The sequence below is a fragment of the Lolium perenne genome, chromosome 1 (genome assembly GCF_019359855.2).
Source record: "Lolium perenne isolate Kyuss_39 chromosome 1, Kyuss_2.0, whole genome shotgun sequence".
In the NCBI taxonomy this organism is placed as follows: domain Eukaryota; kingdom Viridiplantae; phylum Streptophyta; class Magnoliopsida; order Poales; family Poaceae; genus Lolium; species Lolium perenne.
The window spans coordinates 216,555,494-216,627,582 of NC_067244.2; the positions used below are offsets into that span (position 1 = coordinate 216,555,494).

At 43.4% G+C, this 72,089-nt stretch overlaps 2 protein-coding genes and 2 long non-coding RNA genes across 4 annotated transcripts in view; 3 read left to right on the forward strand and 1 right to left on the reverse strand.

Moving 5' to 3' along the window:
* LOC127318083 (uncharacterized) overlaps positions 1-8,149 on the forward strand; it is an 11,818-nt gene extending 3,669 nt beyond the window's left edge. The window contains exon 5 of the long non-coding RNA XR_007861675.2: positions 7,857-8,149. This is a non-coding gene — a long non-coding RNA (uncharacterized lncRNA). The remainder of the gene's footprint in view (positions 1-7,856) is intronic.
* A 17,932-nt stretch (positions 8,150-26,081) lies between these two features.
* Positions 26,082-26,459, forward strand: LOC139835124 (uncharacterized). The gene is made up of 3 exons (XR_011750834.1): positions 26,082-26,161; positions 26,233-26,322; positions 26,398-26,459. It is a non-coding gene; the product is annotated as an uncharacterized lncRNA (long non-coding RNA).
* Positions 26,460-27,651: 1,192 nt separating this feature from the next.
* LOC127324148 (patellin-3) lies at positions 27,652-30,899 on the forward strand. Its single transcript, XM_051352164.1, has 4 exons — positions 27,652-29,197; positions 29,783-29,907; positions 30,035-30,176; positions 30,265-30,899. The coding sequence occupies exons 1-4, from the start codon at positions 27,845-27,847 to the stop codon at positions 30,523-30,525; spliced, it is 1,881 nt and encodes a 626-aa protein (XP_051208124.1). The 5' UTR covers positions 27,652-27,844; the 3' UTR covers positions 30,526-30,899.
* Positions 30,900-48,444: 17,545 nt separating this feature from the next.
* LOC127337157 (protein FAR-RED IMPAIRED RESPONSE 1-like) lies at positions 48,445-49,857 on the reverse strand. The gene has a single exon (XM_051364066.1). It carries the CDS (start codon positions 49,855-49,857, stop codon positions 48,445-48,447), a length of 1,413 nt encoding a protein of 470 aa, XP_051220026.1.
* Between the last annotated feature and the right edge of the window lie 22,232 nt (positions 49,858-72,089).

The window sequence follows — 72,089 nt, forward strand, 5'->3', positions numbered from 1 at the left end:
CTTTGCATCTTTATGGCATAGTGGGATGAAGCGGCTCGGACTAACTTTACATGACCGCGTTCATGAGACTTGTTCCTCGTTCGACATGCAACTTGTATTGCATAAGAGGCTTTGCGGGTGTCTGTCTCTCCTACTATAGTAAAGATTCAATTTACTCTTCTATTGAAAACATTAGTATCAATGTTGTGGTTCATGTTCGTAGGTAGATTAGATCTCTCTCGAAAACCCTAAACCACGTAAAATATGCAAACCAAATTAGAGACGTCTAACTTGTTTTTGCAGGGTTTGGTGATGTGATATGGCCATAATGTGATGATGAATATGTATGAGATGATCATTATTGTATTGTGGCAACCGGCAGGAGCCTTATGGTTGTCTTTAAATTTCATGTTGAGTAGTATCTCAAAGTAGTTGTAATAGTTGCTACATGGAGGACAATCATGAAGACGGCGCCATTGACCTTGGTGCTACGCCGACGATGATGGAGATCATGCCCGAAGATGATGGAGATCATGTCCGTGCTTTGGAGATGAAGATCAAAGGCGCAAAGACAAAAGGGCCATATCATATCACATATGAACTGCATGTGATGTTAATCCTTTTTATGCATCTTATTTTGCTTAGATCGCGACGGTAGCATTATAAGATGATCCCTCACTAAAATCTCAAGATAATAAAGTGTTCATCCTTAGTAGCACCGTTGCCAAGACTTGTCGTTTCGAAGCATCTCGTGATGATCGGGTGTGATAGAATCAACAAGTGCATACAACGGGTGCAAGACAGTTTTGCACATGCGGATACTAAGGTGGCCTTGACGAGCCTAGCATGTACAGACATGGTCTCGGAACACGTGATACTGAAAGGTAGAGCATGAATCATATGGTTGATATGATGAACACTTTGAGTGTTCGCCATTGAAATCACACCTTGTCTCGTGATGATCGGACATAGGTGCGGTGGATTTGGTTCGTGTGATCACTAAGACAATGCGAGGGATATTGTTTTGAGTGGGAGTTCACCTAGGGTTTTAATTATATTGAATTAAAATTTGAACTCAATTTGTCATAAACTTAGTCTAAACTATTGCAAATATATGTTGTAGAGATGGCGTCCCCAATCAATTTTAATCAGTTCCTAGAGAAAGAGAAACTTAAGAGCAACGGTAGCAACTTCACCGACTGGTTCCGTCATGTGAGGATCTTCCTCTCTGGCGGAAATCTGCAATTTGTGCTTGATGCACCGATAGGTGACCCTCCTGCAGAAGATGAATCCGATGAAGTAAAAGCTGTTTACGCAACTCGGAAAACTCGGTACTCTCAAGTTCAGTGTGCCATCCTGTGCAGTCTGGAATCCGATCTTCAAAAACGTTTTGAGCACCATGATCCTCATGAGTTGATGAATGAGCTGAAAGCTATATTCGAGACTCATGCGGCCGTGGAATGCTATGAAGCATCGAAACAATTCTTCAGCTGCATGATGGAAGAAGGCAGCTCCGTTAGTGAGCACATGCTCGCCATGACCGGGCATGCAAAGAAACTCAGTGACTTGGGAATAGTGATTCCTAACAGATCGGGGATTAATCGTGTCCTTCAATCACTGCCACCAAGTTACAAGAACTTTGTGATGAACTACAATATGCAGAACATGAACAAGGAGTTACCTGAACTCTTTGGCATGCTAAAAGCTGCTGAGATTGAGATCAAGAAAGAGCACCAAGTGTTGATGGTCAACAAGACCACCAGTTTCAAGAAACAGGGCAAGTCTAAGGGAAAATTCAAGAAAGGTGGCAAGAAAGCTGCCACGCCTCCTATGAAACCTAAGAACGGCCCTAAGCCTGATGCTGAGTGCTATTACTGCAAGGAGAAGGGACACTGGAAGCGTAATTGCTCCAAGTATCTGGCTGATCTGAAGAGCGGCCTTGTCAAGAAGAAGAAAGAAGGTATATCTGATATACATGTTATAGATGTTTATCTCACTTTGGTTCTCGTACTAGTACACGGGTATTTGATACTTGGTTCGGTTGCTCATATACGTAACTCGAAACAGGAACTAAAGAATAAACGAAGACTCTTGAAAGATGAAGTGACGATGCGCGTTGGAAATGGATCCAAAGTCGATGTGATCGCTGTCGGCACACTTCCTCTACATCTACCTTCGGGATTAGTTTTAAGCCTAAATAATTGTTATTTTGTACCCGCGTTGAGCATGAACATTATATCTGGATCTTGTTTAATGCAAGACGGTTATTCATTCAAGTCTGAGAATAATGGTTGTTCTATTTTTATGAATAATATCTTTTATGGTCGAGCACCACAAAAGAATGGCTTATTTCTGTTAGATCTCGATAGTAGTGATACGCATATACATAACATTGATGCTAAGCGAATTAAACTTAATGGTAATTCTACTTATATGTGGCACTGTCGTCTTGGTCATATTGGAGTGAAATGCATGAAGAAACTCCATACTGATGGATTACTTGAATCACTTGACTTTGAGTCACTTGATAGATGCGAAGCATGTCTAATGGGAAAAATGATAAAGACTCCATTTTCTGGTATGATGGAGCGAGCTGCGACTTATTGGAAATCATACATACCGATGTATGTGGACCAATGAGCGTAGCATCGCGCGGTGGTTATCGTTATGTTCTAACCTTCACAGATGATCTGAGTAGATATGGGTATATCTATTTCATGAAACATAAATCCGAAACTTTCGAGAAGTTTAAGGAATTTCAAAGTGAAGTAGAAAATCAACGTAACAAGAAGATCAAATTTCTACGATCTGATCGTGGAGGTGAATATCTGAGTTATGAGTTTGGCATACATTTAAAGAAATGCGGAATACTTTCACAATTGACACCGCCTGGAACACCTCAACGAAACGGTGTGTCCGAACGTCGTAATCGAACTCTTTTAGATATGGTTCGTAGTATGATGTCTCTTACTGATTTGCCGTTATCATTTTGGAGTTATGCATTAGAGACAGCCGCATTCACTTTAAATAGAGCACCATCAAAATCCGTAGAAACGACACCGTATGAATTATGGTTTAATAAGAAACCTAAGTCATCGTTCCTGAAAGTTTGGGGTTGCGAAGCCTATGTAAAGAAGTTACAACCGGACAAGCTAGAACCCAAAGCGGAGAAATGCATCTTCATAGGATACCCTAAGGAAACTATAGGGTACACTTTCTATTACAGATCCGAAGGCAAAATCTTTGTTGCTAAGAACGGAACCTTTCTTGAGAAAGAATTTCTCACTAAAGAAGTATTTGGAAGAAAAGTAGAACTTCGATGAGATTGATGAATCTATACTCGTTGATCAGAGTAGCGCGATACCGGAAATTGTACCTGTACCGCCTACACCGGCAACGAGAGGAAGCTAATGATAATGATCATGAAACTTCGAACGAGGAAACTATCGAACCTCGCAGATCGACAAGGGAACGTGCCACTACTTATTGGTATGATCCTTGTCTAAATGTCATGATTGTGGATAACAATGATGAGGACCCTGCGACATATGAAGAAGCGATGATGATCCCAGATTCCAACAAATGGCAAGAAGCCATGAAATCCGAAATGGGATCCATGTATGATAACAAAGTATGGACTTTGGTAGACTTACCCGATAGCCGAAAGGGTGTCGAGAATAAATGGATCTTCAAGAGAAAAACAGATGCTGATGGTAATATTACTGTCTATAAAGCTCGACTTGTCGCAAAGGGTTTCCGACAAATTCAAGGAGTTGACTACGATGAGACTTTCTCACCTGTAGCGAAGCTAAAATCTGTGAGGATTTTGTTAGCAATAGCTGCATTTTTCGATTATGAGATTTGGCAGATGGATGTCAAAACGGCGTTCCTTAATGGAGACATTGAGGAAGAGTTGTATATGGTACAACCCAAAGGTTTTGTCGATCCTAAAAATGCTGACAAAGTATGCAAACTTCAGCGTTCAATCTATGGACTGAAGCAAGCATCAAGAAGTTGGAACCGACGCTTTGATAAGGTGATCAAAGACTTCGGGTTTATACGGTGTCATGGAGAGGCCTGTATTTACAAGAAAGTGAGTGGGAGCTCTGTAGCATTCCCGATATTATATGTAGATGACATATTATTGATCGGGAATGATATAGAACTATTAAGCAGTGTTAAGGGTTATTTGAATAATAGTTTTTCAATGAAAGACCTTGGTGAAGCATCGTATATATTAGGCATCAAGATTTATAGAGATAGATCAAGACGCCTAATAGGGCTATCACTGAGTACATATCTGGACAAGATTCTAAAGAAGTTTAGAATGGACGAAAGTAAGAAAGGGTTCTTACCTATGTTACTGTGCAAGGTATTGAGTAAAACTCAAGGACCGGCTACGGCAGAAGAAAGAGAAAGGATGAGTAACATCCCCTATGCCTCGGCGATAGGATCTATCATGTATGCCATGCTATGTACTAGACCGGATATAGCACATGCTGTTAGTTTGACTAGCGAGATATCAAAGTGATCCAGGAATGGAACAACTGGACAGCGGTCAAGAATATCTGAAGTACTTGAAAAGAACTAAGGATATGTTTCTTTGTTATGGAGGTGACCAAGAGCTCGTTGTAAACGGTTACACCGATGCAAGTTGGAACACTGATCTGATGACTCTAAGTCACAATCTGGGTACGTGTTTATATTGAATGGTCTTTGCGATAAGCTGGGCAAGCTCGAAGCGATTGCACGGTGGCGAAGTCTTCAACGGAATCGAGTACATAAGCGGCTTCGGAGGCTTCATCGGAAGCGGTATGGATGAAGAGGTTCATTGTAGAGCTCGGTGTGGTTCCTAGTGCATTGGACCCATTAATCATTCTTGTGATAACATGGGTGCCATCGCCAATGCACAAGAGCCAAGGTCACACAAGAGGCTGAAGCATATCAAGGCTGCGTTACCACTCGATTCGCGAGTACATCGAAGATGGAGAAGTAAAGATTTGCAAAGTACACACCGATCTGAATGTAGCAGATCCGTTGACTAAAGCTCTCCCTAGGGCAAAGCATGACCAACACCGAGAATGCCATGGGTGTTAGGTATATTACAATGTAATCTAGATTATTGACTCTAGTGCAAGTGGGAGGCGAAGGAGATATGCCCTAGAGGCAATAATAAAGTGGTTATTATTTATATCTTTATGTTTATGATAAATGTTTATATATCATGCTAGAATTGTATTAACCGAAACATTAGTACATGTGTGATATGTAGACAAACAAGAAGTCCCTAGTATGCCTCTTAAACTAGCTTGTTGATTAATGGATGATTAGTTTCATAATCATGAACATTGGATGTTATTAATAACAAGGTTATGTCATTGTGTGAATGATATAATGGACACACCCAATTAAGCGTAGCATAAGATCTCGTCATTAAGTTATTTGCTATAAGCTTTTGATACATAGTTACCTAGTCCTTATGACCATGAGATCATGTAAATCACTTATACCGGAAAGGTACTTTGATTACACCAAACACCACCGCGTAAATGGGTGGCTGTAAAGGTGGGATTAAGTATCCGGAAAGTATGAGTTGAGGCATATGGATCAACGGTGGGATTTGTCCATCCCGATGACGGATAGATATACTCTGGGCCCTCTCGGTGGAATGGCGTCGAATGTCTTGCAAGCATATGAATAGTTCATAAGAGATCACATACCACGGTACGAGTAAAGAGTACTTGTCGGTAACGAGGTTGAACAAGGTATAGAGTGATACCGAAGATCAAACCTCGGACAAGTAAAATATCGCGAGACAAAGGGAATTGGTAATGTATGTGAATGGTTCATTCGATCACTAAAGTCATCGTTGAATATGTGGGAGCCATTATGGATCTCCAGATCCCGCTATTGGTTATTGGTCGGAGTGAGTACTCAACCATGTCCGCATAGTTCTCGAACCGTAGGGTGACACACTTAAAGTTGGATGTTGAAATGGTAGCACTTGAATTATGGAATGGAGTTCGAATATTTGTTCGGAGTCCGGATGAGATCCGGACATCACGAGGAGTTAGGAATGGTGGGAGAATAAGATTCATATATAGGATGTCATTTTATGTGAAATAAAATGTCGCGGAAGGTTCTATGGAAGGTTCTAGAAGGTTCTAGAAAAGTCCGGAAGAAACCACCAAGGAAGGTGGAGTCCACATGGGACTCCACCACCATGGCCGGCCAGCCCTAGATGGGGTGGAGTCCCAAGTGGACTCCACCATAGGGGGCCGGCCACCCCCCACATGGGAGGTGGGAATCCCACCTTTGGGTGGGAGTCCTAGTTGGGCTAGGTTTCCCCCTCCTATGGAAGGTTTTGGTTTCGGGTCTTATTCGAAGACTTGGACACCAACACTTGGGATCCACCTATATAATGAGGGGCCAAGGGAGGGGGCCGGCCACCCCAAGACCATAAGCTGGCCGCCCCCCTTGAGTGGCCGGCCACCCCCTCCCAAACCCTAGCTTTGCTCCTCCACTCCATATTGCCCGCGTAGCTTAGCGAAGCTCCGCCGGACTTCTACACCGCCACCGACACCACGCCGTCGTGCTGTCGGATTCAAGAGGAGCTACCACTTCCGCTGCCCGCTGGAACGGGGAGGTGGACGTCGTCTTCATCAACAACCGAACGTGTGACCGAGTACGGAGGTGCTGCCCGTTCGTGGCGCCGGAACCGATCGTGATCAAGATCTTCTACGCGCTTTTGCAAGCGGCAAGTGATCGTCTACCGCAGCAGCAAGAGACTCCTCTTGTAGGCTTTGGAATCTCTTCAAGGGTGAGACTCGATACCCCCTCGTTGCTACCGTCTTCTAGATTGCATCTTGGCTTGGATTGCGTGTTCGCGGTAGGAAAATTTTTGTTTTCTATGCAACGTTATCCTACAGTTGGCCAAATTGGTTTGGACATATTATGATCATATGTGGTTCTGCACTAATGTAGCATTTGGTCATTGAAAATTTAAATGTTTTTCTTGAAAGCTAGCCAGTTCCTGCAGCTAATCTGTTTCTAATATATGCAGTTGGTTGGCATCATATTTTTGTACTGTACAAAACTTTGTCTAACACCTAATCCTCTACTACGTATTCTTGTACACATGTCAGTGATTTGAATAAACACAAGGATGCAACTCAGTAGTGATCAAAAGTTGGCTTAAGAAAGATGATGAAAATACTGAAAAAGACTGCTAGGATGTAGGATAGTTGTTTGGGAGCAAGAACCGGATGAGTGGACAGATACATTTTCAGTTTCTATATATTACCATTTTGTCATAACTAAGTAGTGACCAAATTATTTCCTAATTAGTTTTCATGTTGAGCATTTTACTATCTCTATCACCCTGTTCCGAGACTTGATATTGGTTACATGTGTTCAATCACCCCTTGCCAAAGATGTTAAATGTACAGCTCAAAAAAAAAAAGATGTTAAATGTAGAAGCAGGGTTTGTAGCAAATATTCTTGTGCTTCCAGATTTGGTGGTTTTATTTTTAATCTCTGTTTTGTTTTGTTTATTTCGAATCTTATGTTACATGAATTGTTTTGTCGGTGAGATCTTTTAGACGACATTATTAGTTTGATGAACTATTTATATTTACTTAAAAAAATGTTTGACACAATCTTATGTTACATGAATTGTTTTGTCGGTGAGATCTTTTAGCCGACATTAATAGTTTGATGAACTATTTATATTGACTTTTCACCGATTCTAGCGGCGCTTAAGATCTGTGGACTAATGATGATACTTGATTATGCACCAGCTTCGAGTAATCAAAATCCCTATACTAATGCTGTAATGCAAATCCTTTCGCCATCTAATGCCATTTATCCACTTTCAGTTCTTTGGTAGCCCACGATGGATACTAACAGGTTTTAAAAGTGGAACTCAGCATTTGCAAATGTGGATTAACATGCCCTAGAGATGCAAATGGCTGATGCTTTTGACCGCACTAATGCCAGCATCAATCCCATTGAAGAACCTCCAACGAAGAAGCTAAAATCTGATGGTGGATCTAACCGCGCTCCAAGATGAAGCATGTGTTTGGCTGTATGACAGAGGGAAGACAATGAGAGCGTTCAGAGGTCTTCACCTTTACTTCCTTGCTCAAGGATGATCTAGGTAGATTAGACATCCAGGTCTAAAATTAATAATAAGTAGTGGCATGCACCCTTGCTCCTCACTAATGAAATTTTAAATTTCATAAGGGACTGCTGTGTATAAATAAATGTTAAATTTGTGTTGTCATCTTTTTAGTGCGTAGATTGCAAGTTTGTGCAGTACACCAGAGTAAGTATAATTTTTTCCCCACTTAAGCATAAAAATGAAGTAAATCAATGTGTTCGAGTATCTCGGACAGATTTTGTATTTTCATATTGTCAGTTTATTTGGATTTTGAGCATGAGGTACAAACTGAATCTCTCATAAGTATATGATTTTTTACGTTACTATATTATTAGACCTCTTCATTGATTTGTTTATTTTTTTCAGAATTTAATTTGTTTTATATTTACCTACTGCTTAGAATGAGTGAAGAGATTTCTAAGATTACACGTGCATTCAGATATTTTTTAGCTTGTTGTAAATGTGTTTTATATTTACCTACTGTTTCTTACTTTCCTGTAGGTGCGAGTCCTGTATATTTTTTAGTTAATGTTTTTCTATTGTCTACTGTTGAACATTGTGGAAATTGCATCATTTCATAAGGATTGAGATTTATAACATCTTAGTATTTTTTTGTAGTGTGCTATGGTCGATCGTTTTTGTTATTTCATGTGGCTTTGTTCAACTTTAGGTCATTTACAACAGAGTAGGGCCAGAGTTGTCGATTCTGGAATGTTACCATGAGTACGGTTGAGGAAGCTGACAACACCATTTGGACGGTCAATTCTAACCTTGAACTGATCCTTCTGTTTTCCTTCAGCCAAGGAAACTGGAGAACTTAAAATATTGTGTTGTTATATTCACCACAGGTTAGTCCCTTTTCTCCTTTCTAAAATTGCAATTCCATTTTACTTCTGGATCTGAACCATTTGCACAGATGTTGTAAACCTTTCATTCTCTATGCTCCTTTCCATACCAGTCAGCGGGAATTGAGCTCTACCTTGCTGCATAATACACAATGTTTAAAATAGCTGGCTACAGGATATAGCCGCGGCCTCCCAAAACAGCTATAACCCGGCTATAGCCTAGCTATAGCTGGCTATTTAAGGATTTTGACACCTTTTAGCGGGCTAATGCAGTTAGCCGCACCATGCGGGAAAGGCTATAGCGGGCTATAGCCCGGCTATAGCCGGCTATTTTAAACTATGATAATACAATAATTAAAACAATGGTCAAGTTTTTATGGAAATGATCAATAATTGCTTGGATCCATGCATCATGTCTGAACTTATATATTCATGAGGTGCCATTTTAATTTTGACCAATCTGCTCATGGACGGAACGTAAGTATCATGATTGGCAGTGCAACCCACATAGAATACTTGCAGACCGACATCTATGCCAAGACATCATGTGGCACTTTCCTAAAATTTTCCGACGACAATGCTCTTATTTGTGGCATCACGTTCGAAAGCAAAACCAAGTACTGCACTAATGAAAAAGAAGGAAAGATTAACCTTGCTCTTGCATAAATGTTTATTAGTAATTTGTCACCAAGATGGGTAGCACTATAAAGGTCCCTAGCTGTAGCAGCATGCATGCTAGCTTTGTTAGATTTGATTTATATAAATAGTGGGTCGAAAAGATCTCGGACGACTCACCAAAGCACGAAAGCCAGTTAGAAAATGGATTCCTATTTGAAGAGCGCCTATATTTCGATTTGTAGCCCTATAGATGCTCACTTATGTTGTCTTCACAATCTAATTTCATCAGGTATATTTTAGCGCTTCCAGTTTTGTTTCAGGCACATACCACAGGTTATTCTTATGAAACATCATGTTGATCTACGATATAATCTTCAATTCATTGGATGCCCGAGAAAGCATGTAGTCAAACTTATATGACTAAATGCTATCTATGTACAAACACAATGTTCAGATTGGTGGAATGAAAATTGAAATTATCATTATATTTCTTATAAATATTATGCCACGATTCTCTAATTTTCATCTTTGTTTAAATCAAAAGGATCAATTATCAAAGTTCTGTCCCAGTGGTGTAAACATTTTGTAGATTACATACTTTTTCTTAGCTTACAATTCCAAGAAAAAAATAGTGGTGTGCGTGTGATTAAGCGACTTCACTTTTATTCCGTCCTCTTCTCCTTTTCATTTGGTTGTTACATACTCTTACCTAGGCCTCACGCATGAACTCTGTTGAGGAGGAAGAATGCTGCAAGAAGGTCAGATGATTTGTAGCTCCCACATTGTTGTTGAGAATTGATTTTTCTTTTTTTGGTTTGGTTTTAGTCTTGATGAAGACGTGCGTTGCACGTGCACTTTTACTAGTGGCCTCCAAGAGCTCAGTGTCGCGCGCGCCGTCGCCTCACTGGTCTGCTGCGGGGAAAGCGGAGAGAGAAGGGGAAATGGGGATTAGGGTTTAACCCTGATGATTTTGTTCCGGCCAGGAAGGGTTCAGACCGTCGATCAGATCGAACGGCACAGGATCGCGCGGAGATGTTAACGGGCCAGTAAGCCTGACGGGCCACATCTAACAATGGCGTTAGGCTCAGTCTAAGTTGGCCCTTTTTCCTTGTTGTTTTTAAACGCCCGCCTGTGCAGAATGTTGTTATGGGCTGCTGCAGTAGTCTTTTTTGGCCAAAAATGAATGTCTCATTTTCTGACTTCCAGTGCATTTTTCTGTGCTATTCAAAAGTTTTTATGATGACATTAAATGTATTGTTTAAAATCAGAGAATGCAAGAAGTTATCAGAGGATAAATAATAAGTTTTTAATAGGAATAAATTAGAGATCTTGTTTCCCAAACTTTTAATGTGGCTTTTAATGATGATGCCATTTTCGTGACATGTTATAATGAACTCCTATTAATATCCTTTGAAGTTGAGTATAGGTGTTATTAAAAGGATATTAATATTGAGAACATCCATGTGTAGCTCTCCTAAGTTTATGTCAATGTCACAATTTTTTATGAGTTATTAATATATGTCATGATTATGGAGTTTATTAATGTTGTGATCATCACTAACGGGCTGAGGCCACCTTAAGAAAACTGATAATGTCCACATGGTTCGATTTTCCGCACTGCACTATGTGTCCTAATAACGTTGAGCCATTATGTTGGAGTATGTGCAATTTATATCTTTTGACATGCACTGAAGTAATGAAGGCTCATAATGATGATAATTCTCTCAAGAAGGTTTTTTTTTCTCTTTGTTTAGAGAATTCTCATGTGATACTTTATATCGTGAAAGAAGGTTTTCAATCAATAGGTTGCATTGTAACTTATTTGATTATTATTGTTTACCAATTATTTGGTGAATCATGATGTAATTTAATGTCCAGATTTCATTTGGAGAATACTTATGGTTAATGTTAAAGTTTTTTTTGCTGTGAATATCACTATGATGGTTACTCAGGGAAATGTCATTTTTTACCGTTAATGTTTAGAATGAATGGTATTTTGTACCATCTTTTCAAGGTTTTAATGTCAAACTTCGACACATTTTCTTGATGTTGTTGAAATTATGGTGTCAAAGTTTGAGGACAAAATGATTGGCGATGGACTATGATAACATAGTGGGTTACATTATGTTAATGTTGGGTATTAACTTAACAAATGTTTTTCACCAGTCAATATGTGATTCTAAAATTTCTCTAGTCAAAATGGAACCAACGAGAAGTTTTTGTTAGAGATTTATTTATGAGCAAATGTTATCATGGTATATGGCAATATTCTGACCAACGTTGATTATTGTCATGTATCAGTTTTAAATAATCAAGTTCTCTCTTCCGCTTTCATCCCAACGGCGATACGGAGTAGAACAACAAATGAACTTGTTTTGGTACAAGTTTTCCTAATGTGTAATGTTTTATAATGATGCGCATAAAGATGATACCCATTTTCGGTAATGGACAAGGATTTTTCTATGAGGATAATGATGAATAAAGCATTGTAAGACAACTTGTTTCTTTATATGAACAATTTGTTCTTTGGAATGCAATCATTTTATGTAAGTCTCACTGTGTGGTGGGAATTTTTGTGTCCACGGTGCACGTATCTTTTGTAATGATTATGTGTGCTATGACATAATTATGATGTAAGAGATGTGAGAAATGAGACCTCGTTGAAATTGTGGTAAGTTTACCACATTTCAAAGGGGGAAAGGGAATGTCTCATTTAATATGGGTCTAATATGGGTCATCGTACTCATTTTTCTTACGCCAGAATGATACTGTATTAATTCTCCGGGTATGATGGAACCAACGAGAAGTCCTATTTGGAGAGTGAATGAATGAAAAATCACGCTAATGTTTTAACTCCTTTTCATGTTAATGTCATATTACTCCCTTGAGAACAGTATGAAACACACGTTAATGATAAAGTGGAAAGTTTTCCATTCTGATGTTGTTTATGGTGTAGCATGTGGCTTATGGTTATATTTCTGACCAACATCGTTTATGATCATTTGTCTTGCTCCACTAAAAGTGGCAAGTTTGTCAGCATCATGTGGCTCATGATTGTAATTCTGGCCAACATCGTTTATAATCATGTGCCACATTAATTTCATCAAGTTCTTTTCCACCTTCTACCCAACGGTGTTGTGGTTTAGAATTGAAATGAAGCATTATCAAGTTTTGGAGCCATGTTCTCCAAAATAAAGTGATCACGGGGACTTTGAGCTTATGAACTTGAATCTTAAGGAGAATTCCATTAGATCTTTGTTCATACGCATCAGATATGTTGAGAGTTATGCAGTCCCTAATGCAACACTTGGTGTTGAGCCTTAACAAAATTTCATGTGATAAATAATGTGTGTGAACATTTTATCTTGGTGACTTTTGCCATGTACGATGAAGATTATGAGCTTTACTGATGTATGAAACTTAATAGAGTTTCCTAAATGAGTTAAATAATGGTAGGCCGTATATGGTTCTACAAAACTAAATGTGACTCTAAGGAAATCTTGTTATAATAGTACCTCAAGATGAGGGGGAGTAAGCTTCACTATTTTTATGTAGATTGAATCTTCCTGGCTATCCAAGAGATTTCAGTCTTCTCTATTATGATATGAAGGGTCTTGGTAATGCCTCATACCTTGATTGTATTGAGGTTCGCCAAGATATAAGTCCAATCCAAAAGGAGTATAAGTTCTATTATGATGACATACACGTTGATGGAGTACGAACGAAAAATATTATGCACTAGTACTTTGTCTCACCTGCTACTAAAGTTAAGGGCGATAAAGGTGGACATTTATATGTCCAAGGAACCATTTAAACTGATCAGATAATGTCGGTTCCTTATGTTTTAGTTGTCATAAGCAACATGTGTATTCAATAATGAACACGCCCTATTTACGATCGGGATAATTGGCAAATGTACAATAAGTCCAGCAATACACCGCTGGAAAAGCCGCCAAAAGATCTTTTGCAGTACATGCAAGACAATAAGTTTACATGCTTATTAATATGATGTCTGGTAACCTAGAGGTTGTGGGTTATTTAGACATTATTTTTGCGAGGTGTGTGGATATTAAGGTTTCCACGTCATGTTAAAATCCTCACCTTCGCATATGGAGCTATATCGTGGAAAAGCTCCAAATTTAATATTGATGGCATCAGTAATGATGCAAACTATTAAGTGGCATGTTAAGAGGCTTATGGGCAGGTTATATGTCAAAGAAGTTTTATTCCCGAAATTAAAGTGGTAGACAATATTTTAACCACTTACTGCATTATGACACGCAGTCTTCTATGCGAGTAACAACAAGTCAAATGGTGTTGCCAAAACCATATTGACAATATGGTTCATGTTGTGAAAGATAGAATCCAGGATCAAAATATTGTTGTTAAGCATATAAATATGTTTTGTATATTTTTGGAATCCGTTTATCGAAGGCCTAGTCACTCCTATTTATGATTACGTTGCCGGCATGGGGTGCTAGAAAGCCTTTTAATCCTGGAAATAAGGACCATCAAATAAACCAACTCCCATAAAGTATTATGTTTTCCATTTCGATATAGAATGATGTACTATAGGTAAAGAGGTTCAGTGACATCTCATTGGTCATTGTAACACTTTATTTTGGTATGTTATTTCTATTAAGAGTGGTCTTACGATGTTTGTTAACCTTACGATCAATGGGGAGAATGTTGGAATTGATCTCATAGGATAACAAACTGTGAGGAAAAGCAGGGAGACAAAGTCCTCCCTCACGTACATGCCTTGATCGGAGGCATCTAACTCAACTAACTGGTTTCGGTCCCTGTCCCTGGCCCTACACATATAAAAGAGGATGAAAGCCCCTTTTGGGGAGACACGCACGTACAGGTCAAGGACCTTGAAAACTCCTACCAACCCGATCCTAAAATGAGGGCTAAGGGGATCAGAAGACCGTCTCCACCACCGGCCACCGGGAGGGCTGTGCCTGCGGCGTCCAGGACATCTCCACCTCACCAAGCTGCTGCCCATGATCATCTTCTCCGAGCTTTTCAGCAAGCCTGCAAGAACAGGCAGAGAGGGTAATCGCTGGCCATCTCAGGTACACTAAGTCTAATCTGAAGTTGGTGTTCTAAATAGAGATTAGATCCTTATGTTAATTAGCTAAAGGCTAATAAATACTAACAGAGCTCACATTATATTTTGTTTCCTGATGCATAGTCAGATGAGGAAGAAGAAGATGCTTCTATCTATATGCTGTTCAGGTAGGTGTTTGTTACTAACTAACTTGCTAGCTGCTACTACAACTAATAGCTTATCCAAATGCATACAGATACCAATATACCATGTTGGAACTATTCTGTGAGAAAGAAAATGTAGGCGAGAAACGGAAACATGCGGCGGCCCGGCTGTCCTGCAACAGATAGCTAGCTGCGCCTAATCGTTGGTTATTGAGTACCATGTCTTTATTCCAAGTTTGTCCAGCTCCTCAGCGCATTAGCTAGCTTAATCACACTGTTTGTTGATTGCCGCCTGTCACAATCAGAGATTCAGAGACGATCAACAAAGTCTTAAGTTCCAGCCAAATTCCTCTATGCGCATGTATCAATTATTGCTTCATTTACCTGTAGCAGATTGGAGGGAGGTGCTATCTGAGGTTTTCAATTAAAATATATGTCCATGGATTGCGGCATGATATTGTGCCTGGGAATATATATCATGTGAGGTGGCCTCGCTTGATCATTATTTCTGAACCGAAGGTATTATGAGATACGGCATGTGTATTGTGCGATCATTTGCCTGGTCTAATCTGCATTTCCTGTGATTTCACCACTTGATTGCTAACTCCGGGTTAGCCGGGAATTAAGTTAGAGCCTGATTATCTCGATAACCATTAGATTTGCATCGTGATTTGTTCATACGAGAATTACACATGGATGTGTAATTGCACGTGCGTGCATGTGCAATTGCATATCCTTTTACCCCAATTACACATGAAATGGATCGATCGGGAATTAGCCGCATCCATTTCACCAAGCTTTTTTCTCTCCTGCTCTTCTACCATTTTTTGTGGGCATCCGCATATATACCGGTGGGATTTTCATTTAAACGTTAGTAGATTGAGGTTCAGAATCGGACAAAAAAACCTATTTTAAACCCTAAATTCATAGAAGTTCAGCGAATTGAGCCCTAACTTCAAATCTTTGTCGTTGTTAGTATACTGAACTTGCGAATGCCGATCTGAATCGAACCCCTGAAGAAGTTTTAAGGGAAGAAAAAATCCGGAAACAAATTAGTTTTCACCCTCATTGACTAAATTGTTTAACAACAATTTAGAGGGCGCATGGAAGACGACTTTGGGCCCTCGATCCAAAGCCTTTGTGGCCAACTCCTCTGGCCTGGAGGATCAAAGCTGCGAGGCGAAGCTATGGGGTACGTCTTCAGCCGAGTGGTTTCCTCCCTTGTGTCATCCCGACGTCGATGAGCTAGTCCCCTCTGGCAAAATGAATGGGAGTGAGTTTGCGGAAAGGGACGAATCTAACATGTGGGCCTCCACTATTAGTGAGAGTAGCAGCTAATCCCGGTCGTGATTGTTGATATTATGGTGCACTAAACAACACCATGGGTCAATTTAGAATGAGATTCGCAAGTTGACGATACAAACGACATGGATTTGAAGTTTGGGCTTCATTTCATCAAACATCTACAAATTTAGGGTTTAGTATTTTTTTTTCTTCGGAACCACTATGGCCCCGGGCGGATCCAAACTAGATCTGATCCTCTACTCATTGGATACCCAGTTGCAATAGTAGTTGATTCCCTGTTTCAGTTTTCTTTTCAAGTGAAGAGTGTTGAGCCTGTGCATGCACGAAAGCTGACTCGCTGACGAAGATATCAAAATCAGCATATCATAGGATGCCAAAAACGCATATGACTGGACTCACGAGCAAGTATATATACAAAAGGGCAAGATTCATGCGGAAAAAGCCATGAACCAGAGGGTGAATAAATTCTTTTCAGAGAATTACTTTGTCTAGCCATATAAGATTCAATTCGGACATCGACAACACTGTAGCCTATTGGTGAAGCTCTAAATAGTCATTTCCTTGTACGAACTATATAATCGTACCCGGCCGGTTGCAGATTCTGCAGCGCCGATGAGATCTGCAAGCGGTGACGTGCCACGTCCATGTCGGGCCTCTCCGACACAAGGCTGCAAAAACAATTCGACGTGGAGCGAGGTACTTGACCGTTACTGAAGTGACCTGCCAGGTAGGACCATTGGATGCCGTTGCGAACTTGTAATGTGTGCGTGTTTTCTTGCCAATTACTACCACGATATGAATTTTCCAACATGTAAATATACTGTTTATCATGAACTGAAAAAAAACAGTTGCTTCATATACATACATCTTGTTTTCCTGCTCCCCATAAGCTTATATTATAAACAAAAGAATTTATGTATAAAAATTCACAAATTCAATGATTTAGTTTCACCAGCTGAGTTAGCTAATCATGGAGAGGGCGATATCAAAATGATTCAAATCATATCACAACATATTTTTTTTTTTTTTGAATAACAATAGCAGAACTGTTATATTCATCGCAATAGAGGAGAAGGTCAAGACGACCGGTTGACCCAGTTTATGAGGAAAACCGGGCCCAAAAACCGTACAGAACGACTCCATTTTTGAGGAAAAAGGGGCCAGAAAACCGCACAAACAACAGAGCCTCGTCGCCCAAACGACACAAAGCCACCATTGCACAAACAAACACATCCGTGCCCGGAGCCGCCACTCCGGCTTCCCCTGCTCGGTTACGAGCCGCAACGCCGCACGGCTAGACGCCTCGTAGCCCAGGCTACACTAGACGACCATCCGCAGACCACGAACGTCGCGCCAAAAAGATCCGGGGCCGCCGCCCCGGCGTGCCAGCCGACCGATCGTTTGATCGCACCGACCGGGCCGACGGACTCGCTACCCACGTAGCACAAGCACGCCACCCTTGCCTTGCTAGACCACGACCATACCCCATATGCCCGCAGTTGCAAGGCCGTTCGAGGCCGCCGCCTCGACGCACCATCCACCGTCCGGAGCCGCTGCCCCGGCTTCCACCATCTTCGGCCGCAAGGCAACCATGCCTAGTTGACGCAAACCTGCCACACCACAGGTGTTGGGCCTCCAAAGGCGGCGCCTTCAAGAAGGTAGCGGCATAGATGTCGCCGTCGCCCGCTCCCGAGGAGCTTAGATTTTCACCAGGAGAACGCCAGACACCCGCGATGGCAGGAGATGTAGCTCACGAAGACGCCTTCAAGAAGGGGTACGGCTCCCGTGGGCACCGTCATCATCGGCACCTACACAGAACAGGTGCTAAGCTTTCGCCTGGCATGCCATCTCCGCCGTCAAGCCCACTTGAAGCTCGGGTAGAAGGAGAACAACCAACAAAACATGGGACCTTGCCGCCAACCACCAAACGCCCACACCCGATGCAGAGCCAAGAGCAGCACCTCACTCCGCATCCAACAACTGCCGGAGCACCAGAACGGGACGGGAGCCGTCGAAGATCAGGTCACCAGCCGCCGCGCCGTCGAGCAACCGCACCATGGGCCCGCAGAGGCCCAGATCGGCCCTGCCCACAGCGACCCCGACGCCTCCACCGCGCTAAGGATCCCTCTGGCCACCAGCGCGCTTGCGCATCTACGTGCGGAGCCAGAGCCGCGCACAACCACCGCCGGCCGCAGCCGCCGCATCCCGAGGCAGCTCGCCCGTCGCCGATCTAGAGCCGCCCGCTCGCTTGAGCGCGTCCGACGCTCGCTCGCTTGAGCGCCGCCGGCCACCGCCGCACCGGCGCTCGCTGAGCGCCGCCGGCCACCGCCGCACCCGGGCCGCTCGCTTGAGCGCAGCCGTCCACGACGCGACGGCCGAGCCCCACGCCACCTGCGCCAAGACCGGCGCCGGCCCGCGCCTCCGGAGGACGAGGCTGCCCCGCGCAGCCCGCCGCTGGAGCGGGGTGGAGATCCTGCCGCCGCCCACGCCGCGCGGGCTTTGCCCGGCGGCGGCGAGGGAGGAAGGTGGAGGCGGAGCTTCTCCCGACGGCTAGCTAGGTTAGCGCCTAGGTCGCTCGCGGGGAGCGACCGAGGCGCCTCTGTTGGAGGAAGTTCTAGACTAGATATTTCTTTGGGCCAATGGTGCACGTCGGTCGCTTTCGTTATGATCAACATAAAAATTCAAATCATTGACTCTTTATTAATAGATTAGGGAACTATATGCAAGTGTAGTAGTTACTTGTTATAAATCAAAAACAAGGTCCACACAGTAGTATGCAACCGCGATCCACGTCTTACTTAGCGCAAACCTAGAAGTCCAATTGTTTTAAAATGGAATGAGGACCAATAACAATTATATATCAAATCGTACACGAATTTGGCCTAGTAATATGACAAGTGCTGAAATTGTCAAGTCTTGCTTCTCTTTTCCAAACCATGTTTTGATTTTGGATTTGGACTCCTATATCCTAGAGAATCACAACTACATGTATAGAAATCAAAGAATTAATATCTAAGCATGCACCATAGAAACCGATTTTTGGATCACCGGAAAAGGAAAGGTACGAAAAATCAGTGTTGTAAACATGTTCTAGCTTTTTCTAAACCTGTATCTAGACGTATTTCAGTATATCTGCAATCTAACTTTTTCACTCATTCAGTCCATATAATCCACATCGAAATAAATATGTATATCTTATAATTCAGAATGGAAGTACCACTAGCCGGCCAATAGTCACGAGGGGCGAGCCAAAAAAACAGCAACAGAAATAGACGTCTAATGACGTTCGCTTAGCTGCCTTTTTTTTGCAGCATACACGCCATTTTCACCTTTGTCCATGGAATAAGACAGAAAACGAGGTCACGACTTACTCGCCCCAGTCCGAAAACCAGCAATGAACTCATTACAAGAGAGTACAAAAACGAAGCGTGCCTCACTTGCATCCGCTGAGATTTGCCGTCCGCTAAACGGCAAGCGTGCCTGTCCAGAAACCTGCTGTACATTTTGTGGCTCGTTTTGTTTAAGGATAACAACAGAGGGAGAAGATTAAGGCGGACAGAAGAACAGATATGCCTCACGGTCGCTCTCGCTGGCCGCAAGATTCAAAGCTGTCTGCGGCCCCGTATCTTCCAAAGCACAGATAATCCGATTGGTTAGGCGCGCGCTAACGATAATAAGGTAATTAATTGCTCCTCCCATGTTTTCTAGAACAGTTACGTAAAAGTGTTGTCATTTCAGTCGTCCGTTGCAAGCTCGGACAGTGTCGAGTGGTGGATGGCGGTAGATGGGCAACATGACAGTGATCTCCATCGGAAGGGGACGGGACATGGCAGTGACCCAGCAAATAGACAATGTTTAAACTACTAATCGTCACTTATGGGTAACCCACGTTCAGAATTTCGTAAATTACATCAGTGGATCCAAAAGCTGCTTATATAGAGCGGTGGCTACAAATACAAGTCGGTCTAGAAATAAAAGAAAAAGTACAAATATGATAAACACTTTTACATCAAGGACCCTAGAAAGAATATGGAAAAAATCAAGCCCCTCAAGCCCTTCTCCACAGCAACACCATGAGAATTCGATGATCAGAGGAGTGGTGTCCTCGCGAGGGATGCACCACTTGGGGCGACATCCATGTAGAACCTTCGACCGGAGTTGAGGTGCCTCTGAGATGGACCGCGGCTAGGAGGAAGAACATCCATTGCGCGCCGAAGAGAGCCACCTACCGTCCATTCGCCATCGGTCATCCTCCTCTCATGATCTTGTCCCTTCATCAGCTTCAGTGTGATAATCCCAGATGAATTGACCATCCATTCCTATAGCACCTTTCTGCAGCAACAGCTTGAACACCTCACTCCCTGGTACCACCACTTCACCAGCTACATCAAATCCAGCAGCAGTCTGCCATGTGTACCAGCACCTAGTTCAGTTTGTTGGTTGGAACCTTCACTAGATTGTGAATTTGCAGTGTTTCTGTTTGTATCAGATCTCCCATCTGTGTCCATGTCATTGGATCCAGCACCAATACCACCACCAGCATTACCACCTTCTTTTCCTGCATTTGTTGCATCTCTTTGTGTCCCAGAGCCACTAGCCATCTTAGCGGTGAATTGCAACTGGAAGAGCTTACCATAGAAAATAAAAAGGCTACCAGCAGGGATCTTAGTGGGATCTCTACAGAAGATTTCAACCCTCACTACTTCAGCACAGTTTCTGAACACACTCTGCCAATCCACTTTCTTTAACATACCACAGACTGACACAGCTTGGTCAATGATGTTCCATTCACTCCATGGTGGGAGAAGGCCTCTAATTTGAATCCAAGTTTCAACCAAGGTCTCTACAGTTTCGGGATCATCCAACCACTTGGTAACAGACACATTAACTCCTTCCTTAGCTAAGCCAAACATGGGATAGCCAATCACTTGCTCTACTGGAATATGAGGAGGGAACTTAACCAGATATGACCAATCGCCAAGCTCTCTAATTTTCCAGGGCCAATTAGTCTTGTATATGTTGGAGAATTCTCTAGCCAAGTCTTCTCTACTGATCTCTCCATCTTCAATAGTCACCACTCCGCAGTTTCTTATTGAGCTGATTGGATTAACACTTATCTCAGGAGCTTCAATATGATAAAACCTTAACCCAGTTGCAGAACTCCCTATGTATCTTGCAATTTGGTGTGGTCTCTTGAGAACTAGACATTCCTCCACTGGATGATTTGAAGCTTTGCATATGAAGCAGCAATCATTTTTTGAACATGCAGCCTTCACGTGACCAGGTTCTCCACACCCCTCACAAATTGCATCATCATAATTCAGAGATTTTGTAGCTATATTCTCTACCTGAGCAGTACATTTCTTCTTCTGTTGAGCTTTTCCTTGTTGGTTCTTGTTCCTGTTGCCAAAATCCCCTGACATCTGTTGCCCCTGACCAGCATTCTGTTGGGGATTGACCCACTGATTCGTCAGCATCCCAAATTGTTGCTGCGGGTAAGGAGGATAAGGAGCCCCAAACTAGGGTGGAGGCATTGCACTAGGCATGAAACCATAATGCACATGTGGATGGGAAGAGGAAAGGTGACTGCATCTGGGGGAATTCAGGTATGTTTTGATACTGCTGAATCTGATGCTGCTGTCGATCACCTCTGCCACTGTTGCCTCGACCACGGCCACGCCCTCGATCTTCCATGATCTGCACCTCCACTAGCTCATAATCCTCAACACCAAGAACACACAACCCTGGACAATCAGGAGGTAGTGGTGGTGGCGGCTTGAAGGGGGAGACGCGAACCCTAGGTTCACCCCTTTTTATACACGGACTCTGCTCCGGTGGTTTGGAGGATGCCATGGAATATACCACATCTAGGAAGAAGTTGTCCACCTTATCCACCTCAGAAGCTATCGAGTTCCAAAAGCCATTGCTGTCAACTAAGTTTGGTATCTTCTCAATGGGCAAAATATGTCCACCTAAACTATTTACACCAAAAGCTCCAAAAGCATGTAGCCAAGGCCGCAGCCTCAGTTGTCCTCCTTCTCTGCCACCAAAATGTGCAGAGTCTTCTCCATCATCAAGGTTTGGTAGCTAAAAACTAACAATGACGTTGCCGCAGCACGATCTATGTGGGACACCAAAGTTTCCCCCCTGTAATATGAGTTACTACCCCTTGATCACTTATAGTACCCCAAACAACCGACTGCATTTTCCAACTGAAATGAAAAATGACTACCGAAATTGCATTGTACATCCAGAATAAACCTAAGAAAACATGATCCCATTTTACCCCTTCTGAATCGCAGATCGGCTCCCACATTGGAGGCATCTGTCGATTTGCGTTGAACATCGCCATGGATAGAGGTGACAGAGGTCGCCTGGGACGCCCTCGCTGACCTTCTCGGCGGATTGGCTTGTAGGAGGGTCTCATGGCGCTGCGCGGAATGGGCTGCACCACCTCCTTGCCCTTCTTCTGCTTCTGAATGTTTTTTCTTAGCAGCTTCGTCTTCGAACCAGGCTTCACCACCGCAGGGTTCTCCACAGGGAGGGCAAGCACCTGCTCTGGTGGCCCTGCCTGATAAGCTTGGGATGACTCTTCTCAAGGAGGCGAGCACCTCATGCGGCGCGACGTCGACCGGGATTGGGCCGAACGAGCCGATGCAGAGAATGAAACCGCGATCTCCCGAATTCGCCGCAGATCGACCACCGCCCTCCTCCTTGTCCTTGGACCGTGCCTCAGCTAGTCAAGGAGGCGGCGGCTAGTTGACGAATTGCCATGGATTTGCTTCCGAGCTTACGGAGACGATGTTGAAGCCGTCACGTCCCGACCCCCTCCCGCCACCGCCTCGCGCCAGGCCTTGAACCTCGCTGCAACCCTCCGAAAGCACTCCTCCATCGATGAGAGGCGCCAAGGTAAGGCGTCTCCGAGATCTGAGGTCGCCGCGACACCGTGGAAGCGGGGAGAATGGCGCCGAGCTTGTGGCTTCGAGGCTAAGGCTACCAGAAGGGCAGGGTCGGGACGTACGGACGCGTGTGCGGTTTTGTCGGTGTCCGCGGGGAAGAGGCCTATGCATGGCGAGCCATGGACGGAACCCGAGGTGGTCCCGCCATGAACAGGACCTCGGGTCGGAGCCATGAACAGGACTGTGTTTTCCTCTATTGGAGTTATTTTTCCCCTCTAGTGCACTATATTTAACATTTATTTTTGTTTTCATCATGGTTGGAGAGGAGCGGAGCCCGCACGGGAGAGGAGAGCGGCGGCGATTTACACAGAAATAACCCTTTTGTTAAACTATAGCACAGACTGACCATCCGGTGAAACTATTTCACCAATCTAACCCTTTTGTGTGGCGCCCCTCTCATGGGCGCCACACATGCCCATGTGGCGCCCGTCCTGCCGGCGCCACACACCCATCCGACGTGGCCCGTCGACGCTGAGCTGGTGAGCTGATCCGACGTGGCAACCCGTGTGGCGCCGCTCCCATCGGCGCCACACTGTGAAAATGTGGCGCCGCTCGGAAGGGCGCCACACATCCACTTAAGTATGGCGCCCGAGCCCCCCCAGCCCGACCCTCTTCTTCTTCTCTCTTCTCTGTTTCTTCAAGACTGCAAGGAGGCCGGCGGTTCCTCCTCCTCCCCCTCTCCCCCCACCAAATCCACCACCAAATCATCAGATCTGCCCGGCCAATCTCTTCCCCATCCATTCCTCAAGGTAATCCCCTTCGAATCCTTTCCATTCATCCACAAATTTCATAGATCTTGCTAGATTTGGACATGAACCCTAGACATGGAATTTTTTTTGGTGAACTCTATGTTGTAGTGTAGGTGTTGAAATTCATAGCCTCATGTATGCATGTGTTTGAACCATAGATTTGTTGAAACCTAGATATGAAATTTTACATGTATGTGTTGAAATCCTATGTGTGTATGTGTTGAAATGTGTAATATTTGCCTAGCAAATGCATTGAAATGTGTTATAGTTGCGTAGTATTTGTGATGAAATAACTAATATTTGTTAGGAATGGCTTATAATATGGTGTTTTATCCCTAGATATGAATGTATATGTATGTATATGCTGCATGTGTGATGGCTTATTTGGATATGTTATCATGTATGTGTTGCTCATATTTGTTAGGAATGGCTAATAATATGGTGTATTTGTGTAAACATGTAGGATGGTGTGGCTCCTAGATCAAGAGTATGACAGGAATCACCGGGCTTTCCATATGACGGAGAGGGGAACGGATCTTCACCCTTTGAAGATTCGGTACCATGGCACAGCTGATATGCCGTATGACGAGAGGTACACAGAGTTCATCCAGCCCACCGGTCTTCTCCCGTTCATCACGCTTGTAAGACCGGGGGGGGGGGGGGCTGAACATGAACGCCGCGGAACTCACCGCCCTTGTCGATCGGTGGAGGCCGGAGACGCACACCTTCCACTTGAGGGCCGGCGAGATGACCCCTACTCTTCAGGATGTCTCAATGATACTTGGACTTCCTATTCAGGGCGAGCCACTGTGTATGAACATCTGATGGGTGGCGCGGACAGATGCAGGACCTTATTCGCATGGCTCCTCCGGCGCCAGAAAAATCCAAAGGAGAGAGCTCCCGCCGGCGCACCTTTCGCTTGGATAAGGACTAACTTTGGAGAACTCCTGCCGGAAGGGGCCAACGAGGACAGTATCAGGACATACACCCGAGTGTACTTGTGGTACATGATCTCGAGGACTCTCTTTGCTGACAGTGGTGGGAAGTTGGCCCATTGGTGTTGGCTCAGGCGCTTACGGTGTTGGAGCGCCGGTGGAGTTGGGGAACAGCGGCACTTGCCCACCTCTACCGACAGGTGATGATTTGTTGTATGTACTGTTGTTCTATAGTACTGTGCCTACCTCTACCTCTAACCAAATGTCTTATGTACGCAGTTGGACGACGCTTGTCGCAGGACTGGGAGCGGCGGTATTGGTGGATGCTTGCTCCTACTTTCTGTATGGAGCTGGGACCGCCTATCAGTTGGCTGGCCCAGGATACTCAAAGCGAGACCATGGCCTCATTACCGGCACAACCTTGATCGGGAGCCGACTTGGGCATATCTTTGGGACAATGTCTCGGAGATGACGAGCGACCCAAAGATCATGTATAGGCACTACACTGAGGAGTTGGATACTCTTACCGCTGAGCAGGTAACCGATTTTAATCCATCACTCTTTTGCAATGGGGACTTCATATTTTAGTCCAATTCCGCAATATTTGTATGTTGCAGGTGGATTGGGAGCCATATGGTACCTACTACCGTATTGGCGGGCTGACCTCAACCCCAAGTGCCTTGAGGAGGCGCGTTTCTGGCGTATGCGCTGCCCACTCATATGCATGTGGCTTGTTGAGTACCACAAGCCGCACAGAGTGATGAGGCAGTTTGGGCTGTATCAGGAGTGCCCACCTCAGTGGCAAGACACAGACCAGACGCTTCATAGGTAAACTTCTTGAATCATGCGATGGAAGCTTGTTGATTGAAGAGATAGAATCTAACTTCTTGATTCTTGCAGGCTTGATAGGCAGCGGCAGAGGAAGATCACAAATTGGCCTGACCATCATAGAGGCCACGTCACAGCGTTCCAACACTGTTTGGAAGAGGTACGGAATGCTGGCAATGTGGAGATTATCCCCCACGACTTGGCCGCTTTCAACAACTATCTCCAATGGTTTCATGAAAGCACGCGTATCGAGCTAGTGAAACCCGCGTATGATGACGACATCTTGGACGACCCCATCGAGTTCGATGAGCTAGCGCAAAGCCAGCACGACACCTTTGCTCGCAGAGGAAGATCGACTTCTATTGCTTCCGAGTTGAACTTCGTGGTAATGTATTCTCTCGTTAGCTAGTACGTCATCTACATTGGCATGTGATCGCTCAAATTTTCTATAATATGTTTGTCGCTGCGGTCTGAGATCCAAAAATCAGCTGAGGAGTGCGAGGTTGTTTGGGATCAGAGCCATACAGATGAGAAGCCTATCGGACCGATGCGGCATTTCATTAAGGTATGGTCACCAACATTCAATGTGAGCTACTGTGTTCGGGTGCCTTTGTAACCATGACTTCCACGACGCAGAACACTGCACGAAAGATGCGGCGGTTAGCCAACTTGCTAGGTTGCCGCGACACCGAAATTGCGGCTACATCCTCTTCTGAAGAAGCGGAGGTTTGGACTATTTTGTTACCACTCAAACATGTGCTTACTAGTTTCAACTTTTTGTAATCTCATGTGTTTGTGAAGATTCCTGACGACGACACCATCCTGAGTCAAGGCATTGCGAGTCAACGCAAGAAGCAAGCCACACGATGCCTACCGGTTGAAGCCAAGGGGCAACGCTCCAAAACGATACACTCCGGACGATTATGTCAACCGAGGAAAGAAGGTTGTCATTGAGGAGGATGAGACGCCGCCGCGGAGATCAACTTTGAGGAAGATGAGGAACGACGAGCCGTTATCTTCAGAGGAGGAGGAGCAGGAGCAGCAGGAGCAGCAGGAGCAGGAGCAACAGCCACGACAGCGGCCGAAAAGGTTGGCCGTCCGGAAGCAGCCCGCGAGGAGGGGACGTCGCGGAGGATAGATGCATTTGCTAGTGTTGTGAACTCTATCTTCTTAAGTATCGTGTTGTGAACCCTATGTCATTTCGAACCATGTCTCTATTGCTACGTGTTGTTTGAATCTATGTGCTAAGATGTGATCTTATGATGCGTGCTATGTGTATGTTCAATGTGTATGAAATTGCTATTGTTGTGTTGAAAACTGTTTAATTAAGGCAAGAGTTTTCATGTTTTTAACACAAGTCAACGTGTGGCGCCTCTCAGGCCGGCGCCACACATCACAGTGTGGCGCCTATGGCATCGGCGCCACACGATGCAACTTATATGTCCACAACATCCAGGGGCTTCGGCAGTTTCGTCCTTAGCCGTTTTGGCGAAATTTGTTTGTGTGGCGCCGGTGACATTGGCGCCACACCTCACTGTGTGGCGCCCGTGGCATCGGCGCCACACAAACAGCCTCGCCAAAACGGCTAAGTTCCAGATGCTTTGTCTTACAATATGTTTTGGGCAATTACAAGTGCATGTGTGGCGCCGATGGGAGCGGCGCCACACGGGCTGCCACGTCGGATCAGCTCACCAGCTCAGCGTCGACGGGCCGCGTCGGATGGGTGTGTGACGCCGGCAAGACGGGCGGCACATGGGCATGTGTGGCGCCCATGAGAGAGCCGCCACACAAAAGGATTAGATGAGTGCAATAGTTTCTCAGTCTGTGCTATAGTTTGACAAAAATGTTATTTTTGTGTAAATCGCCGAGAGCGGCCGGGGGAAAGAGTAGAATAGATCCGCACAGAGCCGGCGGCCCTTTTTGACTTTTGTTCGGACAGGAAAGAATAGAGAGGGAGCAAAAAGTAGGGTCACTCCAATCCAAGTAGGGAGTGCGTGGGCCCCGCAGTACCAGGCTACCTAGGCGCCTACTCTGCCAGTGCTCTGCTGGCGCAGCGCATGCTTCTTCCAGCAAAGCCAACGGCAGAGCGAACCAAGCTGGTCGCCTCACGCACTCTCCTTCCTTTCCCTCGCTCTCTCTACAAATCCCTCGCCCTCCTTCTCCCTCTCTCCCAGTCCCACTACAGATTTTCTCTCCCGTCATTTCCGTCGCCCCCACGCGCACCGCAGCTCGAGCTCGATCCATCCGCATGGCCGACGAGACGAAGCAGGAGACTGCCGCCGCGGCGGCGGCCGCGGAGGTGGTCGTGACGGAGGCGGAGAAGAAGGTGGAGGTGGAGCAGAAGGCCGTGGAGGTTGAGGTGAAGGCCGTGGAGGTGGAGGAGAAGGTTGACGAGGCTGCGACGACGGCGGCGGCGGTGGCGGAGGAGGAGGAGGAGAAGAAGATGGAGGAGGCGGAGGCCGAGGCCGCGGCCGCGGCGGACGACGCGGCGGTGATCGAGGGCAGCACCGCCTCCTTCAAGGAGGAGAGCAACCTCGTCTCCGACCTCGCCGACCCCGAGCAGAAGGCGCTCGCCCAGCTCAAGGAACTCGTCGCCGCCGCGCTCGCCGCCGGGGAGTTCGACCTGCCCCCGCCGCCGCCTCCACCGGCGGCTCCGGCGGCCGACGAGGCCAAGGCGGAGGAGACTGCGAAGGCCGATGCGGCGGTCGAGAAGACCGAGGTGGCGGCCGAGAGCGAGCCCAAGGCTGACGCCCCCGCACCCGAGGAGCCCAAGACAGACGCCCCGGCCCAGGAGGAGCCCAAGGTCGAGGAGCCTGCCAAGGAGGAGCCCAAGGCCGAGGTGCCGGCCGTGGCTGCCGCCGCCGCCGAGGAGCCCAAGGCTGACGCGCCGGCCGAGGAGGCCAAGCCGGCGGACCCGGAGCCAGAGGAGAAGACCGTCGTGGTCACCGCGGAAGAGACCATCGTCCCCACCGCGGAAGAGACCGTCGTCCCCGCCGCCTCTGCCGAGCCCGTCGTCCCCACCGCAGAAGAGACCGTCGTTCCCGCAACCTCTGCCGAGCCCGCCGCGCCAGCCGCGGCCGAGCCCAAGCCGGAGGAGCTGATCTGGGGCGTGCCGCTGGCGGGCGGCGACGAGCGCACGGACACGGTGCTCCTCAAGTTCCTCCGCGCGCGCGAGTTCAAGGTGAAGGAGGCCATGGCGATGCTCAAGGCGGCGGTCCTCTGGCGCAAGAGCTTCGGCATCGACGCGCTGCTCGGCGCCGACCTGGGCGTGCCTGAGCTGGAGAGCGTGGTCTTCTACCGCGGCGCCGACCGCGAGGGCCACCCGGTCTGCTACAACGTGTACAGCGAGTTCCAGGACAAGGAGCTCTACGAGAAGGCCTTCGGGGACGACGACAAGCGGGAGCGGTTCCTCAGGTGGCGCATCCAGCTCCTCGAGCGCGGCATCCGGGAGCAGCTCGACTTCTCCTCCAGCGGCGTCTGCTCCATGGTCCAGGTCACCGATCTCAAGAACTCGCCGCCCATGCTCGGCAAGCACCGCGCCGTCACACGCCAGGCGCTCTCGCTGCTCCAGGACAACTACCCTGAATTCATCGCAAAGAAGGTACACTTCTGCCTTCCTTTGTCATGTCGTTTCTTAATTCGTAATCCGAAATTCGCTATCAAAAGCAACAAGAGGATTGGACGTTTCTACGATTTTAGGCCAAATTCTGTTCGTGTAGTGGATTCAACTGTTGAATTCATCTGATGTAGTGTATGCTGTGATTCTTATCTTTGACTGTTGTGTCCTTGGAGGGCAGTTGACTAGTGTCTTTCTTATTATAGCACTTGCTCTGAGTAATTTAGATTGATATGGTGGTGCAATTAAGCTGGGATAGATTTCACTTCTAGAGTTAGTTATGTTACACTTCGAGAGTTGTAGTTTTCCCTCTCTTTCTTGTTTTTGTTATGTTACACTTGCTATTGAAAATGGTATAGAAACATGGCGATGCAAATAGGCTGGGATAGTGGCGTCATTTCACTTCGAGAGCTGTAGTTTTCCCTCTCTTTCTTATTTGAGTTGTGTACTTATGTTACTTGCTATTGAAAATTGTATGTGCATGTTCAGAGACTGAGGTGGCTTTGATATATGATGAATTGCATGAGCTGAATTGGGATTAATTTTCTTTGGATCATCGACCATATGCAGGTCTTCATCAATGTGCCATGGTGGTATCTTGCAGCAAACAAAATGATGAGTCCGTTCCTCACACAGCGCACCAAGAGCAAGTTCACGGTTTGCAGCCCAGCCAAGACCGCAGAGACTCTTTTCAGGTTTGCGCGCGATGGTCTCTAGAAGTCTTATTATTCTTGTTTTGCAGCAATACATTCTGTTGGTATACTTTCTTACCATGGCAATACTCCATTCTTACCTGTTTTTGCCTTCACTAATGTGATGCAGATACATTGCGCCGGAGCAGGTCCCTGTCCAGTTTGGTGGCCTCTTCAAAGAGGATGATACTGAATTCTCAACATCTGATGCTGTCACTGAGCTCACCGTCAAACCTTCTTCCAAGGAAACTATTGAGATTCCTGCTACTGAGGTTGATCCCTGTTCTCTTAAATTCAGATTTACATTTCAGTGGTAGAACAGAAACTCACAGTTGCTTTTATAATGTGCTGTCATTGTAGAACTCGACTGTTGTGTGGGAGCTCCGTGTGCTTGGGTGGGAGGTCAGCTACGGCGTGGAGTTCACCCCCGACGCAGAGGGTGGCTACACGGTCATCGTGCAGAAGACGAGGAAGGTGCCCGCCAACGAGGAACCAATCATGAAGGGTAGCTTCAAGGCTGGTGAGCCTGGCAAGGTGGTGCTCACCGTCAACAACCCAACGTCCAAGAAGAAGAAGCTGCTGTGCCGATTCAAGGTCAAGAGCTCCACCGAATCCACCTAAAGGTTCCAGCTGGAATGACCCTACCGATTATCACCAACCAGGTCCATACCCACCACCATTTGAACATGTTGCAGGATAGAAGAAGAGAGCAATAAGATTCTAGATGGCCGCTTTGTGTTTTGGTTCTTTAATTTGTTGGCTTGCTGTTTTTTGGGGATCAGACTTGGTTTGCGTTGAAGGTGGGGAAAATATGAGATAGTGATGGTTCCTGAGATCAGGGGGGAGGAAATTGTGTGCTAGGAAAGACCCAAGAAGTGTTGCTGATCTGTAAAAAATCTGTCTGTACATGGTTATCCATATGGATTCTCTATCGTCGACATGTTAATTGTTAGAAAATATTCATGTTTTGTGGGTCACCCGGCCACCCCATGTTACTCTGCATGTTCTTCTGCTCCTTCCGCCTTGTCGTTGTTCTTGCCTGTTGAATATTGCTTTGCATCTGGCAATGATCTCGGTCAAATTAAGTGCATGACATGGACGTCAGGATCATCTCTTTGCTAGTACCATCTGCCAAGGCAGGCAAGGCCATCTGAATTCTGATCAGTCTTGTTTGGAAGCCACGAGTTTTTGTCTGAAACACTGTTACTCTTGTGTACTGAACTGAAAAATTAGGCGAAAAAGAGAATGTTTCACATCCATTCGGTTGAGAAGCATCCTGACAGTGGCAAAACAAACAAAGTGTGCAGGCCGAACCAAAAGCAGGCATCTTTCAAGCGCTTATATGCTGGTAATGATGAGCATCAGCCATGCTTGGGTGGGTGGTACAGTTAAGCAGAAAGCAAAAGACCCAAGCAAGAAAGCGAGCAAGCTGTGTAGACAGAGAATGTGTGTGCCTGTGCTGTGCAAGAACTTCCCCTTTGACTACACAACCAGGCAGGCCCGCCAGAAGCATTATGCATGTCCAGCTTGGCCCTGATTGTCTCTGCGTGCCCTCTGATTATTGGGTAATAGAGGAGGCATCAGCCATCTTTCCAGGGACAAGATGTGTGCTGCATCCAATGGCCTGGAGGGCAGTGGGAAGGGGAGGCCCTGCCTGGGTTTTCATGGTCAGGGAGAAAACATCATGATTGATGGCATGGACAGGCGGCAGTGTCAATTGTTTACGCCATTCTCTTATTAGGCGTTGAGGAGGCTCTGGTCAGAATATTTGCCATCAGGGTTCCATTACACTTATGTAGCAGCAGCATCACCATGATTGTGAATTTGAAACAAGAAGAGCATGCAGCCTGTGGGAAGCATGGTGGGCACAGGTCATGGTCATGGAGATAGAGCTCTCTGTTCAGGGGGCCACTCTCATCTCATGCTCACCATCTTGTAATTGAACCAGATGGAGATACGCTCATATGCACTGTTGTGCATGGATGGATCATGGATGAGCCAGCCAGAGAACTGTAACCTGAACATCCATCGGTGTCGTATCTTCTAGGAGTAGCTCGGGACCAAGCAAAGCGAAATCCATACCGATCCAGTTCACGTTATACAGCTTGCTGCACATTGTGCCGGCCAATTCAGCATTCGGCGAGAAAATTGCATATTGCTACCACAATTGTGGCTAGGGCTTCTTTTCAGGTCAACTGCAAAAAACTACTCCGTACCACTTTTGTGTTTAATGGTTACAAAAAACTACCAGTTCTGTGTAACAATCGGTTTGGCCCATTTGATCAAGTTTTTGACAGTTTTTGACAGAGATGGCCCACCATGTCATTCAGATAGAAAACTTGATCAAATGGTGGGCCATCTTTATCAGAAACATGATTAAATTGGACCAAACCGAATGTTACACACAATTGGTAGTTTTCTAAAGCAATTATACGCAAAAGTGGTAGTTTTTTGCAACTGACCGGAAAAGTGGTAGTTTTTTGAAGCCCTAGCCTCAATTGTGATAGCAATATGCAATTATCTCCCGCATTCGGCAGCTAACTGTGTGTGACCGAGCTGGAGAAGAACCATGAATGAGCGGTGAATCCGTCAGGTACATTTCAGGCACACCGTGGCGCGATGCTTCGCCGTCGTACGTCCTCTGGATCAGGCGAGGAGTTAAGGGGAAGGGACAATTAGTAGAAGAGAACCGTGTTGTCTCTGTCGATCCATTTATATGGTCGAGGAGATGTGTGTTTGGAATGGATCGATCGCGATGATAAGAGTTTAAGGCGTTGGCGCCGGGGCCGGCGGGTGGTGGCGGTGGTTGCCTGGTTCGTGCATGAGAAATCGGCACGTTTCTGTGGTCCTTTTTTTTTTTTTTTTTTTTTTTATTTTTTTTGAGACCCTCAATCATTACTGCAAGATTCGAACTTACGCACTAACTCAACACCACACTCACACCACACACACACACGCACACCACTAGTGCACAAGTTAGACCCTAGAACTATACACAAGACACATAATTTGGGTGTCCCAGGAAATGATGGCGCAGACATGTGTGGAGTGATTTTATTGTCACAAACAGTGTCTCGAGACATCCCAAAATTCGTCCCAGCAGGGATCGAACCCAGGACGGGTAGCTAGGCCACCGCCTTTCGCTACCACCGCGCTAGCAGCGCGTTCTCATTTCTGTGGTCCTCTTTCCTACCGATCCATGGATTCTCCCAACTCCTAGTCCCGGGCAGGTGTAACGTGTGTTTGCCTTGCCTGGGTGGGGCAAAGCCGGCTGGCAAGCCATGCAAATTCCTACTCCAACGTACACGGATTGTCATGCATGTGGCTGAGCTTGGTTTGAAGTCAGGCGTCTTGATCCTGCGCTTAAAGAGCAATTCGCACATTTCTGAAAAATGTTTAATAGTAGCAATTAGAGCAACCCCTTGCAGATTTCTGCGACATTGTTTCCTTGCAAAAGGTCGGTTATATTATTTCAGGTGCTGAGAAACCGGTGGTTTGACTTTGACACATTCCGTTTAATTTTTATACCTGTTCAAAAAAAAATTATACATAGGCACTGACAAACAGAGCCCGCTCGTCGGTGTCTTGCTATCACCTCTCATTTTTTCCCAGAAACCGGCAGCCTATATTCAATAAAATTCTAACTTCTTCCGTATACATGTCTCCTCTCGTTGTCGACGCAACATACCAACCCCGCGCGCTTTGCTTCGCGCACCACAGCACCAACCTCTCTCCCCGTGCCCAAGGCCGAGTGCGTAGCAATGCAGTCACCCGCCGAGACGTCGCGGTCAATGTGCATGCCTGCGATGAGCGGAAGACCTCCGATAATTGTTGTAAACACAACGGATATTTTTGCAAGAGGTCTCAAGATTGATGGAAATTCTTGGAAGGCAATCCACATAACTTTTCAAGGTTTTAGTTGTTTTAACCATAGAGCTTCCGTAGAGAATTTCTCTTGTAGTTTCTTCATTGTTCATTTCCGGTCGACAATGCCACTTTGAGCGAATGATGATCTCGAGCTGTTCTTGCTCATTCAAATTCTACGCCGTAGAGGTGCATCGAGAATTTGAATACGGGAGGAGGTAAACCGCAGGCCGTACAATGCATGCAAGAAAAGGAAGAGTTGAAGTGCTCGTGCCACCGAACTTTATCCATTACCAAGATGCGGCTGCTAGAAAGTCACATAACCGTACCACGAATTTCTTATAAAGCTGGTAATCACCGGAAACTATAAATGTAGCTCGGGCTACATGTAGATCATTTTTTAAAAATGATCTTATAAAGGCCCAAAAAAATCTGAAAGAAAATTCTAGATGTTGATCATGATGTATTATAGCGAATTGCAAAATCTCTCAAAACAACTTGTATTTTGGGACACATAAACATGACAAAATCTGATAATTCTTTTGGAGGTTTCAAAGTTTGCATTGTTCACTATTAATTTCAGATTTCCACTTTTGTTTTTTTTTGCACTGCCTAGAACATTAGGTATTTCGAGTTGAAATTTTGTATATCTATAGAATACGCCCTCCGTTTTATATTAGTTATCGCAGATTTGGATGTATCTATACACAAAATGTCTCTAGATATTTTTTTCATAATTTTATTAAAACTTTAAAATAATTTTCAAAATTTTCAAAATAAAGAGCTACATGTAGCTCGCTACAAAATGCCGCACTCTGGTAATCACCAGTCAACAATTGTACCTAACAAATCACATAGTTGAAGATAATGATTATGTTGCTTCTCATGTGCCTCTAGTTTCCTCAGTATTTGGTCATGATGACAGTGACATTAGTAGATTCCTAGTACAGTAGTGGTTATGACTTTGGAATCACGCCCAGCCTATTCGTGTGGAAATTCTTTACTGTAGCTTTATCTCCTTTTGTCAGCCATTGATAAAAAGAGAGAAAAGAAAGAAGGAAGTGACACGGTGAGGAAAGAGGACGAAAAGGAAACTAATCAGAATGATTGGCAATGCGAAAGACGGAAAATGTAAATAAAGGGTGATGTTTTGGGAAACCGGAAAAGCCACTGGTTGCCTTTGTTTTTTCCAAACGGCCGTTGCATAGTGACAGAGGACAGTCATCAAATTCCCTGTAGGTATGTGTATCAAACAGGAAAAATGAACTCCGTGTGATTCTAGCTTAGGTTCAGTGAAAAGCAGAAGCTGCCTTTTCGCCAAGAAAAAGTACATGCTAGAAGAATATTGCAATGGATTTCGTTTGTAGCGAAATCTTGGAGCATGCATACAGCATACTGAATAGCATGCAAGGTTCCCTAGAAAAACAGGCAGGGAACTGCATGGCCGCATGGGACATTATGCTGGTATCTGTTTGTACTGGGAAAGAACAAATGGTTGGGCCTTGGGCCTAGAAATTCAACGACAGGGTAGCAAATAAAGCCTTTGGCTATGGGAGTGTTATCCTTGAAGTTGCGAAAACTCTAGAAAAAGGCCGACTTCTGGGAAGGGAAGAGACTCGCTCCGCGCGCGACACGTGTTTGAACGTGGGACGCGGAATTTGCCGGTGGACTGCCTCCGCGTTTGACACGTGTTGCTTTCTGGTGATTTTGCGAACCGTCCACTTCTCGTAACGGGTCCGCTTCGCACTTATCGGGTTTACGGAGACCCGTTTCGCGTGTGGCTTTATCTCCGTTTTTTCCCTTATTCTTCTTACGTAAATGCAGGAGGTTCGTGGGTTCTGGTTCTTTCGGCTCGTCGTCTCGTCGGCGGCGCTGCTATTTTCCCTTCTCCTCCGTTGCTGTCGAGAACCTCTCGTAACTCATCGTCGGCGGACGTTTTTCCTGCTCCAGAGGTAAGCGCCGTCGCGTTTTTCTGGCTGCTTAGGGTTTCTAAGATCTTGGTTTTTTCCTTTGATTCGATTAGATCGAATAAGTTTTTTCCCTTTGTTTTTCCGGGCAGTGAGTTTTCTGGGGAATTAATGGGAGGGAGGTAGCACTTTCAAATGGAAAATATGCGGAAGGCGGATGCAGATGCGTTTTCCCTCAGTAAAGTCGTGCTTTTTTCATCGATTTCTTCCGCTGCTTCTTGGTTACACACCTTCTGAGGAACATTAGTTAGGGTTTCCCTTTGTCGTAGTAGCCGCATAATTCCACAATTCCTGATGACATGCATGTTATTATTTAGGGTTTCTTGGTCTTTTTTCTTGTCGATTTACCCGCCCTGGAGGAGCCGCTGAGTTTCCCGTGTCGTGTTGACATGCAGATGCGACGACTCTGGTGGTTCTTGTGGTTTCTATCTGTGTATTCTGTTGTATTGTTTGGTCTAGTTTTATCACATATCGTACCTGAACTAGTTCTAGGGTTTGTCCAGTGCTTGTTCATAAGATGGTTTTGTACTTCTGTGTGTACAGCCATTTCTGTCGGGTACTTGCTGTCCTTTGTGTATGGTACTTGTTCGTGTTTGTCCTTGGTACTCGTGTGACAATTTGTTCTGTACTTGTGCACCTATATCTTTTGTACTTGTGCACCTGTATCTCTTGTAGTTGTGCACCTATAACTCTTGTACTTGTGCACCTATATCTCTTGTACTTGTGCACCTGTATCTCTTGTAGTTGTGCACCTATAACTCTTGTACTTGTGCACCTATATCTCTTGTACTTGTGCACCTGTATCTCTTGGAGTTGTGCACCTATATCTCTTGTACTTGTGCACCTATATCTCTTGTACTTGTGCACCTATATAACTTGTACTTGTGCACCTATATCTCTTGTACTTGTTCTCCTATATAACTTGTACTTGTGCACCTATATCTCTTGAACTTGTGCACCTATATAACTTGTACTTGTACTTGAGCACCGACTTGTATTGTAATTGTGCACTGATAAATTCATATTGGTCGGCGCCGTGTAGTATAGACTTCTACAATTTGTTTCTTTTCTAGAGTTTTCGTTTGTGCTAGTATTTATCTGGTTGTTTTTTTTGTCTAGTTTCCCTTGGTCTATTTGTTGTATAGTTTAGCGGCACCAAAGTTGATGCTCGGTTACACGTCTTTGCCAATGCATGTGTGTAAATTATGTTGGTCTCTTTTGGTTTGTTTGGTTGTCGATGTATCTGTGCCAGAGGCGCGTATCGTTTTAGATGTGTAGTGAGGATATGCAATTGCTATGACGTAGGTGGTTTGTGTGGTTTCTCTTGTAATCTTTTTTTGTTGTCCTGTTTTTTATAGTTTCGAAAGTGATAAGCTGCACAGATCGTACCTGAACTAATTTTAGTATTCTTCAGTGCTTGTTCAGGTTGGAAGTGATAGCAGATCCAGGTTTTCACTCTCGTGCGGATATTCCTGACCATCTTCGTGAAGCAGTCGATCGTCACATCTCAGATATGTTTCCTGGTGAAATGCATAATGATGTAAGGTTTTTTATTATGTCTTTTGATTTTTAATTATTGTGTTGTTGTAAATTGCATTCTTAATTGTGTTTTTTATTTACAGTTATGTTGTAAGCTAAGAGAAATGTGGAAGACTTTCTTCACTTCCTCGATGATAAGAACGGGACGTGTTCTTGTTGATCAGATGCGTGATATGGTTTCTCTTTTGTCAATTGAGTTGAAGAAGCAGCCATGTACCTGCAAGGGAAAGGAGCCTGACACTAAAAATGATGTTGGAGTGGATGCACGCCCAGAAATCATCAGGGGCGTCCGGGTAGTCTCAAGACCACCCAGCCCTGATGCACCTGTTGATGGTACTAACGAGCCTTTCATGGACGAAGATCCTGAACCTGATGATTATTGTATTGAGGAATGTTGTCTTGAGCGTGGGGGGGGCATGTACTCGCAAGCGAAAGGAGCCTGGAACTGAAAATGTTGTTGGAAGTAGTTCTATGGCACAGGAGGATGATGCCTATGCAGACACCGATTCTGATGATTGTCTTGAGCTTAAGGAGCTAAATGGGAAAGAGGATGTTCCTGTAACTGCTTTGCATAGAATGTTGTTTGCTGATGTACTTCAGACTCCTAGGAATTACATTGAAGGGTAACCGTTGGAATTCAATTTTCCATCTATTTTTCATCTTTTTTTTTGTATAGACGGATGTTTATTCCTGTTGTTTTTAACAATTGCAGTAGCGAGAAAATACTTGAAGTTGGTGGAAAGTCTGTCAGCTGGCATAATTTCTACGTTGCTATGAAGGGTGGTGGTTTCATGGATCCTTCTGTTATGGATGCCTTTCTTAAGTGTGTTGACGATTGTCTTGATTTCTTATTTATTCCAAGCTCTTTGGCGGTACGTCATGTGTATATGTTTTAGATTTATCTATTTTTTAACTAAATGTTTTTATGATTTAGTTTTTTAAACATTTTCTTGTTGTTTCTTCCAGCATATTCTTGATGTGGACGAGGCGGACCCTATTCATCTTGCTGCAAGTTTTGCTGAACATGATCTGAAGTACTATGTTTTGGATAGGGAAGAGGCATGTTTGTCATGTTTTGTTTGGCGCTTATTGACATAGGCATCCCAAATGGGCCTGCCGAAGATAGTACCCGGGGTTTACTGAAGGCCCACTACCCGAAGAATAAGAAGATTCGGAAGCCCAAGATATTATTAAGGAAAGCTAGAGTTGTAATAGAAAGTCTTATTCGTAATCTTGCGGGATGAGTTAGAAACCTTCCCGGACTTTGTAACTTGTACAGCACGAATCCCTCGGCTCCACCTCCTATATAAGGGGGAGTCGAGGGACGCAGAGAGGATCGAATCAATGTTTTACTAAACCCTAGTTTCATAATCGTCGAGTACTTTTCGGCTGAAACCTTCGAGATCTACTTGCCCTCTACTTCCAACTAAACCCTAGCCTACAATCCATAGGCATTGACAAGTTAATACCTTATCAATTGGCGCCGTCTGTGGGAACTAGAGGCGTAAGGATCTGATCTCGATGGCACGTTCAAGATCTTCGACATCATCAACTGCAAGCAACGCAATGGATCGAGGTAAACAGATCGCTGCTGGTCCTGTCGATTTTGTTCCTCACCCACCCTCCCATTTGGATGCATATGCATATCTGGCGGAGCCTATGGAGATGACGTTCGGAAGGTTTCGCTTTCGCGTCGAGAAGGAAGGATCGTATCGTGTCGAAATTCCGATTTCGTCGGGATCGTCGGCGGTCGATTCCGATTTTTCAAGCTATACATCGTCAACCGAATCAGGAGAAGAAGAAACTTCGTTGTCACGATACATCAGCATCAGGGCAAGAGAGAAACTCGCCAAGATCTTCAGCGACATGTCGTTTGAGTCATCTGCGGACTCATATATAAGCGATGGCTCAAGCAGTGTCCACAGTTACGACTTCATCGACAAATCTACTACAGTGGGCGAGGTCTTCACCAATCTCAACGATGGTGTCACCAAACCCAACATAGATCTGAACACAAAATATCATCAGATTTATGTCATTGGAGAGCCAAGCAATGACCAAGAGGAAACATCTGAGGCTTTCGACGATCTGGGAAATCCATACGTCGATCCCTCCGATCTGCGACGAGGCCTGGGCAATAAATACGTCGGGCCACAGCCGCGACACAGAGTTCGACTCCCACAAGCAGCGTGGGATAGAGCTGCGAGAGCTATGGATGGATCAGAACCAATGGCCACCACAGCCACGCCAGAGGAATTACAAGCATATCAATATAGGCTCGCACGAGCTGCAAGAGAATTGGAAAAACAGGCAGCTGAGTTAAACAGAAGAAAGGAGGCAGCCGCATCCAAAGGAGAAGGGCAGAGTTGAGTCGATAATCTAGAACTTCGGGTGATAGCCACAGGGAAGCTCGGAACAGAGCAAGATCAAGGTTACAACACATACCCGAAGTAGAAAGAGAGCACCTGGTCCAAAACCTCGACATGTCCTTTATGTCGATAGACACAAGAGGAAACATCATCCCTAAGACACCAGAGGCTGGGTATATGGCGACACATGCTTTTATCCTCGCATCTAAACCACCTCCAGGAGATCCAAGGGAAACATTGTACAACATGGCGATAGCAGGAGTTGGAGCCATGGGAACAGCGTTTGTATCAACACCTCCCGAAGGAACAGCAAGGCAAAATAGTCCACGACCTGCGGCAGCAGCAGCAGCAGCTCCTGAAGGACCAAGTGGAGCAAGAGATACGGCAGCACAAGCAAGGGTCGACAGAGCGCGACAAAGCAGAAGAGAACATCGGCAGTCCCCAGAGTTAAACGACGAGGATATGTGCGGTTTGTCGTGCTTCACGAGGAGAGTGCGAAAAACTCGAGTACCTTCGGGATTCAAGTTGCCTGATAATTTCAAAAAATTCGACGGCCTTCAAGATCCAGAAGATTGGCTAGTTGATTATCTCGAGACGGTGAAACTCACAGGAGGAACCAGAGCAACAGCTATGTAAAGCATCCAGGTGCATTTGAGTGGAGCCGCACGGTCTTGGATAAAGAAACTACCTCCAGGATCTATCGATAGTTGGGAAAGCTTCGAGGACGTGTTCGTCAAGAACTTCAGGTCCACGTGCAAAAAACCTGCGTCATTAGAGGAGTTGAGAGCATGTCGACAAAAGCCAGACGAGCCAATGAGAAAATATATCCAAAGGTGGAACATCATCAAAAACTCGGCAGAAAATATATCTGACGAGAGAGCGATAGATGCGTTTGTCGCAGGAATCAGGCGTGGAGATTTTGTCGAGGACTTGGGAAGGACCAACCCAAAGAGAGTATCCGAGTTAATTGAAATAGAAAACAGATGGGCAGATGGAGAAGATGCTGTCCACAACAAACGGCACAGGTCGCCAGAGGAGGATCGTGGTCGAAATTATCAACCGAGGCGACGATTTCCTCGGCAGTACCCGAACTATGATGCTCCAGGACAAATTTCGGCAGGTTTTCGGGCAAACACAGGAGGAAACGTCAGAGATGATTATCAGAGAAGCAATGAGCAGCGAGGCGATAATAGAGATGATTCTCGAAACAACAGGCAAAATAGCGGACCTAGGTTCCTGAGGCCTTTTGTGTCTCCTGAAGAGATGATGAATGGGCCGTGTCAGATGCACTTTTTCCTCGACAGCAACGGAAAAAGACAGTCAGGACATCTGCAGAAAGATTGTCGCAATTTCCAGGCAATGTTAAGGTGGGCAGAGCACGCTAACGCTCGGGCAGCACAGAGAAATCCTCGAGAACCCAGGAGCGAGATTCACTTGCCACCTCCTCCCGCGATTACAGAAGATAATCGACATCAGCTCAGAATAGCGGCAGCACCTCCACCACCACCTTACGTTGATCCTAACTCCAACGGAGCGGTGTCGATGATTCAGAAGGGAAGGCCATCCAATAGAGCTCAGAAAGTAATCTCACGACAGGTGTTCATGGCAGAAAAAATGCCTCCACCAACAGTCGAGTATCTTAATTGGTCAGGGCAAGATATTGGCTTCACCATAGCAGATCATCCGCAGCAAGTTCCACGACCAGGGCAGTCAGCACTTATCTTACCAGCAGTTATTGCGGGATTTGATGTCTCTCGAGTGTTCATAGATGGCGGCAGCAGCTTAAACCTTATGTATGCAGATACATTGAGGAAGATGAACATATCCCTAGCAAACTTGAAGCCAACAGACACGAGGTTCCATGGTATCACACCGGAGAAACCAAGTTATCCATTGGGGAAGATCAATCTCGACGTTCAGTTTGGAACCCGAGAGAATTATAGAATCGAGAAGCTGGAATTTGAATTTGTGGATTTTCCGTCGCAGTACCACGCTCTGTTGGGATGACCAGCATATGCTAGATTTATGACGGTACCACACTATACATACCTGTTGTGGAGGATGCCTGGACCGAAGGGACCAATCACAGTCAAAGGAAGCTTCGCCTTAGCCGATAAGTGCAATAAGGATTTTCATCGGATATCAGAAACTTTCGGGATGCAAGCTGAGTATTTGGCGTCAAGGAGTATGACTGACTACGACGTGTTGCCAGACGTTGGAAGGCCAAATAAAGAATCAACTTTCAACACCGAGAAAAATTCTAAGGAGGTGCAGATTCACCCGACAGACCCGAAAAAGACGACGTCCATCGCAAACGACATGGACCTCGCATAGGAAAGCGCGCTCGTCGAGTTCCTCCGTGAGAACTGGAAAATCTTCGCATGGTGTCCAGCTGACATGCCAGGAGTACCCAGGGAACTTGCCGAGCACCACCTAAACTTGGATCCACTAGCGAGACCAATCAAACAACCTTTGCGGCGTTTTTCGGAACCAAACCGCAAGGCTATGCTGTCAGAAATCGATCAACTACGAGAAGCTGGTTTTATCAAGGAGTTGCACACAGAAGCCACATGGGTAGCAAATCCTGTGTTGGTGCCGAAGAAAAACACTAAGGTCCTTCGCATGTGCGTCGACTTTACGTGTCTCAATAAACATTGTCCAAAGGATCACTTTCCCCTCCCGAGGATCGATCAAATTATCGACTCCACGGCTGGATGTGAACGTCTTTCCTTCCTGGACGCATATTCTGGTTACAACCAGATCAGATTGAAAGAAGAAGATGAAGTAAAGACAGCGTTCATCACACCTTATGGCGTGTTTTGCTACAGAACAATGCCCTTTGGGCTGAAAAACACGGGAGCAACATATCAGAGGATGATGCAGAAGTGTTTGGCGACACAGATTGGGAAAAACGTGCAAGTATACATCGACGATGTCGTCATAACGTCAAAAAAGGGGGCAACGCTGATCGAGGATCTCAGAGAAACCTTTGACAACCTCGACAAATTCTGCCTCAAGCTGAACCCGACGAAGTGTTCTTTTGGCGTTCCAGCAGGAGAACTTCTGGGGTTTCTAGTTTCAGCAAGAGGGATTGAAGCAAATCCCGACAAAATACAAGCTATCGTAACAATGAGGAAGCCAACAAAGTTGAAAGAAATACAGCAGCTAACTGGGCGAGTCGCAGCTTTGAGCAGGTTCGTCGCCAGGCTGGGAGAAAAAGCGTTACCATTTTACGCTCTGATAAAGCAAGGAGAGAAATTCCAGTGGAACGAAGAGGCCGATAGAGCTTTCGAGGATTTGAAGCGCACAATCTCGACACCACCAATCTTGGTGGCGCCGAAGGAAAAGGAACCTCTCCTGCTGTATATTGCAGCCACGCCCCAAGTGGTAAGCACGGTGCTAGTTGTTGAAAGAGAAGAAGAAGGAAAACTCCATGGAGTGCAAAGGCCAGTATATTTCATCAGTGAAGTTTTATCGCCTTCCAAACAGCGGTACCCGCAGTACCAGAAACTAGCATATGGAGTAATTACAACGGCAAGGAAGTTGCGCCACTATTTTTCGGCACACCCGATAATAGTAGTCAACGAAGCACCTCTTTCAAATATACTGAACAATCCAGAAGCTACAGGGCGTTTCTCCCTTTGGGGAATAGAACTTTCCCCTCGGGACATCACGTATGAAAAAAGAAAGGCAATCAAGTCGCAAGTTCTGCCAGATTTCATTGCAGAGTGGATGGAGCTACAAAACACGGGACCCCTAGATTTGTCGAGAACTTGGACCATGAACTTCGATGGGTCCAAGAGAGCAGAAGGAGCTGGTGCAGGAGTAGTACTTATATCACCTGAAGGCGACAAATTGAAGTACGTCCTTCGGATGACGTTCTCTAACGCATCCAACAATGAAGCAGAATATGAAGCCCTCATACACGGGATGAAGATGGCGAAAGCTTGCGGTGCAACTCGACTAAAAATCTTTGGCGACTCACAATTGGTGGCTCAGCAAGTTATGAACCAATGTGACGCAGTCAATGATAGCATGATGGCATACAAGGAGGTGTACAATGAGCTTGAGAAGCTGTTTGATGGGTGTGAGGTAAATCACATCAGTAGATTGAGCAATGATGAAGCCGACGTTCTCGCAAACATCGGATCGCAGTGCCTCCCAATCCCGCCAGGAGTATTTTGGGAAGAAATAGCGGAGAGATCCACGAAGCCGAAAAAGGTGCAGAAAAAAGCAAAGGAAGAAAAAACTTCGGCGCCCCTCAAAGAAACCACGGAGGATGAAGAGGACCAAGAACTTGTGATGATGGTAGAAATTCCTTGGATGCAAGTGTATATATCATATATCCTCAGGAAAGAAATACCCGACGATCCAGTTGAGGCCAGGCGAATTATTCGACAATCCAAAGCTTTCACAGTGATCAAGGGGGAGTTATACAAGCGAAGTATTTCAGGCGTTCTGCAAAGGTGTGTCACACCCGAGGAAGGAAGAATAATTCTAAAGGATGTACACGAAGGAATATGTGGCCACCACGCAAGTAGTTGAGCTATTGCAGCCAAAGTCTTTCGGGCAGGATTCTATTGGTTGACAGCAATCGAGGATGCCAAGGAAATAGTAAGAACCTGCGACGCGTGTCAAAGATTTGCCGCAAAACCTCACTCTCCAGCGGCAGAATTAACACCAATACCATTGTCGTGGCCCTTTGCCCAATGGGGACTTGATATGGTGGGCAAGTTGCACAAAGCTTCACCAGGAGGGTATGAGTACTTGCTGGTCGCTGTCGACAAATTCACCAAGTGGGTAGAAGCGAAGCCAATAAATTCACCAGATGCAGCATCGGCAATAAAGTTTGTGAAAGGCCTCGTTTTTCGGTTTGGAGTGCCTCATAGCATTGTCACAGATAATGGTTCAAACTTCACATCCAAGGAATTCAAGGAATACTGCGCAGAAGTAGGCATTAAATTGCACTTTGCGTCAGTTGGGCACCCGCAAACTAACGGACAAGTCGAGAAAGCCAATGGAATCATCTGCAACGGCCTCAAAAAGCGCCTGCTAGGACCGCTTGAAAAAGCTCGACATACTTGGCCAGAGGAACTGCCAAGTGTTTTGTGGAGCATCCGAACAACACCAAATACGGCGACACAAGAAACTCCGTTTTTTCTCATCCACGGAGCCGAAGCAGTACTACCAATTGAAGTAGAGCATGATTCTCCAAGAGTAACAGAGTATGACGAAGAAACATCACAAAGAGCTCGGGAGGATGATATGGATGCACTCGACGAAGCTCGAGATGAAGTACTTTCACGAGTCACCAAATACCAGCAAGACCTCAAAAACTACCACAGTCGACGGTTAAGGCCAAGGTCTTTTCAGGTCGGGGATTTGGTCTTGCGGTTAAATCAAAAAAGTACTGAGAAGCTCGAATCACCATGGCTAGGTCCTTATGTCGTCACGGAAGTCATCGACGGAGGAGCATACAGGATCAAGGACAAGAAGACGGGGGCTCCCGAGAAAAACCCCTGGAACGTGGCGCAGCTCAGGCGGTTCTACGCCTAGAGTCGAAATATAGTCCTTCTCTGTAAAAATACAATGTACTGAAACGCCCGCGAGTTTTCAGACGCACTCTTTTCCTTTTCAGGGCACAGAGTGGGGCCGGAAAGGTTTTTAATGAGGCGGGCTCGCGGTGCTGCAATATAATAAAGATAGTGGAGATATATTTCTTATTCTTCGATATGCTCGGGGGCTCAACGCCTTCAAGTTACAAAATACGTCCAATATAGATAAACTAGTCTTACCGAAATATTTCGCCTTGGTACACTAATACCTCGCCAAATATAACATCGGAAGCCAACAAGTTATAAATATAGCATACTCATTGATTTGGTATAAAAACCTCGCAGCGAAAATATAGAACTTCGACACTAAGATACTCAGGGGCTTGCAACTTGTTTGAGGAAAAAATAAAAGATATCTTCTTACGACAAGAGGAAAAATCTTCGAGATGGAAAAAATAGTACAAACTCTAGCCAGAAGGCTCGGGGGCTACTTTGGAAAAAAGGAAAAGATCCAGAATGACAAGATAGAAATGGCGTGAGCCTATGACCAAATACAAATATTTGTTCATAGCCTCGGGGGCTACTCCCATCGGGAGCGCTGTTCGCGCACCCGAGAAATTATAAAACTTCGGGAGATAAAAGAAGATATAACGGCATAAGGCGTGGAGCCTACACCCAAGTACAAGTCCTTGGCTGTAGCCTCGGGGGCTACTCCCATCGGGAGCGCTGCTCGCGTGCCCGATGAAATTATAAAAAAGAAAGAGAAAAAGAAAGATAGAAGAGTAAAAAAGTATATTTCGAGTTATAATTAACTCTACATATACTCCCATCGGGAGGGCAATATAAGTCATTTTTGACTCGATAAAATGTGCCATTCCAACAGCCGAAAAAGCACTCGACAATATATTCTCAGAACGCCGAAGTTGCGATCAATTTCTGAATGCCGCAAATTTGCGAAGGTAAGACCCCAGATCCGTTCTGCTGGGCGTGGCATCGCTGAAGACTGCGCTCTGCTACTTTTATCCGTATCAACAGATACGAAGAAAAATCCTAACGGACGCGTTAGGTACCCGATAAATTTTACTGGGACTCGACAGAATGGTAAGACCTTAAGCGGCACCTGTCGAAGTTTACACCAGTATCCCGAGATCATGTCCTGGGACGTGATCTTGAAGTAGGTTTTTGCGGATTGCCAATAGAGCAGTTAACTAGTACCTGATCCGTCAGATGAACTAGCCCCAACTACCATTATCCCTGTACAATATAGAAGTTTATGAGAAGAAATATAGAAAAAGTTGAAGCTGTCGAATAAAAATAAACAGTGGAGATTTTCCTTAACTCTGCGATTCAAGCAAAATCTCGGGGGCTACTGACATAGGCATCCCAAATGGGCCTGCCGAAGATAGTACCCGGGGTTTACTGAAGGCCCACTACCTTTAGAATAAGAAGATTCGGAAGCCCAAGATATTATTAAGGAAAGCTAGAGTTGTAATAGAAAGTCTTATTCGTAATCTTGCGGGGTGAGTTAGAAACCTTCCCGGACTTTGTAACTTGTACAGCACGAATCCCTCGGCTCCACCTCCTATATAAGGGGGAGTCGAGGGACGCAGAGAGGATTGAATCATTGTTTTACTAAACCCTAGTTTCATAATCGTCGAGTACTTTTCGGTTGAAACCTTCGAGATCTACTTGCCCTCTACTTCCAACTAAACCCTAGCCTACAATCCATAGGCATTGACAAGTTAATACCTTGTCACTTATATTATTTCTATTACAAGTATTGTGGATGCTTTCTTATTTCTCGTGGGATTGTTTATTTTCAAACAGGTCTACATTGCTTGTTGCGATTACAGCCATTGGTGGGTTATCTTTGTCGACATCCATTTTAGGAAATATAGAGTGTCTAGCTCACTGAAGTTGACTGAATCTCAGATGGCTTCTACTGAAAGAATTGTATGGTTTTCGTTGCAATCTAGCTAATCAAATAATTATTTACACATGACAACAATAACTTTTATTTTTTATTCTTCCAGTGCAAATCATTCAAGAAACTTTACAGTCATCCTCATGGTGTTGAGGGATTAAATATCTCATCGTTCAAGATAAAAGTTTGCGGCACCCCTTCTTGTTCAGAGTAATCATCTTTTCTTAATGTGAACTATGATTTTATATTGTTTACTGTGTTTGGATTTAGTTGTTTCTTTCTTTCTGACCATTAGGAAAAGCGCGAGGCGTGACTGTGGTATCTATGCAATGAGGTTCATTTGGATATTCAAGGCTAATTTTTACCCAAATGTATTCAAGGTAGGTAATGTGTTGTGTTCATACTTTTATTCAATAGTATATAAGGCAGGTTTTTAGTTATTGTTCACTGTATAATAGTACATGTTAATGGTTCTTTTTAGTACTTGTGCATCCTTCTTTTTAGTAGTTGTGAACTTTTTCGTTCGGCGCTTGTGCATTCTGAATTTTTGTGCATTTTTCGTTTAAGATAACTAATCATTGTGTTGTTTCGTGTTTTTCAGGCTGACATCGAAAGTTTTCGACAGTTCTTCACCGGAATGATGCTCACTTATGATTCTCCTGATTATTTGGCAAGTTTCGTACGCGAACAGATCGAAGAATTCGAAAGTAAGTACTGTTTTTTAATGGTTAACCTTTATTCACCAGTGAAGTCAATGAAGTGAACTTGATTGTACAAAAATAAGTATATAAGAACATTACATATCCATTTCCATTTTCTGTATCCATATCCATTTCCTGTATCATATATTCTAAATATTTCTGTGGCCTCCTCCTTGATTGATTCCTACTTTTGTTGCTCTCCTTTTGATATCCTTTGTTCATTGTCGACCTCTGCAAAATAAACAGATTTTAAATTTGTGTTTAGCATGTCGGAAAAAGCAGATTATTTGCATCAGTAGGTTTTCATCACTGACAAAAGTAACTTCATGGGCACACTTACCTTGTTAATATGTTTCTTGTACCAAATACTAGATATTCCATGTTGCATCTTATTCTTCCGTTGTGGTAGTACATACCGTACGTGTTTCCTGGTTGTGTTGTTCTTTCTGTTGTGTTACTATCGTTATTTCTGTGTGTGTTGCTTGATTGATCATGTGCTGTATTGCTTGTATATCTCTGCTGTGATGCTGCTTTCGCCTGCTGCTTCTTTGCTTGTCTTCTTGCCTATGCTGTCTCTGCTGCAATTTGTGCTTTCAGTGCTTCACATCCTGTTCTGTTGTGTCATGATGTTTTGCAGTGTTCGCATTTTATTTGTCTAGTTTTTTGTCTTTTTTCTGAACCTGGCATCATTCTGTCTCCTCTTTTTGTTCCTCTTCCGTCGGACATTGGTGGGTCACGTAATGTTTCGTTGCTACCTGTTTCTTCATCGTGTAGTTTTTTAGCTCCTTCATCTTCTCTTATTGCTGCCAGCACTTTTGTTTCCATATCACGCATACACTGAATCATGACATTATATGCTTTGTCATTTGGGCACACTTTGTTGCAAAGTTCTGCCATATGGCTCATCACACCGGCAAACTTTAGTGTTTCGTCTCCGCAAGAAGCATCTGCTACATTTCCTAATGTTGCGAGTTCCATGTCTATGTCTTTTCTCCATCTTTTAATCACAAAACTCTCTGGCAAATCATTGATCTCCATGTGAACCATTGCTTTTATTACATGGCAGCAATGTATACCATCCCTCTGCATCTTTTTGCAGGAACACATGAAGTTCTTTTTTTCATCGTCAAATGTGACGTCAAACAACTCCCTTTTGAATTCCATGTGGTTGTAGAATTTCACTATTCTTTTCAGCCGCAGGTGGCGACCAGGTTCAAGTGATCCATCTACCTTGAATGCCGTGTTGTTTGTGATCTCGATCTGGAACTTCTCGAATATTTCATGTGTGAATTGTTCAAGAGCTTGCTTCTCAAACGGATGTCTTGTTACTAGTTTTGCTGTTTTCAGTGTTGATGTGAGCTTCTTCTTGTCCAGGGCAGATAAGCACTTGTCTTGTATGACCTCATATTGCTCAAGGAACATTGTTATTGTGTCTGTGTGCTGGCTATAGCATTTCCACATGTTATTTGTGCTCTCGCTCCTTCCTGTGCTTGATGAGAATGGGTAAAATTTGTCCATGAAGTACGCTAGTACCCACCTGTGTCTTATCCTGAATAACTTGCTTAGGTGTTTTTCTCCGCCAGCATTGTAATCCTTTATCACTTTATTCCATCCCATTTCGAACTCATCTGGTGTGAATGCGTTCTTTGCAATGTACATTAGCAGTTCCGACAGTCCTAAGTTTTTTGCAAAGAAGGTGCTCTCTTTCTGACTCATCTTGGTCACGATGTGGTAGTAGCAGTTCCTGTGGGTTGTAGACTTTAGAACTGTTTGTATTGCTTTCTTCATTGCTTTGTCCTGGTCTGTTATTATTGTCTTTGGTTCTTTTCCACCCATGGCCTGAACAAATGTTTCCATAACCCATATAAATGTTTCTGTTGTTTGATCCTTGAGTAGAGCAACGGCAAACAGTACTGTGGAGCCGTGATTGTTCACCCCAACTATAGGAACAAATGGTAATCCATACTTATTTGTGCTGAAAGTTGTGTCGAAAGATATATAGTCACCGAACAGCTTGTAGTTCATTACGCACATTGCGTCCATCCAAAACAGGCTGCGAACTCTTTTTTCGCTGTCTATTTCCATGGCATGATAGAAGCCAGGTACTATTTTCTTGAGTGTCTTGAAGCGTTCCAGGCACTTCTAGATGTCATGGTCCTTCTCTATTTGTTGTTGTTGACTCTTTATGTTGCTTAGATCAACAGCATCGAAGGGTATTCCACGGAATTTCCCTCTGATCGACCGAAAGATTAACATCATCTTCCTTGGTGGCAGACGTCCCATCTGTAGTAGATGAATTAATCTCCTGTCGAGATCAGTCATCCTTTTGTGACAGTGTGCAAACCTAATTAGATAGTCTGTTGGTTCCAGCGGGTGGTTGTGTTCTAAGTTAACCTTCTTGATGTACCAGTATCCATCAAATTGTCTTACAATTATGTGTGCTTTACAGCTAGTCTTCAGTAGTATATTTGTTCTCCTCTGCGACGATGGTTCGGCATCTGTGTTTGTGCATCCTTCCTTGTTACATGCGAACATTTGCATGTAGATTTCTCCGTTTTTTCCTGATCTCTTGCTGCTGAACTTCTTCACTGCAAATCCTTCCTTTCTTGCATACAGAGCGTATCTATAGAATGCATCGTCTCTTGTTTTGAAACGGGCACCTTCCTTTGGTATAGCTGCACTCATAATCTCTTCAACTACTGGGTAGTCATCTGTGCTGAACATATTGTCCATTTCCTCTTCCATCTTTGTTGGAGGATCTAGATTTATTTCTGGATCATCATCCTTCAGTTCTTCTTTAGTTTCTTGCTTAGAAGCTTGTTCCTCCGAGGGCGAGTTTGATTCTCCTGTGCTGTGTTTCTGCGATGATGAATAAGCTTCCTTTTGATTTGTTTCCTTTGAGGCACTTGTTTCTTCGTCGGTACTTCCCATTCCTCTGCATTCCTGAAATCATAACATTCATATTGTGCATCAGTTTTGGAAGATGGTGTTCCAGATGTTTAGATATTTTAATGTTTATTTCCACATATAACAAAGTGTGCACTGTTTTTGAAATCGAAAGTAATTACCTGATGATCGATGATTTTATTTCCCGATGTTTCTGTACATGTGTATGCTTCATATGTTTCCTGTAAATTAAAGGCATACAATTAATTTTTTTAATTCATTATTTTAAATGTAATTGGTAATTATAATACATACATGTAGCTACTACCTTTGTATTGCTTGTTGTGCTATCACTGGAGTTGTTGTTGGCTGTAGCAAACTTCATTTCCTGCAAATAAGTAAATCAAGTAAACTTTGCGTTAGATTCATGGTTTACTGATGTCTCTCCAAAATGCATAATCATTATATAATTCTTGAATTGTACCTTGATAATTTTTTCTGGTATTGGTTGCATGTGTGTTTTCCTGTCATTCTGTTTGTCTGGTATACCATAGCTGCTGCTTGGTCCTGTATGTTGTTTCATTCTTGTCTGGTCGCTGTATACCTCCTGTAAATTGGATATAAATTTAATTTTGCCAGGCTATTTTTTAATCACAGATACTTTTCTGGCCATTGCGAGAATTGATGATTAACTGTAATCTACATGCCTTATTTTCTTTGTTTTGTTGAGATTGTTGTCGGGAGGCTTTGTGCTTGTCTACTAGCTTGATCTGTGTGTGGTTGTTGTCGTCAGACATATCATCGTCCTCGATTTCTTTGAATAAACCCTGAGAAATGGATAAATAATTACCAGGATTTATCCTAAAAGTTTTTTTGATTTTGTACTTTGCTTCTATAAGCTTTGTTACTTACCTCATAACTTGATGAGTTTCTTTGCATGTATTTTTCTCATTTGGTGCCGAGCTGCTTCGGCTGCTTGTATTCTTGACACATAATTATGCTTTCCTGATTCTTCGTGATGCTTTTGTTTCACATTGTTGCCATCAGCATCCTGTAAGAAGATTGATAGTCAATAATACTACTATCTCAGAAAATAATCAATTTTAAGTATATTTGTTAAATTGATTCAATAGAATCTAGTTGTGAATTTTCATTGCCATGTCTAGTAATTAATTTTACCAACCTTCATTGTGAACTTTTGCGATTGATTTGATTTGATGTTGCTTGCAAGCAGGGAAGGATGCTCTCTTGGACAAGCGTAGGAGGGCGCATACTGATTGATTTTCTCAGAGGTTAGCAGATTTTTTCCCTTCATCTCTCTATCCAATTCCATTGTTGAGCTGTTGCTGGAAGCTTCTTCCTTCTTTACTTTTATTAGAGATCGTTTGAGGTGAGCACACTGCACTCTGTACTGTGACTCAGCTTGTTTAAGTTTATTTTGTTGCATTTTCTCCCTTTTATTCCTCCACGTGTGTATTCTTGCCTGAAAAACAATGAATATAATTTTTTTTTGTACATGCATATAAAAAACAAAGAAAAATAGTTTATGTTGTGTACATTTTAAATAAAGATGTATGATAACATTACAAAATAAACCACAAAAAAGTCATATTATAGGCACAATACTAGTAGTTATGTACCTGTTGACATGAGGAAGCTATTATTGCCTAGAACTGTTTCTAATGCTTCTTAGTGCTATGGGTTATTACTTCTTGAACAACGTAGGCATGGTAATACTGTTGCTTTTGTTTGACAGCATGGAAATTGTTTTTCCTCGCAATTGTTACTAGTACTTCTTTGATATGAATAGTTAGTGTTTCCTGATCATTATATGCACAAGACTGGTAGTTCTGTATTTGCTAGACTCGTTAGTCTGTTTTCACCATGCATTGTTACTAGTACTTGTTAGTATGGTGATTTAGTACTTCCTGATATCACAAAGTTTAGCAATATAACGTAACGGGGAGGTGCTTGTAAGTAGAGTAGATTTCGGTAAGTTTTACCATTTTTGCAACTTTTGCCATCTGTTCTGCATTTAGTGGTATCTTTACTCCAGGTGGCAGCTTGTTCAACCACATTATTGGTTGTTCTCCATCCTTGTTCTGTTGTGCCCATGCTTCGTCCATTTTCTCTGATGTCTCTCTCTTTTTTTTTTCTCCAGCTCTGCATGAGTATGAAGTGTTGAAGTCCATAACTATGAAGAGCAAGCGTGGAAGGTTGAGAAGTTTGACTGCTACTTTTGAAAAAGTATTCAGAAGCAAATGTGCAAGTTTGAATTTACGACTACTTTTGATGAGTACCCAGTATTTGAACTTATTTAGTGCCACCTGTTTGAGTGGTTAGTCTGTGACTCTTTAGATTCCAGAACCAATGAAAAGGAAACCTGGTGAATTTACCTATGTGGATATTCCTGTCTGATGTACTGTGCACGTTGCCTAATTCTCTCACCCCTTGTTTGTTCCCTTGCGTTGTTGTTGTTCGTCCTGCACGTTCGAATTTTGAATCGTTGGAAAAAAATAGATCGAAAATTGCGATTGACTGAAGTACATGTTAGTCGTTGATGGGGTTTCAGATGTCAAACGAGAAAAATCGGGGTAGGGAATACTACGTTTGAAATCTTCGAATCTGGAATCTAGATGTTTACCTTGAGCTTGTGATCGTTCATCTTCCTTCGTCTTCCTTGGTGGCTCCGTCGTTCCTCTCGTCTGGATCTTGATTTGAATTTTGAATCTGCTGGAGAGAGAGAAAGGGATGGAAAGCGTGATCCTGATGGGTCCACCAAAAGTGGAGGATTAGTTAAGATATCTACCTCCGATATATTTTCTTCACTTGTATGCGTGGGCCAGCTTATGTCATTAAATGGGAGATGATGTTTCAGTATGACATGTGGGTCCTCCTTCTATCTGGTGATTCCTTTTCTGCGTGGATGACATGTGGGACTGTGGATGGGAGGACTGATTCTATTTCACTTTTCCCAATTTTTCTTCTGTGTCATCCCCGTAATTCTTGCTGCGATCCGGCACTCACTGATCCGTGAGTTATCTTCTTTCTCTCTCTTGCCCTACTCGTACGCTTGCGGCAACATCTCCAGATCTGTTTTCTGAAACCTCTCGTCTGATTTTTCTCCAGATCTGTTATCGTATGATTTTTTCCTTCAAGTGTTGAGTGTGGGCGGCGGGTTCTCAATAAAGTGCCCCGTTGATTTTTCGGCTTGTTCTTTGTGTTCTCGTTGTTTTCTCCTAGTTACGTTCTTCAATGAGTGACGAAGTTGATGTTCCTCGTGATGGTGAAGATGGGGACACCCCTGAATTGTCTGAGACGCAATCTTTTTCAGTTGATGGTACTGAATTGGTGACCCAGGAATTCATGGTGCGTGAACAGCTTGAGCAGGAGAGGATGAGGACGGAGAATAAAGTATCTGCAGCTAATGAAAAATTTGAAGAGCACAGATTGAGGAAATCTTGGTTAGTTTAGATTGTTTTTGATTCCTATTTGTTTGTTCTTGCTTCTGTTTTATTTTGATGTCATGATCATGTGTTTATGTGTTATTGTTTTATGTTTTCCAGTTCTCGATCTATGCCTGTTGGTTCATCAGAATTTAGTACAAAATTTAGCCTTCCAAAATTCAATGCTGTTTGCAAGTCCCTTAGCCCCAAACAAAGGGGTTATGTTGCTGATATAGGTCAAGAATCTCTCCTTGACCTTCGTCTTGAAGAGTTACCAAGGGCATTTGTTTCCTGGATTGTCAGCAACTACAATGCATCACAGAGGATGTTTGTCTTCAAAAGTGGGTTTGAGTTTCCTTTCAATGCATTGTGTGTCCACAAAGTGTTAGGAATACCTATTGGTGGATGGCGCATCCCAGTCAAGTGTAGTGATGAATTCAGGAATGTTGTCAGGAGTCGGTCATGTTGTGAAGGCACTACCCCAACTATAAATGAGTTAATGAATTTGTTGTCTTCTGACATGGAAGAGAATGAGTTCAAAACATATTGGATGATGTTCAGTGTTAGTGCATACCTCTGTCCAACGACTTATGAGTGTGCCAGTCCTGACTATCTTTCAGCACTTGAGGGTCCGTCTGAGGAAATCCGCTCGTATGATTGGTCTTCAGCAGTGTTTCATAAACTTTCAGTTTCGATGAAAACATTCGTTGATTGTGGTCTACAAGGTGCCCTTTGTGGTTGCTTGGTAGTTCCTTTGGTCAGTAATGCCTTTAGTTTGTCATCAGCTGCTGTTGTTATATTATTGATTAATTTTATTTGAGTGCCTGAATTTTTTTATTGTTGTTCTCTGTAGATGACTTACTTAGAATATCTTGATATACAAGTCAAGGAGCTTGCTAGTGTTGTTCCAAGAATTAGTGTGTGGGATTCAGAAACGGTTAGTCAATTTGAAAAGCTTGACTTGGTTTGTGCGGAGGATGGAACCTATGGCAATATACCGGTTAGTGTGTTTCTTTATATTATGATGAGCAATACCTGATTTAAAATTTTATGTTTATGTGTTGTCTCTAAACTGTGTTTTTTTATTTTTCTTTGTGTGTGTTATAATTAGTTGAAGGATGTGAGACGAACTCCGTTTCATCAGAGTGTTTCTTCAGCTTTCTGTATTGGAGATCTGCATCCCGGTCTTGAGACGTTTCTTTGCTCCTTTGTGAAGCCTGCATTGCATCCGTTGGTACGTTTATTGTGATGTTTTGTTTTAATTGACATTTATGTGCACTGTAGTGCAATGTTTTATAGTTTGAACCAGCTGTCTGCAATTAGTATCTTCTTGTTATATGATTTTGTTTTTTGATTTTACAACAGGCTGTTGATGACCTGAGAGAAATTCAGCAGGGCTTGTACAATGAAATATTCTCTGCAATCCAGCCAATCATCAACAATAAGATTGCTAATGTTTTGCAGCTTGCAAGCCACTATAATGAACGGAGATTTTGCGCATCTGAAGACAAACAGGGTGGTTCTTCTTCAAGGCCATGGTTCAGTAATATGGCCAATTTTCTGGGTATACTCAATGATTTTGACCATATATACCGGTCGAACGGAATTGGTGATAGCCCATCTGTTGTTAGATCTGAATCAAAACAGGAAGGCTCCGTATTGAAGGACCAAACGTACAGCTTGCCAGAAAGCCAGAACAGGAATCAGGGTATTGCTACTAATGCTGGTATGTGCGATGACATGTGGCGTGAGCAAATTATGCCGATTAGTCAGAATGTTTATAAACAGATTAGGTTGCTTCAACAGCTTATACCTATTAATTGCAAATACACACCTAATGCATTGTATAAGGAGTATCTGTTGAATCTCGAAGCGTATCTTGATCGCGTCGTGGAGGATCTTCCATCAATACTCCCATCCGAAGGAGCATTGGACTTTCTTGTCCAGAAAGGAGCTGTTTGCAGCTGTTGTGGACTTTTGAATTGTCCTCTTGCTTGTGAAACTTGTAACTGCTCAGTTGCCGGAGATACTGATAAGAGCGCACCTGGTGAGAGGTTAAACATGCTATCTGGGACCACGATGAAGGTGAATGACAATGTTAGTCAAGCTGATGAAGCTGTCCTTGGTAAGATTGAGGTTGCTTTTCCTGATTCCACTAGCAAAGGCAGTGGCTCAGCTGCGTGTTGTTCAGGTTCTACTACGAAACCCTGCAAGGTAGACTCTTTGGCTTGTGTTACAGCGGATGGAGTAGAATGCAAAGATGGCTCATCTGGTAATTCTAACGATCCAATAGTTGAAGTTAAAGAAACTGGCAATAAACTGGGAGTCGGAACTCAATCTCATTGCACCACAGGTGCAGAACCTCCAAACAATCCCACTGCTTTTGCTGATGAGCATGCTAAGGTTTCCACTTCTAATAATACAGTTACTAGTCGTGAAGATTCTCTTCCACTCCCTCCTTCGAAGAGAAATTCTTCTCAGTCCCTTGGCTTCCAGCATGAGTCGTCTGCGAAGAAACAAAAGATGTCTGTGCTGGAGGAAATTAGCTCAAAGGTGGCAAGTGAAGCAGACCAGACAAGTTATAGGGTTCCATGTGACCCGTTGGATGAACCTTCAGCTTGGGAAGAAATAGAAAAGATTGAGAGGGCGAAAAAGCTTTCAATGAAGAAATTTTCATATTCCTCGTCCTCCGATGTCTTGTTGCCTGAACATTTGGTCCCTGTTGGAAGTGTTTGTGTGCCATCCAGTACTCAACGCCAGTATCTAGACGGAGGCCCTGGTATGTCGCAGCCCTGTCAACCAGGAATGTCATCAGGTTATCAGGGCATTCTCCGTGATCGAAATGCAAAAACATTCCATGGAGGGCCAAGGACTGTTAATTTCGCAGACCCTCCTGCCTCCCAAGTTATTAACATTGATGGTTTGCACCTGTCAAATTATTCTTCTATGCAAGGAGTAAACACTGGGTTTGCTGGTTATAGACATGGGAGATCTATTCCTTATGAAGGGTCTTCTCTTCAGAGCTCTTACAGCACTGGTCATAACAGCTCTTACAACACGCTTGGACAGCAAACTTTTCAGAGCTCTCAAAGTGCAGGACTGTATAATAGTAGCCAACATGATGATGAAGACGTGGGTGGGAACGCTGATTATGTGGCTCCTCCCTTTCCGGAATTCATGATTCGATCCCCACATGTTCGTGCTACACCGCAGTATCATCAAAGCAATTATGGTCAACAGCAGGTACGATTTAACACGAGCATGTCACAAGGCACAGATAATAGAGGATCAACAACACGGCTTTCACAAAGTCAAACTTTGCATCATGGAAATCATCGCCCCTTTCTGTCAATTAGAGATTCGACACAGGCTGAGATTGATATGATGGAGTGGGTTCGAAAGTATTTACCAGCGCAATTCGGAAGAAGGTATCCTACTATTTTATGTTCCTTGTTTTTCCATTTTATTTTATCATTTTAAATAAACTTTTGCTGTGTTGTGGTTTTGTTTCGTTGTGCAGCCCAAGGATTGTTGAAACAAGGGGAAGATGGGCTACTCACAGAAATTTTGGTTTATCAATGCAACCTGGTGGTTACGTTCATGACTATGTTATGAATGTATTTGCTGCCACTGTAATGGAAGAGCAGTATGAGAACAGTGTCTTCCTTAATCAACGGCATCCCCAGTGCCTAAAGTACATAATGTACAGTGAGAGTGTAGTAAGTTTTTTCTATTTCTTTTTTGCTTATTAAATATGGATTTTTTTTCTATTTTTTTTCATTGGTAATTGTTTGGCAGAATGATAAAATGTGATTTTTTTTATTTCCTCTCTACTTTACTAGAGGGCTTTCAGGGAATTGGGTGCTGATCCAAATGCACTGAAGAATTACATTATGGAGCCTAATTTACCCTGCAGGATATATAACTTTGATGTTGTGAGTATTTTGTTTTGTATGATATTTGTTTCTTTAAGATATACATTGTCAAGTATGCCAAAGTTTACCTTTGATGTTTTATAATTGAATTTGTGTTCAACTGCTATTTTAACTCTTTTGCAACTATTTTATTTTCTTGTTATGTTTAAAATTACCTTTGTGCTTTGAAGTTTTATTTTGGGTCTACTTTTAAGATTTGGTTGTTTTTCAGGTAATTCTTCCTGTTAGAGACCATCACTTCTGGATTGTGGTTGTCGCTAATTTCATCCGACAGCGGTTTGAGACATATTGTCCTTATTATGATGCTACTGTAGCAGAAAGTATTGCAAATACTGTTATTGATAACTTCGGGAAGGCTTATAGAGCAGCATATTACTCTGAGCGTTATGATATTTATAACTTTGAGGTGGTGCCTGCCCAAATCGTTTCTGAAAACCTCAATGAGTGAGTAAATTTTTAATAGATTACATTTATTAGTGTGTTTCAATGTGTGTTTGTTTTGTTCTCTGGTAATTCATATAGTCACATTTTCTTGTTATTACTCATACTGTTTTTAGGAATGACTCTGGACCTCAAGCCATGAAAATAATTCTTCAGCATTGCGGTGGTTTCCAGCATAAAATAAGAGAAGTAAGTCTTTGTCTATGTTTTTGCTGGCATGTGTAATTGTAGGTTAGTATATAATTTTCATTTGTTAAATGCAGAATGATGTTATCAAGCTGCGTGAGCAACTGGCGTTCTATATGCTAGCTTTCCAAGGTAATACAAAGAAAATGTCTGAAGTCGTTGATATCATGAGAAAGCATTCGAGACGGTGAATGTTGTTTGAAAAGGAGGTACAAAACCGTTCGGAAAGAAACATGTCTCTCTGTTTGTATACCGATATTACCATTGATTCTCCGTTATGGTTGTATCTATATTTTAGTTGGTGCTTTAACTATTTGTAACAGAACCCAAGAATCTCGTGTTTTGTACTGTGTCGGCTTGTATTGAATATCCGTGGCTTCCCTTTTCTGGCATATATTTGTATGTACTCGTACTCTTATGCCTTACGTACTTGATATTTTAGTCCTGATGTACTTATACGTTTATTGTGTATGTGAGACAGTCACTACTCCTTTCTATGTAACCTCAATTTATGTAGATGTTCTTGTCTCGTGTTTGCAGTTGGAATCCTTGGACCATGCATGGTTTCCTTTTCTTGTTTTTATTTTGGTTGTATTTGTACTCTTGAATAATATGTACTTAGGACCTTCGTGTTGTTGTACTGACGCCTGTACCTTCATGCACCCATCACCGCTGTACGCAACACGCCTTGCACCTCTACCTTCTTGCAGAACCCACAGTTTGCAGATAAAAATAGAGAAACAGTCATGTACTGCACTTGCCTTCTAAGCTGTACTCGTGCGCCTTTCACCACTGTAGTCGACCCAGCTGGTATATGTCCATTCACATAGAAAAGAAAACACGCATAAAACATATGGAAACAGTACTTGCTAACGTAACTATACTCGTGCACCCATCACCGCTGTACTCGACAAACCTTGCACCTGTACCTACCTGCAGAATTCACAATTTACAAAAAAAATATAGAAAAATAGTCATGTACTGCTCTTGCTGCCTAAGTTGTACTCGTGCGCCTTTCACCTCTGTTCTCGACCCTGTTGGTATATGTCCATTCCCAAATAACAGAAAACATGCGGAGAACATATGTAAACACTCATGTACTCCTATTGCTAACTAAGCTGTGCTTGTGCATCCATCACTCTGTACTCGACATATCTTACACTTGTACCTACCTGCAGAACCGATAGTTCGCAGGTAAATATAGAGAAATAGTCATGTACTCCTCTTGCTGCCTAAGATGTACTCGTGCGCCTTTAACTGTTGTACTCGACCCTGATGGCACATGTCCTTTCCCAAAGAACAAACAACATGCAGAAAAGACAGGGAAACACTACTGTACTTCTCTTGCTTGCGAAGATGTACTCGTGAACCCATCACCGCTGTATTCGACACGCCTTGCACGTGTACCTTTTTTCAGAAACCCACAATTTGCAGACATAAAAATAGAAACAGTCATTTATTCCTATTGCTGCCTAAGATGTACTCGTGCGCCTTTCACCGTTGTAGTCGACCCTGTTGGCACATGTCCATTCCCAGAGAACCAAAAAAAAACGCATAAAACATAGGGAAACATTACTGTACTCCTCTTGCTAACGTAACTGTACTCGTGCACCCATCACCGCTGTACTCGACAAACCTTGCACCTGTACCTACCTGCAGAATCCATGATTTACAATAGAGATATAGAGAATCAATCATGAGTTCCTCTTGTTGCCTAAGCAGTACTCGTGCGCCCTTCACCGCTGTACTTCACCCTGCTGACACATGTCCATTCCCAGATAACAAGCAACGTGCAGAAAACACAAGGAAACACTCTTGTACTTCTCTTACTAACGAAGATGTACTCGTGCACCCATCACCGCTGTACTCGACACACCTTGCACCTTTACCTTTTTGCAGAACCCACAATTTGCAGACATAAATAGATAAACAGACATTTATTTCTCTTGCTGCCTAAGCTGTACTCGTGCGCCTTTCACCTCTGTTCTAGACCCTATTGGAATATGTCCATTCCCAAATGACAGAAAACATGCGGAGAACATATTGAAACACTCCTATACTCCTCTTGCTAACTAAGCTGTACTTGCGCATCCATCACTCTGTACTCGACAGATCTTACACTTGTACCCACCTGCATAACCGATAGTTCGCAAGTAAATATGGAGAAACAGTCATTAACTCTTCTTGCTGCCTAAAATGTACTCGGACGCCTTTAACTGCTGTACTCGACCCTGCTGGCGCATGTCCTTTGCCAAAGAAAAAAAACAACATGCAGAAAACACAGTGAAATACTCTTGTACTTCTCTTGCTGGCGAAGATGTACTCGTGAACCCATCACCGCTGTATTCGACACACCTTGCACCTGTACCTTTTTTGTGTACTTGTTCCGTGATAGAAATGTACTTTATTCTTGTTAGGTGTTGTGCTTATGCCTTTTCCTCGTTGTACTTACGCCTTGAAATGTGGCGTACTTGGGACTCTTCTGTCATCGTACTTACGCCTTGTTTTTGTATGACGGGGAACATTCACAGTTCTTTGGTACCACTTTGTTGCCTGTGGCGGTGATTGAATTTATTAATAAAATAATGAGCGAGTAATGCGCATGTTCCATGGGGAACTGGAAACGATTAGTCAATAATCTACTTAATCCTCATTGAATTTGCACTCGTGACTGGTGCCGTGGAGTGTGGAAGAGTCCTGCGAGTTAGATTCTTTCCTTTCGCATTCCCGACTTTTCTTTCACTTTTATTCACTGATGAGTGGGTCAACATAAAGCCAACATAAAATGGGTCCCGCGGGTTAGTGACTCGAAGCCACTATTTGATATGTAAAATTGCGCCGTTGAGACGTCGTACTAGAAGCATCTGATGTTTTTCTCTCCGACTCCGCCGGTTAAATATTCTTTTATGTTCCTCCCTTGTTAGGGTTTCCGTCTTCGCTCCACTCATCTTCCTCGTCTCCGCACCGCTCTCTGGTCACCATTTTCCCTTCCAGGTTAGGGTTTCCATCTTTGCTCCGTTCATCCTTCTCGTCTCCGCTCCGCTCTCTGGTCACCATATTCCCTTCCTGTATAGGGTTTCTGTAATATGTTCATTTATTTGTTTCTTATTCTGCCTCATAAATTCATTTTGTAATCTTATAGATATATTGTTTCTCTTTCTGATGTAGTCCTTATTTTCGTTTCCTCTCTATTCCTCTTAAACTTTTTCTCGGACATCCTCTGTCTCTCTCGCTTTCTAGCTGCCTCATTTTGATCTATTTATTCCAGATCTGTATCTATTTCTTATTTCTAAACTGCGATTTTTTGTAGATGAGGAGTTTACGAACCCTAGATTTATCTTTTTTATATTAATAGCATGCTCGTTTGTTGCACTATTTCTTGTTCAAGTTAGTTGGAGGCATCATTTCCTGCTCTTCCAAAACATTAGTTTGTTCGGTTTTTTATATGGGTCCAAATGATATTTGATCTTTATTTTCATTATTCTTTCTTGTGGTGTTGTAGAAGCTGGAAGATACAGAGCACGGTTTTGGGATGTATTCTGGTGAAGCTTCAAAAAGGCCTAATATTGAAGATGTAGTTGATTTCGGAGAAGCTTCAAAGAAGCCTAAGGTTGAAGATGCAGTTCATGTTGGAGAAGCTTCAAAAATCACTAAGGTCGAAGATTCAGTTGATGTCGGAGAAGGTTTAAAGACCCCTAAGGTCGAATATGCAATTGATATCCCCAAGGTATTTGTTTAGTTCTTATTATTTTAATCATCTTGCATAGGAATATACACTCTTACTAACTTTGATCTATCTTGTTTGTAATTTTCAATTTTCAAGAATCTTCTAGCAGTTACGGAAATTCCAAGGATTACAATGGATATGCTTGGAATTGATGTTGGTCTTGTCGATACAATTGGAGAAGCTACGTTTAGTAAATGCAGCTTTTTTACCAGCACATTCGTTGTCGCTCATGGTTTGAACAAGTTTCTTGGTCACACAAAGTTCCTTGCCATGGAGAACTACCGTCATGGAAGTGTTCTTGTCAAGTTTCAAGACCCAAACGACCTGCAGAAAGTTATTGGCCACGTATTCAATTACGACTATTTTGGACCCTTCCATGTGAGACAAGTTTACTATGTTGAAGCTCAGCCTACTGATTATGCAGAGATGTTAGATGCTTTTGTATCCATTTCCAGCCTCTGAACTTGTGTGTGGGAAACTGTTATAACGTGTCGTGTTGGTTATGGTTATCTTGTAAAGACTTTATTGTGTCGTGTTGGTTATGGTTATCTTGTAAGACTTTATGTTGTGTTGAGTACAATTTAATGTACCATGTACATGGTACTTGACTTAAATTATCTTCTGTTTGTTGTTGTACTCTCCTCCTATTTATCCATGCTTTATAGTTCAGTTTAGCTAGTATCTGTGCAATTTACAAAAAAATACATATAAACAGTCATGTACTGCTCTTGCTCCCTAAGCTGTACTCGTGCTCGTTTCACATCTGTTCTCGACCCTGTTGGCATATGTCTATTCCCAAATAACAGAAAACATGCGGAGAACATATGTAAACACTCCTGTACTCCTATTGCTAACTAAGGTGTGCTTGTGCATCCATCACTCTGTACTCGACGGATCTTACACTTGTACCTACCTGCAGAACCGATAGTTCGCAGGTAAATATACAGAGAAACAGTCATATACTCCTCTTGCTGCCTAAGATGTACACGTGCGCCTTTAACTGCTGTACTCGACCCTGCTGGCACATGTCCTTTCCCAAAGAAAAAAACAACGTGCAGAAAACACAGTGAAATACTCTTGTACTTCTCTTGCTGGCGAAGATGTACTCGTGAACCCATCACCGCTGTATTCGACACACCTTGCACCTGTACCTTTTTTGTGTACTTGTTCCGTGATAGAAATGTACTTTATTCTTGTTAGTTGTTGTGCTTATGCCTTTTCCTCGTTGTTCTTACGCCTTGAAATGTGGCGTACTTGGGACTCTTCTGCCGTCGTACTTACGCCTTGTTTTTGTATGACGGGGAACATTCACAGTTCTTTGGTACCACTTTGTTGCCTGTGGCGGTGATTGAATTTATTAATAAAATAATGAGCGAGTAATGCGCATGTTCCATGGGGAAGTGGAAACGATTAGTCAATAATCTACTTAATCCTCATTGAATTTGCACTCGTGACTGGTGCCGTGGAGTGTGGAAGAGTCCTGCGAGTTAGATTCTTTCCTTTCGCATTCCCGACTTTTCTTTCACTTTTATTCACTGATGAGTGGGTCAACATAAAGCCAGCATAAAATGGGTCCCGCGGGTTAGTGACTCGTAGCCACTATTTGATATGTAAAATTGCGCCGTTGAGACGTCGTACTAGAAGCATCTGATGTTTTGCTCTCCAACTCCGCCGGTTAAATATTCTTTTATGTTCCTCCCTTGTTAGGGTTTCCGTCTTCGCTCCGCTCATCTTCCTCGTCTCCGCACCGCTCTCTGGTCACCATCTTCCCTTCCAGGTTAGGGTTTCCATCTTCGCTCCGCTCATCCTTCTCGTCTCCGCTCCGCTCTCTGGTCACCATATTCCCTTCCTGTATAGGGTTTCTGTAATATGTTCATTTATTTGTTTCTTATTCTGCCTCATAAATTCATTATGTAATCTTATAGATATATTGTTTCTCTTTCTGATGTAGTCCTTATTTTCGTTTTCTCTTTATTCCTCTTAAACTTTTTTCTCGGACACCCTCTATCTCTCTCGCTTTCTAACTGCCTCCTTTTGATCTATTTATTCCAGATCTGTATCTATTTCTTATTTCTAAACTGCGATTTTTTGTAGATGAGGAGTTTACGAACCCTAGATTTATCTTTTTTATATTAATAGCATGCTCGTTTGTTGCACTATTTCTTTTTCAAGTTAGTTGGAGGCATCATTTCCTGCACTTCCAAAACATTAGTTTGTTCGGTTTATTATATGGGTCCAAATGATATTTGATCTTTATTTTCATTATTATTTCTTGTGGTGTTGTAGAAGCTGGAAGATACAAAGCACTGTTTTGTGATGGATTCTGGTGAAGCTTCAAAAAGGCCTAATATTGAAGATGCAGTTGGTTTTGGAGAAGCTTCAAAAAAGCCTAAGGTTGAAGATGCAGTTCATGTTGGAGAAGCTTCAAAAATCCCTAAGGTCGAAGATGCAGTTGATGTCGGAGAAGGTTTAAAGACCCCTAAGGTCGAAGATGCAATTGATATCCCCAAGGTATTTGTTTAGTCCTTATTCTTTTAATCATCTTGCATAGGAATATACACTCTTACTAACTTTGATCTATCTTGTTTGTAATTTTCAATTTTCAAGTATCTTCAAGAACGAGTTACGGAAATTCCAAGGATTACAATGGATATGCTTGGAATTGATGTTGGTCATGTCGATACAATTGGAGAAGCTACGTTTACTAGACGCAAGTTTTTTACCAGCACATTCGTTGTCGCTCATGGTTTGAACAGGTTTCTTGGTCACACAAAGTTCCTTGCCATGGAGAACTACTATCATGGAAGTGTTCTTGTCAAGTTTCAAGATCCTAACAACTTGCAGAAAGTTATTGGCCACGTATTCAAATACGACTATTTTGGACCCTTCCATGTGAGACAAGTTTACTATGTTGAAGCTCAGCCTACGGATTATGCAGAGATGTTAGATGCTTTTGTATCCAATTCCAGCCTCTGAAGTTGTGTGTGGGAAACTGTTATAACGTGTCGTGTTGGTTATCGTTATCTTATAAAGACTCTATTGTGTCGTGTTGATTATGGTTATGTTGTAAGACTTTATTTTGTTGAGTACAGTTTAATGTACCATGTACGTGGTACTTGACTTTAATTATCTTCTGTTTGTTGTTTTCTTGTCATGTTTTCTGCTGTATGTTATAGGTAAAGATGCTTAGGTTATAGAGTACTGTTGTTTTAATGAGACGAGCACGTCTCCAGCACGAGTAGGAGTACTGGATTATCCCTGGTTGTTTTCGTTAATACTTTCGATTCTGCGGGGTATGTACTGGTTCCAAGAGTGTCAAGTACATTTTTGCAGCAGAGACGGGTGCAGCTGTACCATTAATAGGAGTGCCAGATAATTTCTGTTGTTTTATTGTCAAGTTTTTTCAAGTATGTCGTAGGTACAGGTGCTTATGGTATAGGGTACAGTTGTTTCAATGAGACGAGTACATCTGCAACACGAGTAGGAGTACCAGATTATAAGTGGTGGTTTTCGTTATTATTTTACATTTTGTGGGGTAGGTACTGGTGCTATGAGTGTCGAGTATATTTTTGCAGCAGAGACGGGTTCAGCTGTACCATTAATAGGAGTGCCAGATAATTTATGTTGTTTTATTGTCAAGTTTTTTTCAGTATGACGTAGGTACAGGTGCTTATGGTATAGAGTACAGTTGTTTCAATGAGACAAGTACATCTGCAGCACGAGTAGGAGTACCAGATTATAAGTGGTGGTTTTCGTTATTATTTTACATTTTGTGGGGTAGGTACTGGTGCTATGAGTGTCGAGTACATCTTTGCAGCAGAGACGAGTGCAGCTGTACCATGAATAGGAGTGCCAGATAATTTCTGTTGTTTTCCTGTCAGGATTTCTGCTGTGTGTCGTAGGTACAGATGCATGTGGTTTAGAGTACAGTTGTTCTAGTGGGACGAGTACATCTGCAGCACGAATAGGATTACCAGACTATATACTAGGGAGGTATATTTTCTAAGTGTGTCGAGTACATCTTTGCAGCATAGACGAGTGCATCTGTACCATGAACAGGAGTGGCAGATAATTTATGTTTTGTTATTTTGTGGTGTTTTCTCTTTTCTGTTGTAGGTACGGATGCTAATGGTGTAGAATACAATAATTCTATTGAGACGAGTACATTTGCGGCACGAGTAGTAGTACCAGATTATATGTGGTGGTTTTCGTTATTATTTTCCATCCTGCGGTGTAGGTACTGGTGTTAAATGTATCGAGTACATTTCTGAAGTACATACAAGTACATATGTACCATTAATAAGAGTGCCAGATAATTTCTGTTATTTTCTTGTTAGGTTTTCTCTTCCATGTCGTAGGTACAGATGCTAATGGTATAGAGTACAGTTGTTCCACTCAGACGAGTACATCTGAATGACGGGTAGGAGTACCAGATTATATCTGCGGCATGAGTGTCAAGTCTTGTCTGATGGTAGGTACAGGTGCTAAGGTTGCAGAATACAGTGATTCTATGGAGACGATTACACCTTTGGCACAAGGAGGATTACTAGAATGTATATGTTGATTTCCATTAATATTCCCGCTTTCCATTTTGGTTTAGTACTGTTAGCTTGGTTCTACGTTAATTTATGCAACCCGCACAGTAGCTATAGATGAGAGAGCAAAATTGTATTGCACACACAAACACACATAATAGCTGCATAATTTAAGGCAATCGGTGAACACAAGTAAATATGTCCAACATATTCAGCAAATATAATAAGCACATAACTTAATCTACCAGTTTATAAATAAAGCTCCATCCTTCTTGTAATCTTCCTCATTCATCGTCGGAAACTACAATCACTTCTTTGCAGCCTTCACCTGGCGTGTCACACATGCATCTCCTTGCACGTGCACTATCCCTGTTGATTTTATCATTGATTGCTTGCTTTTTGGATTGTGCAACTCCCATCAACATATCAATGGTGAAGACAACATCATCTTTCCTCTGTTGTATTGCACCGGGAGTTGCTTCGGGGTATTTTAGGCTGTCCAGTGACTCCAGGCTGGCATAGTAGAGGTTCCTCTCATCCTCGTCCACTGGAATTAGATCCTCCATGTGCATGAAGTCTCTGTATTTTTCATCATCGTCAGATTCTGATTCACTGTCCCTTGGTAGCATTGCTTCATCACCATCATCATCATCACCATCATCACCATCATCACCATCATCATCGTCATTGTCATCAGCATCGCCTCCTTGCACAACATTATCTGAGTGATATTCCTGTTCTTCATCACTTATGACAATCAGTTCAAGCTCCTCATGTTCATGATGGGTGCTCATGATTTCCTCATCTTTATCATGCTCTTTCTTTTTATCCATGGCGTACGGATCCTTGTTGAAGCTTGATTCAATTGCCTGCATTTATTGAATAACAGTCGTAGTTTATATAAATTATTTGAGTTTGTCTTAGTAGGCACTTGTACTACTGTAGATAGTGAACCCACACATCTGATTTAACTGCGTTGTGATGTACATTGATTTCAAGACAGGTAGATTAAATTCAAAACAGCACAATGTAATATATTTATCATGACAGAACAATTATACATATCATTTTATTTTTTGGAGAAAACAACTCATATAATATATACTCTAGAAGTACAATAAAATCACTTACTCATAAATTTATCCTGTGCAAATGTAACGATATTATCTGAAATTATAACTAATCAACATAGCAGTTTTTGTTTTAAAAGTTCAACAAGAACATATAATACTGAGCCGTCGTTTTCGATTTACCTCATTAGCTGTCTCCTGGGCACATGACTGTTTGGGAAGAACCACAGTAGGAACGCGTCTGGAAGTTCTTCTAATTGGCGAACAGGAGGAGAGGGATGCCATCCTTAGGAAGGGAGAAAACCCGATGAACGATGCAGATCTTACTTTGATTGATCTGGGGGGGTCAGGGTATGTTCGTGTGGAGACTCCCGTTCTTGAGCGGCGGTATGGCAAGACATGGGTGGAGATTTGCGCGCGGGAGCGGCGGCATGGATTCATTCGGCGAGGGATCTGTATGATTGATGGGAGGTACGGAATATGGCGCGGAGGGATCGGTGTGGTAGATCGCCTCCTCCATCGGCTCTCCATAGCTACCCGCGACATCGATTTTGCTCACGGATTTGCGATGATATGATGAGTTTTGTGTCGAATATGGAGATGAAACTAGGGTTTGGTAAGAGTTGTCTTCCTTCACGCGTGGGCGTGTGTCGTAGCGACATGTGGCATAAATAGAAGTCCACAACGTTTGGTGGGAAAATATTCGTGGACTCTCCTTTTTCCCGCCAATGAATAATGGGATGTAGATCCCGCATCCTGGAGTTGTTTTCCGTTTTATCTAGCGTAGGTACATTTTCAAAAGGGTGACGAGTACGGCGATGATGGCTAGTCGAGTATAGTTGAAACTAGGATTTGGTTTGGTAAGAGTTGTTTCTCTGGAAATATTTCTGTTTTTTCTAGCGCAGATATAGGTGCAACGCTTGTGAAGTACAGGCTTGGCGTAGAAACGACTACAATATCCGCACCGATAGGGGCACGGTATTGTGTTTTTTTTTCATTTATCTGAAAGATTTCCGTTTTCTCCAACGCAGGTACATGTTCGGTGTGGTGATGAGTACGGCGGTGACGGCTAGTCGAGTACAGGTTCCGCACCAAGAGGAGTACATGTCTGTGTTTCTCTATCGCAGGTACAGGTTCATATGCGTGTCAAGTACACCGGTGATGTAGAACCGAGTACATGTTTCGCACCAAGTGGAGTACTTGATTTTGTATCTTTCCGTTTTCTCTAGCGCAGGTACAAGTGTAAAAGCGTGTCGAATACAGTAGTGACGGGGAGTCGAGTACAATCTAGGTAGGAAGAGGAGTACATGACTGTGTCTCTCATTTTTCTCTAGCGTAGTTACAGGAAGAAATGGACGACCAAGATGGGCAGTCCGATGAGATAGATTTTGTGAATGATCGTATATTAGGAAACATTATACTAGTATAATAACTGTATAGTGTTGTAACTACGGTGTTCTTTTATTGCAACAAATAAATAACGCATATTTTGTTCAATTAACTATTTTGTTTAATTAACTAAAACATGGTTAATAAAATCTGTTTCTTATCCGGACCCACGTGACAGCCTTACTCTGCCATTTCGTCGCCTCCGTCTTTACGCCCACCGTCTTCCTCCCGCACCCGCAAAACTTCGCAGTTTTGAAAGCAGAATAGAATTGGGGAAAACCGCAAGAGCGTCGCCGGAGAAGCCGCCGCCCCGAGGAGGAGGATCCTTTGCCTCCCATAACTGTTGCGCAGGGTATCAGCTGAATCACCCGTACCTACTCTGCTGCTTTGCTCCGTTCGCGTCGGCCCTTATCGTGATGGAATTGTTTTGTGGGTCCCGCCGCTGCTGGTCTAGGGTTTCATAGTCGCCGCCTGAGCCCAAGGTCTGCACCTGCAACGAGATGTCGTCATTTTCGCGATCATCCCCGCCGTTAAATCCTGGTACACTGCTCCGTTGTATAATTTTAAGAAACCCTAGGGCGTAATAGTTTTTGGATTGTTGAATATTCCAAATTCTTCTTTATTGTTTCCTTAGTACTACGGTGCTTCAGATTCGCGTGATCGGCAATTTGATTTTGGCTGTATGTTGTGTTCTGGTTTGTTAATACTTGAGGCCCGCCTTGATTTGTACTTCAGCCTCCTTTGCCTCTGTACTTGTGCTTATCCCCGTATTCAAACTTTAGTCCTGGGACAAAACAGTCCGGTAGTAGTTAATTTGGTCCTGTTCATTCTTCTGTTGTTGTGTTTTCATTACTTCTTGCAGTGCAGCGGATTGATTGCGTTTGTGACTGTACTCGTCAAATATTTAGAATTAATAGTTAAGGCTACTTTAGTCAGTGCTTGCTTGTAATCTGTTTATGAAAAATCATTGGTTTCTTCATGCTGTAGTGTATATATGCTTTGATGCAAGAACCTAACACAATTTTTTTGTGGATATTTTATTTTTGTTACGCAGATAATTTCTCAAGATCTCCAACAAGCAGGACCATTGGTGACACATTGCTTCTTTTAAGCACGCCAGAGGCAGACACGGAATACCCACTCGCAGACAGTCTTCCATATGAAGATAGAGCTGGTCCTGCAGATATTCCAGGTGTGAACCCGAAGAGGAAGGAAAAAAATTTCACCTCTGTTTTCTCAAGGAAGCCGAAAAGGAAGGCTGGACACGACGACAATATGCATTATAGCAACACCAAGTGTACAGATGATGAAGCAGCTGCGCGGCCTGTTGGAAATGCAGAGGAGTGTGCCACTTCACTGACTGCTGCTGATATCAAGAAGGGCAGACAGCTGCCCAAGCCGTTTAGCACAAATAAAAGAGACATATCAGTTGCTTGTGAGAAGAAGGTGGTAGTAAGAAGAAGGGAATTAAAAGGGCCAAGCATTCTAGAGATTCTGCAGTTCTTCATACAGAGGTTAGAGGAGATGAAGGAACAAACGATGGAGCTAATCCGGCATCTTCATCCCAGGTTGTATTATATGATCCTCGTGTTGAAAGGTGTGAAGTAGACACTTCAATAAAGGAAACGGCTGAAAAAAGGACCAAAAGGTCCTTACCAAGCAAAGACAGTGGAAAGAAAGTTTTGCCTGCAAAAAGGATAAAGGTAAACAAGGATTTGTTGTCTAGCAAAGACAGTGAAGATCCTTCGGACAAGGACCATCTTATGAGTCAGATGTCAATCCAAACAATTATTGCTGCTGCAAACGAACTGGCGAGGATCCCTAAACTTATAGAGAGTGTTAGAGATGCAGGGTTTGGTCCTTTCATAGACACTAAAATAAAGGGATCAGTCAACCGTAAGTGCATTTCCTTCATTCTAAAAAATATAGATATTCCTACAATGACGGTGACATTCTCCGAAGAGAAGAAGATAGAGATAAATCGCTACGCTATCCATCATTTATATGGCATACCAAATGGAAATGTGTCAGCTCCAAGGCCGAATCCCACCAAAGAAGCCCTTGCAGATCTCAAGCAAGAACTTGGGTTCAAATCAGGTGAAAATATCAATGCAAGGAAACTTCTTGATAAGCTAAAATCTATGGTCGATGATCATTGTAGTCCTAAGAATTCAGTGGAAATCAATACAGACCTTGCACTGAAGATCTTCTATCTCATATTGTTTAATAAAGGTTTATGCGTTGGAGTTGGATCACGCATCACTGCAAAGGAAGCAAGCATGGTTAAGGGACTTGATTATGGCAAAATAAAAGATATGGATTTCTGTCAGCTAGTGGTGGATGAGCTGCAGATTTCAGCGTCTCACTGGCAAAATCACAAGGTGTTAGAAAATAAGCACATGGAAGGATTAGCTGTAGCACCGCTAATAATGTACCTGGATTCCCTTATTTACAAAGACTTAGCTCATACGGGAAAGGAGACACCTCGGGTGTTGGTTCTTGATGAACAAAAATTAACAGCAATATCAAGAGCTGACAGGAACATGGGAGCGCAAAAAGGGAGCGAAGACTGGGTTTTTGAAAATATAATTGTAAGTATGCTCTTGAAACAAACATTTTTCATATTTTGTTTCTTTGTTTTGCGTAACGTC

Excerpts from the sequence above, each read along its gene's own strand:
- LOC127337157 (XM_051364066.1), bottom strand. The coding sequence starts at position 49,857 with ATGTGCGTAATGAACTACAAGCTGTTCGGTGACTATATATCTTTCGAC.
- LOC127324148 (XM_051352164.1), top strand. The coding sequence starts at position 27,845 with ATGGCCGACGAGACGAAGCAGGAGACTGCCGCCGCGGCGGCGGCCGCG. Across the intron at positions 29,908-30,034 it reads ACCGCAGAGACTCTTTTCAG|ATACATTGCGCCGGAGCAGG; the intron begins GTTTGCGCGCGA and ends AATGTGATGCAG. Across the intron at positions 30,177-30,264 it reads TTGAGATTCCTGCTACTGAG|AACTCGACTGTTGTGTGGGA; the intron begins GTTGATCCCTGT and ends CTGTCATTGTAG.